Source organism: Cynocephalus volans, chromosome 1 (genome assembly GCF_027409185.1).
Source record: "Cynocephalus volans isolate mCynVol1 chromosome 1, mCynVol1.pri, whole genome shotgun sequence".
Classification (NCBI taxonomy): domain Eukaryota; kingdom Metazoa; phylum Chordata; class Mammalia; order Dermoptera; family Cynocephalidae; genus Cynocephalus; species Cynocephalus volans.
In genome coordinates, this window is record NC_084460.1 from 253,772,679 (window position 1) to 253,844,767 (window position 72,089).

A 72,089-nucleotide genomic window follows, 5' to 3' on the forward strand; every position below is an offset into this window, starting at 1 on the left:
TCTTTTTTGGTGGGGGGTTCCATTGTGTTAATTCAAAAAGTTTGTCTTTTAGTTCAGAGATTCTTTCTTCTCATTCTAGCCTGCTGTTTATGCTCTTGGTCATAATTTTTTATATCTTTGACTGAATTCTTCAGTTCCAGGATTTCTGCTTGATTTTTTTTTTCATTGCTTGTATCTCTTTGCTGAATTTCTCATACATGTCCTCCAATTTCTTTTTGACTTCATTGTGATTTCTATCTATTTTTTCATCCATCAGTTTGAGTTTCTTCAGTATTTCCCTTTGTGATTCATTCTAAGGCAATTTTTTAATTTCCTGTTTTGGGGGGTCTGGTATTAGAGAGTCATTCTCTTCTTTTAGGGGAGTGAAGCTTCCTTGTTTTTTCATGCTTCTCATATCTCAGCATTGATGTCTGGGTATCTATTGGCATAATCACTTCATTTAATTCTAGGAGTGACTTTTGAACAGGAAGACTATTTCCTATAGAAGTATTTTATATTGACAGTTGGGTTGGGCGTTTTAAGTTTGGATTTGGGTGAGTGTGGTAGTGAATCCTTCATGCAGCTTCTTCAAATGTATTCATCTTAGAGTTGTCTGTGGGCACGTTTGTGGCCTAGTCACAGGGGCCCTTGGCCATTTGTTGTTGGCGTGGGTTTCTTGTTGGAGTGGGTAATCTGCTGTCAGCCAGTTGGTAGGTGTATGTTGTTGCAGCAGTTCCTGGTAGGTTTGTAGAGGGCCACTGGCTCAGATGTTGAGCTTTGAGCAAGCCTTTGAGGATGCTGCAGGACCCAGCAGCTCCCTAGAAGCATGCTGTAGGAAGGGAATGCTGCTACCCAATCAACTTCTATATGTCCTAGGCTCCAAGCAGTCTGTACCTTGGTCTCACTGGTGCCTGAGCAAGTGCTGTAGAATGCAGGAAGTGCCTCCAGACAAAGGGACTTGCTGGGTCAGGTGCAGGCATCCAGGCTCTAAGTAGCAGGGGTTGTGGCCCTGCCAGTGCCCATGTGAGTGTGTTGAGGGTCCTGTCCTGGTGAGAGGAGGGGCTGCTGCTGGGTTATCTGTGGACTGTGGGGGCTCCTGTGGGCCCAGCCACCAAGGGCTCTGCAAGGCGGGCCATGAATGTGGGGAACTGCTGCACTTTAGCAGATTTCCTACTCAGCAAGTCTGTCTGTTCCTCTGGGGGGAAGTGGGTGTGGAGTGAGTCCAGATGTGGATCCCAAAAAGACAGAGGAGGCTCCCCCTAAGTGGGGATCACTGGTCTTTGTGGTGGTAGTGGAAATAGCTGGGGTCTTTCCCAGACTACCTTCTCTCCACTTGGTTCTGGGCTGGTCACTGTGGCGGGGCTGAGGCTGGATGTGCTGCTGTGCTTGCTATGGTGCCGCTGCCTTTTTCCATGCTTCACAAGAATTTTCTCACTCTTCTAGTGCTCTTCACTGTGTTTCCTTAGGTTCCAGTCAAAATGCCTTTGTTCGTCTGTTGTTTTTGCCTCTTTTTATGGGGAGGGGACTAGCACCAGACCTCTCTAGGTGGCCATCTGGAAAATATCTATTTTTATTTTTAAAATGTAAGTGTATAATTAAATTTCGTCAAATGCTTCTTCACTCTTTGGCAATGGGTGTTCGATATTTTTCCTTCTTAAGTAAAATAATATGTATTAAATTAATAGATTTATAAATATCGATTCATCCTTGCACTCCTGAGAAAAATATTAATTGGTCATGAAATATTTTTAATACACATTGAATTTGTTTGGCAATATTTTACTTCAATTTTTTACCTACCAATACTTATAAGATGTTAATTATAATTTGACACAATATCAGGTTTTGAATTTGATGATATCTCACTTCACAGAAATAATGAATGGCTTTCAAGACCCGAGATGATATGGTTACCTAAAAATCTTTGACCTCATCTCTTTCCACTCTCTCCCTGTCTCCATTCCATAGTTTCCTTGAAGTTCTTCAAACTCTTAAGCACAATCCTGCTACAGACCTTTGTACTTATTGGTTACATTGCCAGTAATACCCACTATCCACCATGACCACCAGCCTCTCTTACTCTTTTTATTCAAGATTCTGCTCAACTGTCACCCAGAGAACCTCCTGATCACTTGATCTAAAATAATATTTCTCCTATACAATAAAAATTTGCTGAATGACTGAATAAATTCATAGGTAGATCTGGGTTTCAGGCAAGGTTGTTTATTTATTATCCCAGCACACTTAAAAATAAGAACAAAATCCAAAGAAACAAAAAGAAATTCCCCTGGTTGTTTGAGTTTAAATAAGTTGCTTGTTTGCTGGGTGTATCCTGCTTTTGTATAGCATGGGTGTGCAGCCAGAAATACAGGCATTTTGAAACTCTCTAGGTCATACTCTGGGGCCTTTTGATACTGCCTCCAATTGGAACATAGATAATTTCATTTTGTACTTGGGAGCAATGATATCAGATATGATTTAACTCTTTGTAATTACTTATGCTTCTGTAAGCTATGTGGTAAAGTTATTTGTGTAGTTTGAATTGTAGTTTTGAATAGTAGCTTTTATAAATTCAAGTCAAAGTTGCACAATGCAAAGGATTTAGTTCAGAAACGTTTTAAAGTAAGCTGAAACATATTAGATTGTAAAATACCACCAATGGCAAAATCTCTATGGAGTAAATCTATTTTATACTGTAATGCTTCTAATATTGTTCTTTTGAAATAGTAGATGCTCAATACACCTTGTTGACTTAAATTTATTTTATAATCTGATCTCCATTCTAGGATAACACTATTAGCTCAATATTGTGAATTTATCAGCATTTTTTAATGTATATCACACATACTGATGTTTTACTAAGTGACATGCTTCCAGGCTTTAGTAGACACACAATGCATAGCATTTGTTCTGACCGGTTGGCTAGATATTGCTAAGTATTTTTACTTTCACCTCTGAATGGCATTAAAGAGTGTTTTTTGTTTGTTTGTTTGTTTTTGTTTTGATTTTTACTAAATGTAAGTACTTTGCTGTTATGTTACTCCTATGTTATATTTATCATATGTCAGTAATAGTATAGCATTTTATGTTATCCCTGTCTCCTCTGAGTTCTAAAAGTGTAAGTGATTTCAGTATGGTGTGTATGTTAAAGATGAATGTCCAAACTCAACTAAGTGGCTCATTATAATGCCCACATATTTTATACTGTACTTGTACCAAGTTTAAGCTGGTATCTTTTCAGATTTATTTGGTAGTTTATGATATAATGATTTTAAATAATTCTTTATGTAACAAAATGTATGGTGTGGTATGTTAGGACTTATCTTTTATAAAAAAATGCCAGTCATGGCAGATGTGAATATCTGATGTGCATGTGAGAAAAATCATTGTCTTCTGAGAAGTGAGGTATTTATTCTCAAATATTCCTGAATCTTGTCACCTTGGGCAAATGTCTAATGTTTTTGAGCCACAGTTAACTTACCTATGAAAAGAGGATAATATTGTAATGTACCAAGTCAACAATATATTAAATATGAATATATTGTGGCTATAATACATAGAATATCGCACAATGACATTTCAAATTTATAAATATAAAATTGGTCACGGGGGCTCCCAGTTAAGAAGATGGAATAGATGGTCCCCAGCATCACTATCTCCCACAAATCAACCAATTTACAACTATTAAAAAGCAATGACAGTCAAGCTGGGACCGCTAGAGCTCAGGGGAAGAGGAGGAGAGACCTACGGAGTTCATGAAGACAGGAGAAGCCACGATGAGAGAAAGAAAAAAACACTCTGTTTTGTGCCATGGCCACTTCCAGGCTGGAGCTGCTGAGCACATGGAGCAGGAGCTGGCAAAAGCCACAGCTGAGCCTTTCAGATGGAGTTAGTTGGAGGCAGCAGGAGAGAAGAGGGCCTTGGTGACCCCCAGGTCAGCAATACCACCAAGAGGGTTCCCATGGACCCACATAGGACTGAGGAGCCACAAAAACTGAAAAAAAGGAGCCACTTAGAGGCCAGTGAGTCATTGCAAGGGACTGGCACATGGCCCGTCCCATGGGAAGTGTTTGGAGCATGGGGGGTGGGGTAGATGGGCCCACCAGGGGAACACCGGGGCACAGAATGGACATCTGATCTGCCCCCAAATCAGTACAGGACCACTCAGAGGAGACTGGTCAGGAATATAGAATTGCAAGGGGTGCAGTTTGATGAAAAGACTCAGGCCCAGACCAGTGTTTCTATACAACCCAGGTGCATCAGATTTCACCAGATCCAGAAGTTCCTATAAAGTCAACTATTAAAAACTGAGCTGCACAAAAAGCCTTCCCCAGGGAATTGGCAGCAAAGAAGCAATTTAGCCCAACAACAGAGCTCAAGTACTGGTCCCCACAGGAAGTTCCCTCATTTTAGAAGTAAGCAAAGGACAACAAACTAGTTCCAGTGCATAGTTGAAGTGGTGGGAACAGCAAATAATCCAACACAGAACTGAAAGAAAAAACAAAGTACTCACAACCAGAGACAAAGTTTGATAACTAGTAAAGGTCTCATTTCACCAAAGAACCCCTAGAACACCTAGAAGGACTAGAAGTCCCCTGGGCTACCAAGCCAGGAAGTGGGGAGGGCTGGGGGTCTCAGCCATGCCTCCTGACACCTGCAACCAGTCCAGAGAACGGAGGTCAAGGGCCTTGGCCACACCCTCCCATAAGTGCAACCACTCCAGCGATGACCACTGAGGAGATGCCCTTGACTCTCCCGACCTGGGGCAATGGGGGACCGTGGGCCTCATCCACATCCCCCTGCATAAGCAACCAGCACAGTGGCAGCCACCAAGTCCACTGCAGGAGGTGACCTGGGCTCACCTGAGCTGGGGCAGTGGTGGTCCTAGAGTCTTGATCACAGCCCCCACCCCCACGCTCAACCAGCCCAGTGATGACCAGCAAGCCTCAGCAAGAAGGGCCCTGGGTTCCTGAACTGAGGTGGTGGGGGTGAGGGCTATTGCCACACCCCCTTGACATCTGCACCCAGCTCAGCAATAACCAAGCCATCACTGGGAGCTCACTGGTCTCCCTTGTGGGAATGTGGGGGGTGCCACAGGCCTCAATCCCACCCCTCCTCTTTCTTCCTTCTATCATCCCATTTCCTTCCCCTTTCCCCTCTCCCCCTCCCTCCCAACTGCTGTTTAACAGCATTGTAGAATGTAAAAAAAATTAATAAAATTAAAAAAGTAGATAAAATAGAATAGATCTCACATGAATATATTTTTCTTATTATGAATATGGCACATTAGATTTATGTGATCCTTAAGACACATGAAGTTCTTCTGTATTACACATTAAGCTTTTGGTCTTATTGATTTTTCAATACTTTTTGATTTACAAATTAGATGAAATGGACAAATTTCTAGATGAACACAAAGCACCAAAACTGGCTCAGGAAGAAATAAGCAATCTGAATAGACCTATATCAAGTGAAGATTTGAATCAATAAACAGAAAACTACCTGCATCTGGCCCAGGGCTAGATGGCTTCACTGCTAAATTTATTAAAGAAAAATTAATAACAATTTTTTATAAACTCTTGAAAAAAATCGAAAAGGAGGAAATACTTCCAATATTATTCTATGAGACCAGTATTACCATGATACCAAAACCAGACAAATACATCACAAGGAAACTGTAGACAAATATTTCTTATGATTATGGATGCAAAATTCCTTAACAAGATACTAACAAACCAAATCCACCAACATACAAAAAGAATTAGACACTATGGACAAGTGGAATTTATCACAGGGACATAAGGTTGTTTTATCATCTGAAAACCAGTTAATGTAATACATCATATCAACAGAATAAAAATAAAAATCATGTGATCATCTCAATAGATGCAGAAAACCATTTGACAAAGTCAACATCTTTTCATGATAAAAGCAATCAACAAACTAGAAATAGATGGGAACTTCCTCAACCTGATAGGGGGCATCTTCAAAAAACCCACAGTTAACATCACACTTAATGATGAAAGACTGGATACTTTCCCCTAAAATCAGGAACAAGACAATGATGTTTGCTCTTGTCTCTTCTATTCAACATTTTATTGGAGATTGTAGCCACAGCATTTAGGAAAAAGAAAGAAAAAGATGATGGGGGCAGCGGTGAGGGAAAGGAAAGGAAGAAGGGGGGAAGGGAAGGAAAGAGAGGAAAGGGAAGGGCAGGGCATCCAGATTGGAAAAGAAGTAAAACTATTTCTGTTTTCAAATGACATGAACTTGGATGTGGAATATTTTAAAGAATCCACTAAAATATGTTTGGACTACAAAACAGAGGTAATCGAGACAGTGTGGTTTGAGCATAAGGATAGGCATACAGAGCAATGGAATAAAAGTTAGAATTCAGAAATAAAGCCATATGTACACTGTCAATTGATTTTTAATCAGGATACGAAGACCATTCTATGGGGAAAATGTATGGCGCTGGGACAACAGCAACAAATAGTGCTAGGACAGATGGATAGGTGCCTGCAAAAGAATGAAGTTGAACTCTCACCTCACATCATGTACAAAAATTAACTCAAAATGGACCAACACCTAAATGTAAAAGCAAAATTTATAAATTCCTTAGAAGAAATGATAGGGGTAAATATTCATGATTTTTGAATTTGGCAAGAAATTCTTAGATATGACACCAAAAGTACAAGCAACAAAAGAAAAAGTTATACTTCATAAAAATTATAAACTTTGTGCTTCAAAGGACATAATCAAGAACATAATAAGACAACAGGATGGGAAAAAATATTTGCAAACCATTTATCTGATAAGGAACCTTTATCCGAAATATATACAAAAACTCTTACAATTCAATAATAAAGAATCACATAACAAAATAAAAAATTGGGCAAAGGATCTGAATAGACATTTTTCCAAACAAGCTATAAAAATGGCCAATAAACCTATGAAAAGATGCTTGATATCATTAACCATCAGGGAACTGCAAATTAAAACCACAAGATTTCATTTCACACCTATTAGGATAAAGAAAAGAAAAGACAGATAACAACAAGCTTTGGGGAGCATGTGGAGAAATCAGAACCCTCATACACTGCTGGTGGGAATGTAAAATTATCTAGTTCTTTTGGAAAGCAGTCTGGCAGTTGCTCAAACAATTAAACACAGAGTTACAATATGATCCAGCATTTCTACTCTTAGATATATTCCCAAGAGAAATTAAACCTTATGTCCAAACAAAAACTTGCACCCAAATGTTTATAGCAGCATTATTCATAACAAGCATAAGGTAGAAACAATGCACATGTCCGTCAGCAGACAAATGGATAAATAAAATATGATGAAATATAATTCAGGCATAAAAAGGATTGAAATACAGATACATGCTAAAACACGAATGAACCTTGAAAACATAAGTGAAAATAAATCTGTTACAAAAGATCACATACTGTATGATTTGATTCACATGAAATTCCACAATAGGGAAATGTGTTGAGACAGAAAGTAAATATGTGGTGCTTAGGGCAGAAGTGGGAGCAGGGATGGGGGAATAAGGGGTAATAGCTAAAGGATACATTGTTTCTTCTCAAGATCATAAAAATATAATAAAATTGTGGTGATGGTAGTGCCTATATGTGAATACACTAAAATATACTAATATACTAAAAATTACTTTAAATAGGTGAATTATACGGTATGTGAAGCCTATCTCAATGAAGCTGTTAAAAACACAATATGGTTATAGATTTGTGAAATAAACTTGAGAAGCACTATAATGTAAATTAACACTCTTGTGCACCTATGAAATAATGAAACCAAGTTTCATGAGACTAACAATATTTTTAATCAAGAATATTCTTTATTTGAGAGACCTCTCTGCCCAGAAGCAGGCAAGGAGCATGCCTCGGGTACTAGGCAGGAGCCGAGGGCAGCCCCCTCCACCTGGAAGCAGGTAAGGAGCATATTGAAAACACAATTTCCACATACATGGCCCACCACAGCCACAGCTGCTGCAAAAGCAACTCGATGCCACAGTAGTAGCCACAGCCACCATACAGGTGGCCTGCCAAACACTCAACTGCTTTGACACAAAGAGAGTCACCAGAGGAGACCAGAAAAAGAAGAGTAAGTGTCTCTCCTCAAAGCCCACTCTAGAGTAATGGAAGAAACTGCTCTACCAGATGACCAAACATCAACACAGAGAACTAGAAATATGAAAATCCAGGAATATATGACATCACCAATAGAATGCAGTAATTCTCAAATACCAGACCCTATAAAACAGGCAACCCTTGAAATGACTGAAAAGGAATTCCCAGCAACTATCTTAAAGAAGCTCACTAAGATATGAGAAGACTCAGTTAGACTGAGAAATGAGAAAACAAACAAACAACCAACCAAAAAACCCCCAGGATATGAAGGAAGAAATTTACAAAGAGATTAATACCTTAAAACAGAATGTAGCAGAATTCATGCAACTGAAAGAGTCTTTCAATAAAATAAAAAATACAATTGAGAACTTAAACAGCAGGCTAGCACAAGCAGAAGAAAGAATTTCCGATCTTGAAGATAGTCTTTGAAATAATCCAGGCAGACAAAAAGAAAAAAAGAATTTAAAAAATGAATAAAATCTAAGAATGCTAGCAGACAAACTTAAGCTCACAAACATTCGAATCATGATTTCCAGAAGGGGAGGAGAAAGGAAAATGAATGAAAAATCTATTCAACAAAATAATAACAGAAAATATCCCAGGTATGGGGAGAGACATAGACCTTCAGATCCAGTAGGCCCAAACACATTCAAGCCAAAAAGATCCTCTCCAAGACAAACTGGCAAAGCTCATTATAGTCAAACTGGCAAAGCTCGAAGACAAACAGAGAATTCTAAAAGAAGCAAGAAAAAAGTGTCAAGTCACCTATAAGGGAGCCCCTATCAGACTAACAGTAGACTTCTCAACAGAAACTCTACAGCCAGAAGAAAATGGGATGAAATATTCAAAATACTAAAAGGAAAAATTTCCAGACAAGAATACTATACCCAGCAAGTCTATGTCTCAGAAATGAGGGAGATGTAGTGCATTTTCCAGACAAACAAAAACTGCAGGAGTTTACCGCCACATGACCAGCCCAGCAAGAAATTCTCAAGGAAGTCCTGCATCAGGAATCTGAAAAATAATAATCACTACCACGGATACACAAGAAAGAACAAAACCTACTGGTAGAGCAAATGCAGACAGGACAGAGACAGCTAAAACTTACCACCACAAAAATCCAATGCAAAAAAAAGCAAACAAACTCTCAGTCTCTTTGGAAGATGATAGGGAAACAATTCATTTTTCTAAAACTAGTAAGTAAAAGGGAAGTGTTAAACATTCACCCTGTCTTCCTATATAAATTGTTCCTCGTGGTAACCATAAATAGCTGAGGATGGAACATTTCTGTCTATTGAAGTATCCCAGCTAGTAAATAAAGAGGGAATAAAATAATTAGAATATGGTATTTTACAAATCTCTATTGAAATAATAGATCTAGCAAATGATCATCAATGTCTGCCAATGTCATAGAGAGATGATCAGAAATAATTGGCCTCCTGCAGTAAGAACATATACCTCTGAAGCCAAATCTAACATGAGTGATACCAGGACTCATGATCCAGCAACCAATAATCAGGAAATGCAGGGGACAGTGGAACATGTTAAATGACACTACTGGGATGGTGACAGCAAATCCAGAGCTTGGGAAACTTTATGGGGTAATGGAGAAATATATGAGATGAAGGGAAACCTGCAGATTAGAAGAAACTTAAGAGACAGCTGACATAGCAACCAATGCAAGAAGCAGAACTTGTTTGGATTCTGATATAAATAAATCAATTGTAAGAGAGAAAGAGGGAGGGGGAGAGAATTGGAGAAATTTAAACATTTTTAACGTTTGATTATATTAAAGAATTATTATTGGTTTTCAAATATGAGTATACACTGCAAAAAAAAAGAAAGAAATTAAAGCTATCAAATTTAAGTTTTCTTGTATTAAAAATGACCTATGCTTGTATGTTTAACTGAGAAGTAGGTTAACTGTGTTTTTAAATCATTATAACTTCACACTTTTCGAAATCTTCTCTACAAAATTTGTTTGGCTTAATTGTCAAAGCTGTGACAATTTGTTTTTTGATGTGATCATATTTCCAATTTCTTGTTCATGTAAGATTTCAGTAAAACTCAAAAACGTATTTACAAAAAAAAAATATTCTTTCTTTGAGATTATTATAATCACAAACAGAAAGAAATTGCAAAAGTTTTTGAAATGTGTGTATATATATAATCCCCTCTCTAATACTCTAATATATATTACAGTATTATGTGGGTGTGTATGTGTGATGTATTGCTTTCTCATCATAATATAAGATATATATTACAGTAATTGGAATGTCCTTTCTAGTGCTTTCTAGTGTGCTCATCTGGGTTATCTCCATCTTTAATTATTTTGACATTTTACTGGTATATTAGTTGCAGAAAACTGATAATACTGTTCATTATTCTTGATCATAGAAATACAAATAAGTTATTCAGTGGAATGCAGCTGATGATTGCCCTAAAGATACAGCAATTTTGCATAATTTAGAAATAATTAATTTCTAAATTAATTTCAGCATTTTTATATTTTTATATGCATGTGATATTTTGAATTCTTCTTTGAATGTTTGTAATGTCTTATTTGTTCCCTTAGTAATTATTGAGCTAAACAAAATCTTTGACATGTCTTCATTTTTTATTTGTGTGAGAGTCATAATTTTGCCCTCTTTTCAAAGTTATCTTTAAAAGGTTTTTTCATTAGTTTTCTTTCTGGTATTTAATACAAAACTACACTATGGAGTATAGTGGCAAAAGGAGACAAATCCCTGAACATTTTCCTATTTGGGGCATCCTTTCCCTTCTTTCAGCATAAGAAGGAATTTGTGTACATTGTAGTTTATTAAGATTTTTCTAGCTTGTAGAATAAATTTATAATTTCTTCATAATTGGTTTATTGAATTTATTTACTGGTTCATTGAAGACTTTAAAGATGATAACAGAGATATATTCATTGATTTTAAGTAATATCCCAATGATTGCTGTAAGAATTATGTTTATAATTAGATAATTCTATACTCCAATAAATGAGTGAAAATCAACTTTAACTCATAACTTTAATGTGTTCATACAAGGAAAAAATAGAGATATACATTAAGAAGGCATAACATGAGTTGTTTTAATTGATCAAAATATCTTGAATATGTTTTACAGATAAATGGTGGTTTCTATTACCAGATTAAAACCAAAAGTAAACTAAAATAAGTTCACATTAAAAAAAATTACAAGCAATAAATACAGCACTACAGCTATCACTAATTCTATGTACATTGGATTACATTTGAAGAAACAGTAAATTCCAGAATGAACATTTTATGAATAAATGCACTGGAAAATAACTTGGAAAAAAATGACATATTAGAATTTTTAGAAAATTAAAATGTGACTTTCACAAGTGATTGCTGAAAAATGACAGTTGTATATTTTAAAAGCTAGAAATTTCCCAAATTAGTTTTTAGACACCAAAGAAGTTAGCTTTTAAAAAGTATCAGATTTACTTTTCTTTATGAATAAGATACAAAGATCTTAATTAGTGTTTCAGCTTTAGAGAAGTCTAACATTTAAAAATTTTACTGCTAAAAATATATGGGTACAAAACTAATTCTGATTAATCACAAACCTGAAGGCTGTACACTAGATGAGCCCTTTCAATAAAAGAAATCTGATCTAAATATAATAGGATAGAAGCTCAATAAAAAAAAAACTTGAAAATTAAAATATCATTTTAGTATAAAATGCTGTCTGATAATTCAACATTTTCTACTGTCATTTACGGTTCAGACTTGACAGTTTGGCTAGAAGGATGCTGAAATATGTGAACACTGTCAGCAGATGATTTGAATCTGCATCTTTGAATAATAAATAGCTAACAATTGAGTTTATTAGAAGGAATTTTTGTATAATTTATGCAGTTGGAAGTCCAGAACAGCCTGCATTCCTTTTCACAACAGCTTCCTATGAGATCCATAAATTTGAATGTAACTTAATAACACTTCTACATGTATAGATAAACTATAAATTATTACTGTATTGACCAGACCATTTAATATGTTAATTATTACTAATTTAAATAATTTTCCTTGTTAATTTCAAATGGCTTCTGAACTCACCACCTATTGACGGCTTAAAAAACAACTTATGATGACTAAATCATTAGTTTCATCCATTTTAAGCAGATTGACACACTTCAAAAACACATGCACATAATGACTTCTTCCAACATTGACTTTTACTAATTGAACATTCTTATTCTCCAGTGATTTCAGTGGAAAATAACATTTGGAAAACTGGATCCTATTGAAAAGTCACTTTAAAGGCTTTCTTCCATCTTAATTTAATTATCCCATAAACGTCTGTCTGACAACAATTCTTCCTCAATAATATATTCAAGTCTTTCACTGGTTTGTTATCATATATAGTAGCTCCATTAAAATATTAAAACATTGATATATATTGTATTCACCTAGTTTTTTTTTTTCTTTAATAATCTGGGATATTTCCAAAGCCAGTATCTTCATCTAGTAGAAGTCAGTAAAGAAATATTTTAATGGGGTAAAATCCATAAGAGTAGCAGACTGGCATTTATTACAGTAGTTTATAATTTCTGGATTAGAATGCAAGTTCATTGTCAAATGAAAAGAAGAAATATGTCAAGCACACCTATTATTAAGGTATGGGTCACTACAGCTAATATATTCAATAAAATAATGGCCTTGTGTTTTAAAAATAAATATTTTATATCTTATCACAGACATTTCTGTTCCTTTAGTTCTCAAAATTCTGATGCTGGCATCTGGTTGTCTTTAAAATATTTACCAAATATAGAATTCCAGACTCTATTTTATTATAAAATCAGCCCAGACACAGTATCAGATACTCACATGCATTATGTATTTGCTTTAAAAAATTTACCTATTTACAAGCTTATTTTTTGCAATTTTTTTTTACAAACTTCCAAGAAAATAAGAAACCCTTCATTGATATCCTTCATGTAAAATGATTTCTAACTTGTCTACACTGTAGAAATGGAAGGGGCAAAGTTTGTATTTACAGATAACAAGGAAACCAATTCCCTCCCACTTGTGTAGTAAGACAGGCAAGTAGCTAGTAAGGTGTTTTGTAGCATCAACCAAGTTGGTCTCCCTAAGGATACAGAAGGAGGATTGTATATCACACATTCTGTTTACCAGCTCACAAAAACAAATATGCCACAGGATATAACTGCGACACATGAGCAAATGAGTAGCTAGTAGCAATTCTGCTCAATTGTTTTTCTTAGAGAAAAGAAGGTAAGCCACAGGGATAGTTAACTCTTTGTAGGGTTCACCTGAGAGGGTAATTACAAAAGGGGCTAGAGTAGTTTCTGGAAAAAAAAACAACACCCATGAAGATGGGTCAGAGATTTAAAAAACAAACAAAAAGTTAATTTCCTTCCACGTCTGCAGACCTTAGCTAGGTCTCTTTAGGCAACAAGAGTAGAATCATGCCCAATGTGTATATGGACTTTTACAGTCATTTGTGCATTCATGCAGGGGCATGCTTGATCTGGCTCACACCAGCTCACAGGCGTTGATTGTGCTTATCTTTTTTCCAGTTCCACATTTAGTGATGTCAGGTTGGTAGCTTGAAATCAGCCAGGGTGGGAGTATTTACTGGCAAACATGACAAATCAGAGCTTTTTTTCCCTGGAGAACTGGTTGTTAAACATTTATCAACACGTTGCTGATTTCATGTGAAGGTTTTCTTTATAGCATCAAGAAACTCATTAATATTAAAGTCTTCTGGCCATAAAGTCATGGATCCAAGTCCTTTAGTTAGGAGTGGCACAAAACAGACAATGATTCCTTTATTTTTAATCATACAACTTTTCTGATTTTAAGACAACATTTTCAATATCATGGAAGCTTTTTCCATTTAAGTTTTCACTAGGACAGTCATGACTATAACCTGGAACATCACTGATTGTTGACACTGTGTAAGATGCACTACGGAGAGCATCTGTTTGAGAAAAGCTGTTTCCGAATTGGATTTTGTACTGATTCCAGTTTCTTCTCAGAATTGCTTGAACCTATCAATCAAAAAGAAACAGAAAGAACAAGAGCAACCCATTAAATGAATAAAAGATGTGTAATTGAACAATAAAATAAGTTTTATAAAAAAGCTTTTTAAAAAATTGAGTGAATTAATGAATAATATTGCTTATTTTCTTGTTTAATTTAAAAACTAATATGAGTAAACCATCTTTATATTAGAAAACATATTGCAAATACTCTGTACTTTTATATTCCATTTTTTTCTTTCCATGCTTTGTCTTCAAAGCTTTAACAATGCAGATGTATGTATTGTCAAATAGTTAATACAGACCCCACTTACAAGATGTACAACATCTAGTTTTATATCAATATCTCTATCAATGAAATGATAAGATAATTAGCAAGAGTATAAAAAAAGAGGGAAATGATATCGAAGAAAAAGAAGTTAGGGATACAGAGAATGTAAATTCTTAGTGTCATCATTAGCAGAAGCAGCAACCTTTTATTGAGTGTTTCTTGTATGTCAGAAATTATGCTACATTCTGGAAAAAAGAAAAAAAGAAAAAAAGCAGGTTATTTGTTCTCATGGAGTCTACTACCAAGAGGGAAGAAAGGTATTGGACAAATAATTACAAATGGCATGAATATTGTGAAAAAGAAGTTTAATTTGTGTCCACTTTTATGTATTTGGATTCTCCTTTGCCTGAATTTCAAGTTTAATGACTTTTTTCTCTTCTCTGTTTGGGATTACAGATCAAGACTTAGGTAGGTCATATACAGTTAATTTGGTTTTACTTAAACTTAAGACACTAAGACAATTTTCTTCATGTTGAGTCAGTGGACACAAATGAGAGTATTTAAACACATCTCAAACTCAATCACCTGGACATTTCCAGATCTAATGAGTGAGCAGACTGGCTTGGGGCAGTCTGCTTCTAGGTTACAAATGTATTAGCTAGATGCATATGCATATTAGACAAGTGCCTGTGTCTGCCCAGAGTGTGTACTGTTTTGAGTGGTCTTCCCCAAGCTATCTGCTGATCTTTAGTCCTTTGATTACTTCCCCAAAGGGAATCTGAGCATCAAAAAGCAATTTTCCAGTAACTCATGTACTATAAACATATTCATGTGATACTTGTTTAACTTTCTGATACTTATATATAGTTTCTCAACTTTCTATTCACTATATTCATGTATAAAATCAGCATTCAATTTTTAAAAAGAGCTTACTTATTTCTTTTCATTTCTTGTGTAATAGGCCAAGAAAACTCAGTTGTCCAAATTACAAACACAATAGCAAATAAGTATTCCCAGGATGTTTGTAGATCCATGGAATATTTAAAAATCCCATTAAAGTGTCCCATACTCTGTCACTTAAAATGAACACAAAGTTTTACAGTCTCATTTCATGTGTTAGCAGGTAGCAGAAAAGGAAGGAGAAAATACAGACAACAATTTGCTTAGGCCATACTCAAAATGAGCTTTTAGAATTTCCAGTTAGCTTCTCTCTATTCAAAAATTGTACAATTAAAATGCAATAACATGGTTTTAAAAGTTAGATTACTAGGAAGTTCCATAACTTCAGGACTTTCAAGCTCATTTCTTGAATATGGTAACCGTATCTGAAGGAAATATTTACATTCATGTAAATGTGCTTTGAAAACAAAAGCATTTATAGGATGATAAATGTATTTATCTTGCAAAAAAATTATATTTTGTTTCCCATGTGATTTAGTAATGTACTTCTAAATTCACCAAATAAAACATTTAAATTAAGGTAATTTAAAAATAATATCTGCATACGTAATATCTTCAAGAACATAAGCAAATGACAAAATGGCTTTATATTGCGAATTTTAAATAAATATTCAGAGATTTAAAACAAAATAACTTTTAATCAATTATCTAGATATTTCTGATGGGAATTATTTTTGATCCTGATTTTTTATGCTTAATAAATTTCTCTTCACTTTGTTGCTAAATGCTGGGCCGATTGAGTACATAAACTATATAGCTTCTGGCTGAAAGGAAGTGGAATGTAGCTTTGTATAAAAGATTCTACATAAATGTTAAGAAGTTGACAGGAAGAAATGTCTTAGCTGTGAGTCTAGTACTTACTGTCTTAACAAGGAAAGTTTAAATTCAATTATAAAAGCCAAAATGGCTTTGAAATATTTGACGGTTTGCTCTTGAAATATATACTTTCATTAAGATCATCACTCAATTTCTTCCTTGCAAGAAAAACCATGGAAAGCCAAGTTCCTTAATTGTGGGTCTTATCTATTAAAGTTAAAAATAAACCTAATTAAAGCCCCTTAGGCTTTGTAGAGTTCTGTTTGTTTACATTATTCTGTATAAGGATGTTACATTTTCATCTGCTTCGTCTAGTATGGTATCACACTCATTGAACAGGATATTAAAGTGGCCGGTCAATAAGCTTTAAATTAGAAACTTTTAATGGGGAAAGGTAACACGAAAAAATGGCTTTCTAAAGAAGACAGCCTGGTGTCATTAAAGATATGAATATGTTTTCCATTGTTTTATGCATGAGTATTGTATATGCATAAGTAGTAAGGGCAAATGTTTAAAATATAACATTACGACTTTATGTGCCCATTAACATCTGATACAAGGAAACAACTTTATATTCCTTAATATAGATCAGTTGAAAAATATTTAATATAGCTTTGTATAAAAATTTCACCTACTTCTTATTTCAGAATGTGGGTTCAGTTGTTCTCAACAAATATTTCTGTTAACTTTATAAAAATATCTGTCCTCGGGTGTTGTTAGATACACTCTTTTTACGACTGGAGTTCCTACTTTATGTTCACAGTTCACATTTTTGTCTAAGTGGACTGAGGATGAAATGAAAGTGGCCTGAGCACTTGCCACGCTTACTTAACTAGTGAAAAACACTAATAGAAGATGTTGGCAAAAAAATAAGTGAAAGGTGAGAGTAAAAAAAAAAAAGTACAGCTTTTCAAGCAAGCCATTTGACCTAATGTGGAAAGCAAGAAGGAAACTAAGCCTGAGAAAATGATTTTAAGAAGTACATGACATAGTTGGAACCACACAAAATGAAATTGGCAGCTGTTTCTTCACATTATGAGAGTGGGAAAAACTAAGAGGCAATGAGGCAGAAAGGGAGGGATTATAGTATTTCTTAAGATGAGAAAGGAATCATGCTCACACAGGGACTGAATCTCCAGAGATGAAGAAAAGGGGACAGATATTAGAGATTTGTGAAGAACTAAAGGATTTGGCAACAACCTGGCTCAAAGAATTTTGTATTATTTAATTTTCCAATGCCAAAATTTTCTCAATTTTAGGACATGGGAGAAGATCAAGGTTCTGTGTCTCTTTTGCTTACACAGATAGAGTGTAACAGGAGTGTTAGGCATTAGTTTGTTTATTGCCTGGTCACTCTTTCTAAATAAAAGGGTCAATTTGAAATTTCGATTTCAATATGATTAATGTTTCTATTTGCAAATGTATTTTTGAAAATGAATAATTTGACAAACCTGGTAATGAATCTATAATATACTGAGTATCTCCTGAGAGAGAAGCATGAGGCTAAAAACTTCACATTCCATAGCTTACATTAATCCTTGTGAGATGTGTGTAAATAACTTGCTTTTCTTTCCCTTTCATAAAAGTAGATACAGACTCCTGGAGGTTCTGAGCATATCCCAAATTATCACAGCGAGGAAGAAAGTGACATATTTGGGGTCTAAATGCATTACTGTGTTTATTTTACACTGCCTACTATCAAAAATATTTTACTGGGATTACGTTTTGAATATTTAAAAATTACACTTCATAAAAGTAAAATCATTTCTTTTACTTAGGTACAGAGGTATACCTTTCATATTTCATGCATGCTCTTTGGCAAGTTATTCGCATCACTCTCATTTACATTTAATGGTATCCTACATAGAAGCAGCATGTAGAATTGTCTAATTTATTGTATAAAATAATACATTTAAACAGGTACATAATAAATGCTATTTGAGTTTTATTATCAAAACAAATGATGTATCTGTTCTTTCTAATTGCGTTCTCTGTCTATACTTCTCACTGACTTCAGAAAAACTACTGTTCTCAGTATAGCGGAATCACAGAAGCAACATGTAAAAGTATGAAACACAGACTTCTATATGTGATAGTTTTCTACCTCATTATAAATAAATATATAAAATGAATACCTATATTTTGTAATTAGAATATATTTTCAATTTTAATTAAAAATTAAACATTGACTTTTATTATATGCCAAGATAAAGTAAAATAAGCAAGGGACAACAATACTTTGTAGTTTTTAATGAGATGTACAAGATCTCCAGTGCTGGTTTGTTTTATAGGAATGGTTCTCATAACGTTATGCCAACTGCTTCCATGTGTTCCCCATCTGAAGCTTTGTGATAAGCTTCATAGTGATCAAGTGTCTTTATCTCACTCAGTTGCTATCTAGATTTCTAAATTTTGTTCAATTTTGCCAAAATCCTCCTACAGATTAAAATTTTTCAAGTAGATTAAAAACATATGAAGAGCTAAGTCAGTATAACCCAAACAACTGAGCTATAACACGATTCACATGCGTAGAAATATGGTATCTGTTATTAAAATGTCTAAAACTTCCCAAGTAGCAAAGCCTTGGATAAAAATCTAGAAATATCCAAGAGTACATTGTCATGTTACAAATTAGAACATTCTAGTCTAAATTTCCTAACCCACTGCATCTTCTCTCCGTGTAACTGAAAGTTTAATTTTTTCAATCCTTTTGCATCCTCTGTAAAACTGTTTCCAAAGGCCACTTTGTGGGGCAGGCAAAAAATGAAAGGGGAAAATGAGCCAATTCTATTTCCTATTAGAGTGCATGCTCTATGAAGTTAAGGATTGCCTAGCACTGTACCTTGGACAAAGTTCAGACCTAATAGGATTCAAAAGGTAAATCAAAAGACTAGATGAATAAAAGTCACTGATGGAATATTTTAAAGTGAGGCTGACTTTTCCATGGCCTTGAATGCCCATATAATCTGAGCATTTGAGAAGTAGAGTGGCACCTACGAAAAGAGATTCTACGGCTTCTGATGGAAATGGAATTTGAAATAGTTGGTCTTGGTAATTTTTAATCTTATCTCATTTTTTAAAAGGAAAATAAATATTTTAAATACAAAACAACAAAAGGAATGAAATCAACGATCATACCTCTCCATTAAAGAAGCAGAAAATTGTGGAGACCAAAAGACCCTATAAAAGAAAAATAAATCATATGAAACCAAATGGAAAAGTTATACATATTTGTAACCAACTTGCTGTATAAGTAGTCAAGAATAAACCAAAATTTAATACTAAATTTCTCTAGCTGCCTTCTTGTTGTCAAGAACACCATACCTGATAGTGCATAAGGATGTGCATGATGTAGTCATATACCTCCTCTGCAATCCTTCCTTCAGGTCGCCATGGAATGAGCACAAATTCAATGCCAAGCAGTGGCACCAGGATAAGAGTAGCTCTCACAGCTTTCATGTAGAGATTGGATTCTGCTTGGTGTGTAACTTTTAACTTGGTGATAAGAACGCGTACTATATTTAACAGGAAAAAAAGATTCACCTAAAAAGAAAACAAAATGGCATATGAAAATCATTTTATATTTAACATTAAGAAGCATTATTGAAGAATACCCAATTTAATAAATCTTAGAATATTTTCAATGCACAAGAATATGTTCTTAATGAGTATGTTTGTCTACGGTATTAATTTGTATTTCTGGAATTGTGATTTATTCATTTAACAAATACATCAATTTTAATGGACTTAAGTTTTAGAAAAATAAAATCTGGTAGAATTATTGTGCAGCATGTTGTTTTTCTATGGTCCAAAATGAAAGTTTTCAAACATTTTCATCTCAAGGAAAAAAAAATTGTTTGTAGCAGATGTTAATTTTTAAAGCATTGCCTCTTCATCAGTGTCCATACAACATACTTTTCAAATGCACATTATACCATGATAATCATTTTCATCTGTTTGGTTTATCTTTCCTATGTTTCTTTTTGTAACAGTAATCCTTACATCTTTTTGTAACAACAATCCTTACAGCTCTCCAAAATAGTAATGTAATCCTCTTTATCCTTAAGGGGAGACTGAGTCACACAATTGAACCAGCTGATATTCAACCTATATCATCCTAGAGCTAAAATGCTTTGGCTTCCCATAGGGCCTTCTGTTAATTACTTTTTTGTAATTACATACTTACTATTTATTGTGCTTTAATAACTTTCCTCAATAGTCAACATTCCTTTTGAAAGAGAGACATAAACTTTGAAAATATAGTGTGACTCGAGAAATAGAGTCCTGCTGAAACACATTCCTTTCTCTCCCTCTCTCTTTCTCTGAATACTACTTTCTGTCTTTCTTATCTTCACCCAAGTCAATATCTTTTACTTTTGTCCATTTTCTCTTTGCCCGTTCCTTATGCCTTCCATAGTATTATTGATGTTAAATACAGATCAGCCAAAGAACCCTGTAGGGGCTAATTACTATTCTTTTTCCTTTTTTCTCACCCTGACTTCTTGCATGTGCCCTTTGTATATCTTATAATGTCAAACTACAAACCAATGTATAATTTATATCCACATACTTTAATAAATTGGAAAAATAATGGTAGCACCTCATTTAATATAGAAAGCAATGAACAAATAGCGTACATTTGCTAAGCTAAGGCATGTGTTACAGAAATAACTGGGCATAAAAATATTACACTTCTATTCTTAGGACATTTCAGTGGAACATATGCTTCAAAAATATACAGCTCACTATAATCTTGTTGGAAACACATCTATTATAAGTTACATATTTACAGACACAGGACTGTGATAAAGACAAAAGCAGAAAAAGCCATTTCAACAGGTGTAAGAATGAAATGACAAATCAACGTGTCAGCTGTTATTCCACCCTTTCGAATGTACCCTTTTCCTAAGGATTCATTGCTGTTTTAAAAGTTTTGACTAAATGGGAATTACTTACCAATCCACAGAAGAAAAGATGATAATGTCCTTTTGTCTTCTTATAAATTTATTATATAGAATATTTTATAATCTTAATATATAAAATCAAAAATTTAAAAAACAGTAGAATGTTACAATTTAGATCTCTATTGTAAGAAAATTTCTTAAATGAGAAGTACTTCTCTAAAATGGCAAGTCTGATTTAAAATGTGAAATTAGAAACTGGAATTGACAATGACATTGATCGTAATGTTAGCAATTCTATAAAAAGTTATTTTAGAGTGAATTGGACACTGTTCTCCATGCTATTTTCCACATAATATAGTTTTGAGATATATGATACTCTCACCCTATTTTAAATGGACACAGAGTGATTGCGTATTGTAATGATGAATAAGCTAACAATACTGATCTAACCACCACACATTGTACACCGTTATTGAAAATCAACATTGTACCCCACATGTATGTGTAATTAAAAAACAAAGTATGTCCCATGCAATATTTAGGACTTACTTATACTAAAAAATAAAATAAAATAAAATAAAATAAAAGGAAGTATTTATAGAAAATAAAGTAGGAAAAGAGGATCATTTTTTTTTTAAATAAATGGAAGTATTTACAGAAAATAAACAAAAATAAAACAAGAATTTTAAGCTTTGGATGATTATCTCTGAATATCATCCACCTTAGAGCAAAACATGGTAAGGAGAAGAAAGGAAACCTGATTTTACTCCAACACCCATAAAATTTACATAGCTGGTAGGCACAAGACATTTTACATATGACAATACCACCCTAGGGTCATGACAGGAAGCAGGGTGAATAAATACAATGCCTGTAGCAGGATTCCTGGAAGCCATTGTCATACAAGAATGGTCAGCTATCACTTAACTATGTCCTGAAATGAACTAAATATTTCTCTCTGAACCCAAATTAAATGTATTCTCTCAACTTCCCCTTAGAAGGATCTCAGAAATGCTGTGGTCACTCCAACAACACCCTGTAAAAGGGGAAATGTGATAGAGGAAGTCTCAGTGAAAAGAAACTGATTGTGGTTAAAATGTCTTATTTATAAAAATTGTACAAAAGCATATGACCATATGAAAAATTGCTAGGGCTCCTCCCAGGACCTTGGAATTGGCCAGGACCAGTGAGAGGCTCTGGATCCTAAACAAGGATGGAACAATTTATCCTGGTAGAAAATAGGCTCCTAATCTTGTTTGAGGCCAACAAGATAGAAAGTCTTTTTCAAACAATGTGGATTTTCACTTCCTTTCTCACTGAGCAACTTGGTGGGCTATATTCCTACATGATATTTTACCCCAGTTGCATCATCTACCATTCTTTCCCAAAGTGGTTGTGAACAGGCTTTTCCAAGGATTGCATTAGCTGCTGTTACATTTTGCATTTACTTTGTGCTTTTACTTTCTGAACCTTTCTGATTTAAGAGCTAAAATCACATACCCCTCCGTGAAATCAGATTTTTTGTAATAAAATGTTGCCTTGTATTTGTTCTGGAAGCTCCTGGGTGGCCTGAACATGGCATCTTAATTTCTTTGAGCTCTCCTCAGAACAGAAATATCTCATTTAATCCTTACAACACCCTGTGAGGTAATGTATTCTTGTTATTTCATCATTACAGATGAGAAAACAATGTCACAGAAAGGTTAAAAACAAAACAAAACAGAACTTGCCCTGAGGTACACAGCCAGCCCTGGTAGAGCCAGGATTCAGTGCTGGCTCTTTCAGTACAAAGAATACAAAGCCAAACATTCTCAGGATACAGCTTAAAAACAGTGTCACACATGTCCTTAGTATGTGAAGAAATTAAGGGAAGGAAATGCTTCTGCCTTTGAAATTTTCAGTAGAATTTACATTAAGATATAATAAAATTTTCATAAAGGACTTTAAATATTGTATATGTTGATTTTTAACTGGCTGTTCTGTGTGGCCAGGAACAAAACAGAAATTTGGCACTTGCTACTTGCTTTCTACATGCCAAGCTAAGTACTTTTTCTGTATTAACTCATTTAATCCTTATTTTAAAAAACCTTAAAAATCACAATTATTGCCTTCTCTATTTTACAAATTAGGGACTTGAGGCACAGAGTAATTAGTTTAATTGCTGAAGGTCACACAGCAAGTAAGAGGTGAAAGTAAAGTTTAAACCCAGGTAATCAGCCACCAGAATTTACCCTAACTATGATTCACTTTTGAGAATGGCTTAACATTGCACATTTTGGGAGAGTAGTATTCCATTACGTATGTGTACCATGTTTAAAAAGAATGAAATTCTTCCATTCACAGCAATATGGATGAACTTAGATAAAATATGTTATGCAAAATAAGCCAGGAACAGAAAGAGAAATACCACCTGTCTTCACTCATGAGTGGGAGCTAAAACATAAACAAGAAAAGCAAAAGAAAGAAAAACAGATAAAGCAATCACAATAATTCGTGGAACTTTCAAAAGGAGAGAACAGAACTGAGGATACTAGAGGTGGGAAAGGGGGAAGAACAGGGGGATTCATGAAAAATTGGTAAAGGGTCACAAAAATGACTACATTGTATAATGTTGACAATACTAACTATCCTGAAAAAAAACCAAAATTAATTTAAAAATTAAAAAAAAGATACATTTTGGCAATGGCTTCAACAATAGTCTAGCATAACCATATACTAAATTGCAGCTAGTAAATCTAGTAAAATAATAGAAGAATCTTTGTATAAAGAAAGAGGTAGAAAATAAGAGTCAGGAAGCTTTGAATTTTGGTTGAGAAATATTTTACCTTTATCTTTTATATATAGTTTAATACTAGCTTTAAAAGTGTCACTTTTAAAGACTGTAACTGCATTATGATCTCTAATGATCTACAAGAGAAAGCATGCTAATTTGTATTAATTTATTTCCCCATTTATATAGTGTAACAAAAGCATTGAATGTGACTTCTGTTGCCCTGCAACCACACTTAAAGATGTCCAAATGGTGCACTGGTATTAAGTGGTGATTATTATAATAATAAAATAGTGTAAGCAATACTCTCTTTTTCTGTATTAAAGTTTTTTTCTTTTATACAGGTGTGTTGGTTTCTTGTTTTCCATCCCCACTTACTAGATCCCTCCTCTGTTCTGCTCTGTGCCTCAGAAAGCTGACCCCTGTGGACTGCAGCATCACTTAGGCTTTCTTGCTCTCTGACACTTGCTGCATTTGGCCAATGGGAGGAACCAGGACATCAGAGTATGGTGACTGAGAGAAGTTTGAATATTTGTTCCTGCTTCCTCCTCTCCAGCCTGTGGGTTTGGCAGTGGTTGTTTTGCTGTACCCCATGCAGAGCTCTCGTTGGGTGACTCCTCCCAGTGCTCATCCATCTCCAGTAACACTGTTGTGTCCCCTCTTTGAGTCTAGCCTTGATAATAGCTTCCCACTGTTGGTTCCCGGTGCCTTATCATGTCTTAAGAGTTAGTTCCTTTGCCTTTCCTGCCCACACATCAGGTTGAATGAATATAACACCTTCATTCAACCCTATTGAATTAAACCCTGTGAGCACATCATCTGTGTCCACTGGGATCCTGAAGGATATCAAAGGCCAGATGATTGGGGAAATAAAATTGAAATATGAGCAATGATGAGAAAAGGAGAATTTTAATTACCTACCAGCAAGGCAGCACAAATTGGGCCATGAATTATGTAGAGGAGATGGGTATCAGAACTGATCCAGCAACTAGGAGAAAAAACAGGAACATTATGTTGAAGATTTTCACTTTATTTAGATTCAATAGAAATTATAAAGAGAAATTATCTTACTTGTCATTGTAATATAAGCTTCTGGCAATGGCATGTATACAAGCAGGAATCAGTGGAAATCCTGTAAACATCAAAGAAAAAGAAAAGAAATAGGCAACTTTCATTATATATAGAACTCCTAAAATATGTAATGAAATACAAAACTCAGAGATACTCTAGGAACAAACAACAAAGTAATTGGCCACTATTATTTATTTACTGTGAGGTTTTCAAAAATTTTATTATTATTTAATTGACACATAATAATTGTACACACTTATGCGATACAATGTGATATTTTGATACATATATACAATGTGTAATGATCAAATCAGGGTAATTAGCATATTCATCACCTCAAACATTTATTATTTCTTTGTCTTGGGAACCTTCAAAATCCTTTCTTCTAGCTACTTAAAATATACAATAAATTAACTATAGTCATCCTATAGTGGTATATTACAGTAGAACTTATTTCTCACATCGAACTGTAATGTCACATCCATTAACCATCCTTTCCCTATTCCTCTCTTCCTGCTATCCTTTCCAGCCTCTAGTAACCACTATTCTACTCTCTACTTCTATGAGATCAACTTTATTAGCTTCCACATACGAGTGGAAACACACAGTATTTGTCTTTCCGTGCCTGGCTTATTTCACTTAACATAATGTCCTCCAAGCTTATTCATGCTGCCACAAATGACAAGATTTTATTCTTTTTATAGCTGAATAGTATTCCACGGGGTGTGTGTGTGTGCATGTGTGTGTATCACAGTATCTTTATTCATTCATTTGTTGATGGACACTTAAGTTGATTTCATATCTTGCCTATTGTAATAGTGCTGCAATAAACATGGGAGAGCAGATATTTCTTTGACATACTAATTTCCTTTCCTTTGGTTATATACCTAGTAAAGTAGTTGCTGGATCATATGGTAGTTCTATTTTTAGGGGTTTTTTTTGAGGATCCTCCATACTGTTTTTCAGAATAGCTGTGTTATTGACATTCCCACCAACAATGTATAAGCATTTCCCTTTTTCCACATCCTTTTCAGCATTACTTATTTTTTGTCTTTTTGATAACAGCCATTCTAACTGGGGTGCAGTAATATTTCACATTGGTTTTGATTTGCATTTCCCTGATGACTACTGATATAGAGCATTTTTCACATACTTGTTGGCCACCATATATTTACTGAATAAATATTATCTATATAGTCAAACAATAAATATGATAAACTGTTAGGTATTTATTTTTTGTGTTCCTATGTGTATATGTGTGTACGTTTTCTTCTAATATTCCATTTTGAATCAGATGAGTCCAGAACTTAACTCCATAAACATATTGCCTGAGCTCCAAGGCTTAAGGAAATTCAGCATTTATATACTTTCTGTGAGATGAAACTGGTCAATATTTGGTAGATTATCAAGTGTAGGAAGAAGCTGAAACTGATGAGAATCTCCACTATGAGAGACAGATTAATAGTAAGTCATTATGAAGAAGAGAATGAAATTGAAAAGATGGTCTATGTGTCATAAATTTTGCATGTTCAAACATTCTAAGTCATATTTTTCAAACGGAAAACAAATAAATGCTTTATAAAGATAACCAGAATATATTAAAGATTGTGTGTGTATGTATCTATATACCTCTATATACCTGTATCTATATCTCACTATCTTAGGCAGATAGAGAGACAGATAGTCAGATATGTTGATGATAGATAATTACCTGTATAATTTCAGTTTTGTTTCTGGAAACTATTACTATTGAATTTATTTTCTGCATTTTATATTTTGCATTATTCTAGTTATTTTTTAAAATGCCAGAAGTAGATCACTGTTTTCTTTGTGAATAAAACCACGCCAGGAAATTTTATAGAAATAAAAGATCTTTTGCATACCTTTATTCAATTACTGATCCCTTCACTCATCATAAAATGACAATATTTTTTAAATGAATAGTTTTAGAATGGAACTTCAAAGGTGGTTACACCAAATGCCATCATTTTACACATGACAAAAAAGAACATTCAGAACAGTGCAAAGACAATATCCCTAGTTCATGACTCTAATTTCATTGCTCTAGTTACTACATATTCAACTAAGGTACACTATTCATGAAAATATTGAATAGAAAAAAAGACATTGTATTATTAATTGACCTGTGACTACTGAAAATAATGAATGAGTCAGAGATACTTTGCTTTAAATATTTCAATTTGCAGCAATATAAAAAGTTAGCAACTTGATGTTCTCTTAAAATGATTAAGTGTATTTTTATTACAAAGGAACCTCTCATCCAAAAGTTTTCTTCAGTTGAATCAGCTGATGTGTATAAGGGTACCTACCCCAGCCAAGAAAATAATACCACATCAAGTGTTGCTTCTCTGCAAACACAGCCACCACGATGAGAGTGTGTAGGTAAATGCCTTCACAAAGCATCCAAAAGTAATTGCAGCCCATCAGGTAAAGATGAATGAACTGGGACACTTTGCAACTTACCTGTGAGACAAAAGAAAGCAATTAATACTTAGTTGATTATGAATTCACATGTAAAGCAAAAGTCTAGATCAGCAAACATGAACTATTCTCTCCTCTACACAAAATCTTATACACCAGTGATTCAGATTTGTAAAATGCCAGTCTTCATACCTATCTAATGGTGCCCATAAAGTTTTCAGACACAGACTCCAAAGATTCATAACGGCATATTTCCTGGAAAAATGTACAAATGTCAAATCTTCATATAGTGGGTGTGTATTCTCCTAATGTGTTTTGATTATTATGTAATTATAAGTATAAAAGTTTCACACATGAATGACTTTACATCTATTTACATCTATTTTAATTATGTCATCATGAATCCCTTGACCGTTCCATTCTGTTGGAAAGAATCTTAATAATCTTAAAATCAGTTCATTAAAATTGCCCGAATACTTGCATACTACATGCTACCAATGCAATTTCTTATTAAATAGCAATCTAATGACTCCATATGTTATCCTATCCAAATATGGAATTTGAGGGTTTCATGTAGGTAAAAAGAAGAAAAAATTGTGGTTTTCCTTCCTCTTTTCCTGAGGACTTCACTTTATCTTCTCCACTTTTAAAGAGGCAGGAAGAAAGAAGCTCAAATATACAGTAAAGAAAACACAGAGGAGTAAGAGATACAGTTTACTGTCCTACCAAGAGGAATAAATATAAAGCTCTCCCAGAAATACATGACCAATTAGTCCCATCAGCTCCAATTTCCAGTTTGGAACTCAATAAATATTTAGGGGCAATTTTCATTTTCGAATTTTTTTTTTTTGCAAAAATTATTGGAAAGGAAATGCACTGGGAAATAAATATTGGGTTATCATAGAATAGTAAAAATAATATTTGCATAGGGGTTAGCTTGAAAATACCTTTACATATATTGTTTCATTTAATTCTTACAATAATTCTGTGAAGTATGCATTATCACTAGCCATATATTCTATAGATTTAAAAACAGAATACTGAAGAAGTTGAATGATTTGCTAATATTTACATATCGTTAAAGCTACTCCGTGAATACAATCTTGTAATTACAATTTCGTTTTCACTACTATACACAATGCCTCCTGACTGAAGAATTTATAGAACCTATTAATTCATTAATAATTCGCAGAATGCATGACATTAATTTATATTTTTTTATTGAAATATAATTGTTTATACATTTCTTTTTTAAAAATTTATTTGTTGAGTCAATCGATTATACATATTTTGGGGGTTGAACATTGAGATATGTTGACCAAATCAATATTACTAGCATATATATTGTTACCAATCATAATTATTCTTTATGCTCCTTGTCCAATCTCTCCCCTTCTCCCATTCCCTCCCTGGTCCTCCCTGGTTATATATATTTCTGAGGTACAGAGTTGAATATCAATACCTGTGCACAGTATGTGGTGATCAAATAAGGACAATTACCATATTCATTATTACAAAACATAATCATTCTTTGTGATCCTCAGCTAATTTCTCACTAACCCCCTCTCCTTACCCCTTTCCCACCTCTAGTAATCACAGTTACGTTCTCTCCTTTTGAAAGTTCAATGTATTGTTGTAATTGTTCATTCTTTCTATTTTCTTTCTTTCCTTCCTTTCTAACTTCCTTCCTTCTTTCTCTTCCTTCCTTCCTTCCTTCCTTCCTTCCTTCCTTCCTTCCTTCCTTCCTTCCTTCCTTCCTTCCTTCCTTCCTTCCTTCCTCTCTCCCTCCCTCCCTCCCTCCCTCTCTCCCTTCCTTCCTCCCTCCCTCCCACTTATAGTAAGAACAGTATTTCTCTTTCTATGCCTGGTTTATTTCACTTAACATAATTTTTTCCAAGCTCATCCATGTTGCTGCAAATAGCAGAAATTCGTTCTTTTTAGTGGCTGAGTAATATTCCATTGTGTATAAATTCCACATTTTCCTTATCCAGTTGTACATAGCTGGACATTTAGGTTGGTTCCATATCTCAGCTATTGTAAATAGAGCTGCCAAGAACATGGGGGTGCAGGTATCTCTTTGACATGATGATTTCCATTCCTTTGGGTATATGCCCAGAAGTGGGATTGCTAGATCACATGACATATCTATCTGTAGTTGTTTGAGAAAACTCCATACTGTTTTCCATAATGGCTACAATAATTTACAGTCCCACCAGCATTGTAGAAGTGTTCCCCTTCCTCTGCATCTTCCACAGCATTTGTTATTCTCTGTCTTTTTGGTAATAGCCAGACTAACTTGGGTGAGATGATACGTCAGTCAATGTAGTTTTGATTTGCATCTCCCTGATGCTTAGTGATGTTGAGCATTTTTTTATGTACCTGTTGGTCATTTGTATATCTTCCTTTGAGAAATATCTATACAGTATATTTGTCCATTTTTTAATTGTGTTTTTACTGGGAAGTTGTTTGAGTTCCTTGTATATTATGGATATTAATCTCTTGTCAGATGTATAGTTTGCAAATATTTTCTCCCATTCTATAGGTTGTCTTTTCACTCTGTTGATTGTTTCCTTTGCTAAGCTAAACCTTTTTAGTTATACATAATTCCATTTGCTGATTTTTTTCTTTTGTTGCCCCTGCTTTTAGAATCTTATTCATAAAGTCTTTGCCCAGTCCTACATCTTGAAATGTTTCTCCTAGGTCTCCTTCTAGGAGGTTTATAATTTCAGGTCTTATATTTAACTGTTTAATCCATTTTGAGTTGACTTTGTCATATGGTGAGAGGTGTGAGCCAAACTTCATTCTTCTACATATGTATGTCCAGTTTTCCAAGCATCATTTACTGAACAGGCTGTTCTTTCCCCAGTGCATGTTCTTGGTGCCTTTGTCAAAGATCAGTTGATTGTAAGTACATGGATTGATTTCTGGGTTCTCTATTCTGTTCCATTGGTCTATGTGTCTGTTTTTATGCCAATACCATGCTGTTTTGGTTACTATAGTTTTGTAGCATAATTTGAAGTCAGGTAGTGTAATGCCTCTGGCTTTATTTTTTTTTGCTCAAGATTGTTTTGGCTATTCGAGGTCTTTGTTGTTCCATGTGAATGTTAAGATTTTTTTTTCCATTTCTGTGAAGAATGTCATTGGTATTTTGATGCGGATTGTATTGAATCCATAGATTGCTTTGGGTTGTATGGACATTTTCATGTTAATTCTTACAATCGATTTGCATGGAATGTCTTTCCCTCTTTTTGTGTCTTCTTTAATTTCTTTCAGCAGTGATTTGTAGTTCTCATTGTAGAAATCTTTCACCTCCTTGGTTAAATTAATTCCTAGCTATTGTAAACTAGCTTGCTTTCTTGATTACTTTTTCTGCCTGTTTGTTGTTGGAGTATAAAAATATTACTAATTTTCAAATATTGATTTTATCTCCTGCAACTTTACTGAATTCATTTATCAGCTCTAGGAGGTTTTCTCTGTAGAGTCTTTAGGTTTTTCTATGTATAGGATCATGTCATCTGCAAACAGGGACAATTTGATTCTGCCTTTTCCAATTTGGATGCCCTTTATTTCTTTCTCTTGCATAATTGCTCTGGTGAGTACTTCCAATAATATGTTAAATAGAAATGGTGAAAGTGTGCATCCTTGTCTTGTTCCTATTCATTCAGGATGATGTTGGCAGTGGGTTTGTTATACATGGCTTTTATCATTTGAGATATTTTCTTTCTATTCCTAGTTTGTTGAGAGTCTTTATCATGAAGGGATGTTGAATTTTTCACATGCTTTTTGTGCATTTATATTTAAGCATATAGTTTTTGTGTTTGATTTTGTTGATGTGGTAATCACATTTATTGACTTGCATATGTTAAACCATCCTTATGTCCCTGGGATGAATCTCACTTGATCATGATGTATAATCTTTTTGATGTGCTGCTGCATTCTATTTACTAATATTTTGTTGAGGATTTTTTGTGTCTATGTTCATCAAGGATGTTGGCTTGTAGTTTTCTTTTTTGTTGTATCTTTGTCTGATTTTGGTATCAGGATAATGCTGGCCTTATGTAACAGTTTGGGAGAATAGCTTCTGTTTCAAATTTTTGGAATAGTTTGAAAAGAATTCATATTAATTCTTCTTTAAAGATTTCGTAGAATTCAGCAGCGAAGCCACCCAGTCCTGTGCTTTTCTTTGTTGGGAGGCTGCTGATTACTGCTTCAGTCTCATTGCTCATTATTGGTCCATTCAGGTTTTCAATATCTGCTTGGTTTAATCTTGGAAGTTCATGTGTGCACAACATTAATTTTTAAATAATGCACATTCATGTGAAACAGAACACTCAATTAATGTCCTCTCAAAGGTAAAAATTAGTTATTCAACTATATTCTGTATATGGAAATGATAGACTTCAGCTTCAAATTTTTATCAATATAGTTTTTAGACATTCAAATCTAATTGAGCTTCTAATTCTTGTTTTCATTTAAAAATAAACTATTATGATAAAAGAATATAGAGCATTTCTCAGAAAATTATATCTTTGCAGGGCATTGGTGATATAAGCAGACAATAAATTTTTCTAAGAGGGAATTAAAAATAATTATACTACAATTAATATTTTGTATTTTAAACAAAATGTCCTTGTATATAAATATGAGATTTAGAGTCTTCTGCTCTGCAGCTTTCTGACAAAACTGTGAATCTCCATGTCCTAGAGAAATTAACTCTAAAATGGCAGGATGTTGGCCAGATTTTTATACTGCTAATTATACCCCAGTGTGTTCCCTAACCCAGTGACTTTAGAGCAGAGCATATACAAGATTAAGCACTCCGGATGCACATGTGCAAACAATGCAGGGAATTTAGAATTTTGGATATTACTCTAAAAACACACACTAAACATATATGAGAGTGTTGTTTATTGACATGTTGAGTGAAAATTTCTTTCCTTCCCTGATTCAGTAACTAGATAATTTAATTCTTAAGAAAAGACTTTATATACACACACAAACACACAAATCCATACCCGAAACTAAGTGTACATATTCTAAACAATATGAAAGCAGATGATTTTAAAAATTTAAATGTATACAGATATGTATACAGATATTTTAATTTAAATGTAGCTTCCATATATATACAGCATACACAAAATATATACATAAGTAAAAGTAAATTTTTTAGCATGTTTTTAAAAATATAGCCTGTAAGGAAACAATTTATAAAAGTTTGTCGAGATGATGATGACTTGGTAGATCTTTTTAAAATATTATGGTAATGAAATTTAAGGTTCTGCATGAATATATATAATTCATTCTGTTCCTGGTTTTATTAACTATTTAAAGTCAGCCTGATGCCAACAATATGGTTTTATTTAAATTTCCCATTTTCATGTACTCTTTTCTCTAACTACACAGTTAACTAACTGCTGTTGATTGGTTGATTTTTGGTTGATTTTTTCGATGGATTGAGTAATGTTATATAGTCATAAACCATGCCCCATCAGCCCCAGGGCTCTACAGCTATAAAATGAAGTGAAGTTATGTGTAACATACATAAATAATTGAAGCAAAGAAATGTATTTCTCCCTTTGATGTTCGCTGTTGGGGAATGCTGAGCAATATTTACCTTTCTAGATTGGAATATAACTACATATACTCTCTGTATGTCAGACCTGAAAATATACATATATGTGTACTTAATTACACACATAATGTATATATCGGGACACCCTTCCCCCACCTCTCCTTTTCCCTCTCTTCCCCACTCGCACCTTGAAGCTAAGGGTACAACTTTGTTTTACTTACAGGATTTGTGGCTACTAAGGCCTGGTTGTTGGCCACTGCAGTGAGGTGAATGATTGTTACAATAGAGTTACAAACGAAAGAGAAGAACAGATTTTTGTGCAAGGTAATCCTTTGGCAACTTAGGCTCCTGAAAGGCAAGAGAAACAAAGTGTGCTGACATCATCAAATGTTTCTACATTTTTTCTTAATCATCATTCAAATAAGATACATTACAAATTCTTAACAGCAGCTCTAATTTTATAAGAATTATTTTTTTCTCCCCAAGATTCACTCATGGTAAAATCTTAATTAAGGAAAACTTATAATTCCTTAAAACCTAGAGGCAAATGAGTTAGCTGCTTTAGTAGAGGTAGATATACAAAAGAATAGGAAATTTGTCCATACAAGTCCTCTACATAAATTTCTTCTGTTTTTTTCTAAACATGATCAATACTCACATTTTTATTCATCCTGCAAATGCAGAAACTAGGATTCAATGAAGTGAAATGACCAAAAAATTATGCAGCTAATAAATTCGAACACTTTAGATTTGTCTAAATCTAAATTCAGATTCTCACACAGACAATGCTCTTTTCATTACACCACGTAGACCATTCCATTAATGTGGACTGTGTATTTTACTGTAGTGGTAGACTGCAATTGCTGTTGGTATGTAGACCAGTTTGAGAAAGATAATAATGTATTTAGAATAGATAAATTGTTAAAAATATAGACTTAGCAATCAGTGAGGTTTGTTCAGCTTTACTAATTTTTTTCTAACTGGCCCAACCATACAGAAGATATAAAAATAGTATCACCTTTTACTGCAGTTCCTCTTGTATAAAACAAATGAGAAGAACTGGCTGTGCAGAGTTTATAGAAGTAGATTTCAGGAAAAGGTGACAGTGGTGATAAGTGATGCTGCTCTTCAGATGGAATTCACATCCATTCTATGACTGCCTTACCCACCCTGAAGGACAAACTCAACAACTATCACCTTCATGAAGCATTTACTCAAAGGTTTATTTTAAATAAGGTTTTAAAATAATAGAAATCGTTTCATTACAGAGACATAAAATTTCATTTTGTATGTTTTACAAAATTATGCAATTAATATGGTCAACCTAGATAATCCACTCTATATAATTTAAGCCAAAGACATCTACTTTGAAAACTTTAAAGAGATTTTCACCCAGTTTTATCACTACATCTGTTATCCTAAATAGATTATGTGTCCAGAATATTAGAATTGGATACCAAGGTTTTCCACACTTAAAAATGTAAAGTTTAGGCTATGTTGCCTTTCAAATTTCTTCCAGCTATAGGCCTGCAATTCTGTATATACCTCCAGTATTTTAAAGAAACTGGAAGTGAATTCAATCTAAATAAGTATTTATGGACCATCCATACATGTCTTTCATAAAGGTGAGTGCTATCAGGAGAGACTTCTGTGAAAGCCTTCATGACCAAGATGGCTCTTGGAATGATTGTTAAGTGTGGGTAAGACAGTCATATACCAGCAAGTATGTGGAATCCAACTGGAATCCATCAAGATAGAAACAACTGAAAACAGCTAGTATTTTCATATTGGAGAGACATTTACTTTGACTTGACTGCAATGCATGGGAGTAGTGAGAGGCAGGCAGGGATCAAGCTTTATCTACAGAGTATTGATGATATTCTATAGAAAAGAATCGGTCAAAGTTTTGAACAAAGGAGTAGCATAATTCTTGTTATCATTTAAGGAAATTCAACACTGAGAGAAAGACATCCTTATTTTTGATAAAATGTCATTAACAGTAACATGATTGCTTTGTGCTCACTGAGTGCGAAGAAAATTGATAAATATGAAAAAGGTCTAGTAAAGAATATTCTTTTCAAATCATTTATATTGTGTGTGGTTTATTTCTGTAATTTATCACTCTTTTATGATAAAAGTTATGAACATATAGAATTTGCCTACATGGTCTTATTTTAAAATGCTTGCTTTGAGCTTACTCTGTGTCTGTGGAGTACCAAGTACTGTTTAGGGAGAAACTTCTCACTGCTTATGCATGCAAATATCCACTTTTTTTAGTAGCAGAATTTAAGTAACTCAGCTACCATCACGGGAAAAAATTGTTTTCCATAACTGGATGATGTTGCCCTTTTCTGCTGAACACACTTATATCTAGGTCCATTGGTTAAGACATATATATAAATAACACAATTTCATATTTTTCAAATTATAACCAAAAGACTCAGAAGGTTTGCTTAGACAGCAAAATATGATATATTTGTAAAGAGTAAATTGTAATGAAGAAAAACAAACATTAATGAAGACCTTCAAAAATAGCAATATGTGATAGATGTAAGAGCTGAAAAATAGGACCCAAGGAACATAATACAAAGAACACACAGAATTATAAATGTTGATGATAAGATTTACGTGTGAGCAGATCGGAAGGAAGTAATGTGAAAGGCTAACTAGTTGACTGAAAAACAATTTTATTTTGCATTGTGTACACTTAAACATCCTTCTCTTCTCTGTGATGGTCTGTGTTTCTCTTCTTCTCAAATTCCCTCTTTTCTCATGAGCCTGTACCAATTCAATCTTTCTCGAAAGGTATGAACTTAAAAATGAGCTACTGGTATATATTCTCTTCTAAAGACTTGATTATTGTGAGTATAGCCACACACACCAAAAAGGCTTCTTTTACTATGTTAAAAAAGGATGTATTGCATTTCTCTTGTTTTCCTTTTTTAAACCCAATGTCATCATTGTGGACAAAGTTTTGAAATAACAATAAAGTCCACTTGGAATAGAGAATATTTAATATCAAAACCAAACAAATACTTAAGAAGATACTTTAAATCATTTTGTTACAGAGATATAAAGATTTATTTTGAGTGTTTTACAAAATTATTAAAATAATAGGGTAAACCCAAATAATTCACCCTACATAACTCAAACCAAAGACTTCTGTGTTGGAAACCCTCATAGCAAATTTAGCTATCCAAATTGTATTAAACTGGACCATTGCCACATCATTTCATTTTGTGTTGTGTAAATATGTCCTACAGTCTAAAATATTAATCTTTCTCTTTAGTTTCTTCTAATTCCAGGCACTGTGCAACTTAAATAAATGTGGACAAATGCTATCTGACATATGGTTTCTATCACTGGTGGTAAAAATGTCTCAGATTTTTCTAGCAATGTTACTGTTTTCTTCTAAACATATTCATGAACATTGTGAGTAGATTGGTACAAATAAAATCAACTTGAAAATGAAAACCAAAAATATGTGACTGGCAGACAAATGGTTTATTTAAATAAAACCCTAAAATATTTATGTATTTTTAAAATGTTAACCTGTGACCAATTTTACCTACTCTAATTCTGAAGTGCTTTTATTTTTTTATTCAAAATATCAAAAGCAATTATTTTACAGGCTTAAAAAAACATTTACATATATAAAAAACCCCACCTCTCTTAAATTTTATAATATCCTTTTCCATACTAGCATGACCATAGAATAGAAAACATAGTTTGTGGGTCTGGATTGTTTCCATTTCATATTGTTTACATATAGTTATTTCAGAACACTATTTCAACAGCAGCCAAGTTTGGCAAGAAGAGTCATAGAGGCAGTTGGTGCATGTGTGTCAACAAAACCATTACATTTCATACATAAGGTAAGCATGTCTTTTCAATTCTCTTTGGAATATTAGAAGCAAAGTAGTGTTGAGTCAGTACATGCAATTCCCAATGGGTTTTGAAGACCAACAGGACAGTGAAACTGACCTCTGCCACCTGCTAACAATACGACTTTGGGCAAGTTATTTAAGACTTCTAATCCTCAGTTTCCTCATCTGTAATTTAGAGATAATAATTGTACTTCATGGGAGTGGCTTGAAAGTTAAAGGAAACAAATCATTTCAAGCGCTTAGTGTAATTTCTAACCATGATGAACACTCAATGTTAAGTTAGGTATCATTTTTTAACATAATTATCATACGGCTGATTTTAATCAAGTTCTTTGATGGTTTTCTGTCACAAATATTAAAATAGCATCAAGGTTCACCTCAGTAATGTAAAACTGCCTCTATAATTAAAATAAAAAAGTTTTAAGGGCCGGCCCCATGGCTCACTCGATAGAGTGTGGTGCTGGTAGCACCGAGGCCGCAGGTTCGGATCCTACAAAGGGATGGCCTGTGCGCTCACTGGCTGAGTGTGGTCCGGACGACACCGTGCTGAGGGTTGTGATCCCTTACCGGTCAAAACACACAAACAAACAAAATACATATGCTTTAAGTAATTCAGTAAAACAGTAAAGAAATTGTCATTTTTTTCCTTACAAAACAGAAGAATTTAACATTAGGAAGACAATTGTCATTTGATGAAGGTTGATAAATCAAACAACCTAAATTATCTTCCTAAGGAATCTTCCCCATAGTTGTCTCCAAATTACCATGTTCACTATCATGCTGATCTCAAATATTAATCTGCACCATCTTGATAATTCTACCACTAGCATCAACAAAAACTTAGCCTTTGTTTTCCATTTGGTTTTGACATGAGCTAGAAATTTCCAAACTCCTTTCCTCAATGCAAATCATGAGCAAAATGAGTCATAGAAAGAGGGAATATAAGGAATATAAGAATAGCCCAGTACACAAAATACCCCTTTCTTATTCCAGTTTATCTAATTTAATTCTTAAATGCTCAGATCTTTTCCCAAGAAAATACTATCCCTGTATCCAAAATGAAAGCTCAGGTCAATCTGAACATTGTCAAAAACAACAGGCAAAAAAAAAAAAAAAAAAAAGAAATGTATTAAAAGAATAAGCAGCTTGACTGTCTTTTGTCTATTGAATGGAACCTTCATTAATAAAATTGCCTAATTATGTATGATAAGAGGTAGATACAACCTCTATCAATAGCTCTCTTTTAGCTGAAGGTGCATTCGGTCAATTAGAAAGAGCATGAGTGTTTCAAACAAGGTACTCAATGAAAGTCCCTCTTCCTCCATCATGTTCCCTCTTCTCTTGCTCTTGCCTTTCAGGGCTGCTTACTTAATGTAACATAGGAGTGCAGGCCTGCATAAGAACAGCCATGATCATTTTGTGTGGCCACCGGTTTCCTCCTATTTGTGAACTGTTCTGATACCAGTGCTCTACCTGGTCTCCTAGTGGAAAGGAAACCAAGAGAAGAAGAAACAGTCTTTCTGAATCCCTGTGATTCTTGTGCTCCAAAAACAAAGAGACACCCTTTTAAAGGTAAAAGTTATAATAATAGCAGCCACCATTAACTGCATCTTTAGAATATCCCAGGCACAGAGATAAGACATTATCTTATTTAACAACCCCTTAAAATATTATTATTCATTAATAAAATTGAGGTAAATTGCTAAATGTCATACTCTTATTAAAAGTTCTGTTGAATGTTGAAGTTTTTAAGGAAGCAATATGGCTTTTGTCTACTTTATTATTCATTTAGTTACTTACTATTTATTGATTCATGATAAGATATAGGGCACTGTTTCTAGATATTGGAGAAACAGTTGTAAATAATACAGAGCAAGACTCTGATCTCACGTTATTCACATTACAGTGAACAGTAAATAAACACATAAATTAAATAATGTAATTCCAGATAGTAATATGTGCTTTTTAGAAATGAAAACAAAATTAAGGGATAGAAAAAGACTGTGGCCAGGGTGAGGGGAATATTCAAGATACAACTGTAACAAGAGAAGACAGAGGAGAAAATATCCCTAGTAGAGAAGATATCTGGAATCAAAGTCCTGAGCTTAAAGGTTTTGAGGGACAAAAAGAACAGACAGTGTGTCAGAACATTATGCAAAAGTCCACACTGTTTTTTTTTCCATTCTATAAACGAAGAAAATTAAATTCAAAGAGCATAATTTACTGAGTGACGCTTTGAACCCGAAGCTCATAGTCTGTAGTGTTACATCGTTTTTTTTTTTTTTTTTTGGCCAATTAATGGAAAATTGTTTGTTATATTCCTTATTTTTCTTATTATCTTCACCTCTTCACTTTAAGACCTTCTCTGTTTTGGACATCTTACTGTTCCATCAGCAAACGTTAGCAACATAATTAGTATCCAGTTGTTCCTGGTTTTTGTTTTTACTAAATACTAAAAAGATGTTACAGTTTTGAGGGTTTACTTTTCCTTTCTCCTCATAGTCATATCTGTGGGTACAGTCTAAGGAAATAAACTATCTCTGCAAGAGTGAAAAACTAAACTGAAAAATTTATTATGACTTTGGGGAGAAAAATGTTATTATCTATTCTCTATTTCAAATTACAAAGTTTTAATCTATTCAAATGACTATATAATTTTTACTTCAGGAAATGGATCATCATGTTTGTTAAAATAATTTATTGTCATTCTATTCGCATGAAAATTTAGGTATGCTTAAATAGCACTTAGGTTTTAATTTGCTCAGGCAAAATAGATGAAATGCGGTTATAAAAAAGTTATACATCTATCAAAAATATCAACAGACATGAAAATATGTAACCTTTTAACAGGCATTTATAATTTTAAATAATACATTTATTGTCTAAGTCCAAATTCTCTAATTCAGTATTTACTTTATATTTCTATACCTGGTACTCTCCTCCATAAGCCAGTAATAGCAATTATCTTATAGTGGAAATGTTTTTTTTTTTTTTTTTTTTTTGTGAAAGCAAACCCATTACTTCTTGCACTACTTTGTTCTTATTCAAATATAATACTCTAATGTGGAAATACAATTATTTTGTTATATAATTACACTGGACATTTAAAAAGTTTCCAACCAAGAGTAACATTACTAAATAGGAATGTTCTCAGCTCTCACTACATTCAGTGTGAGGGGATGGATTTTTCAGTACATTGATTAAAACTCATTAATTTGGATATAGCCTCAGTGAGTATGATCTAATAAAAAGTCATAAGGAAAACTATAGCTTAGTAAACAATACCCAGTGCTAAGCTGGAGTAAGCCTGGGGTGTATACAACAGAATCGGATGTATGTCAGGACCATAGTGCAAATTTACAAGGAGTGAGCGTGCCAAAAAAGTTAAGAAAACAAGGATGATTTGGGGTAGGCCCTGAGATGTACGCTATTCATGAAACACTAGATGACTATATTTGAACTCAGTTCTTCTCAAACCCCTGACAGTGCACATTTTCCAGGTTTTAAATAAAATATCTAAGTGAAAGTTCTGATTTGCCAAAACAGGTAAGTCAGAATGACTTTTAGAGCAAGACTTTTTCTGTAGGCTTCAATGTAAAATGTCTTTAACTAGTTAGCTGTTTTAAAAATTGATTTAAAGATTGAATCATGCACAATTTTCAGGAGAAGAATCATAGTTTAAGAAAAAACTATATTTACTCTAATTCAAGAGAAACATGAAGAAACAAAATGAGATAAAAGTTCACAATATTGACTAAATATATTCAGATAGGATCTAAAAAATGAGAATTTGGGTTACCTGTCCTGACAATCAGAAATACAAGTCCTTAAGGGTTATTTTAATAAGTAAGTCAACTTATTTTAATAAGTAAGTCTACCAACTAGATAGAGATTTTTTTTCTGAAGTTTACTTGGGACTGATGGCATCTACCTAGAAAAGATATCATTGTCTATACACAAATAGTTGCAAATATGCAACTTGGTTTTCAAATTGTTTGGAATCAGTGTCTGAAATGTCAGCAAGGATATTCTTTCAAAAAAAGAAAAGTAAGAAAAAACACACTTTTTTCCTCAATGGGAGTCAGACAGTCAGTTGCTATAGGCTCTCTCTTTTATATGCACGAAGATGGAGACTTTTGTCTAGGTTGAAAGCAAGAGCAAGGTTTGCTATGCTCTCAGATTTTAAACAGTAATTAAAATATAATTTGTAACTAATTCCAGTAAACCTTATTTATTTATTATTTTTTTTATCTAAAGGGCTCTGTTTTGTTTTTTCAAGGATCATTATGAGTAAGAGTCATTGCCTCTTAGGGCTTGGCAAACCCAAAAGTTATGTCTCTTTCTCTTCCCCTCCCTTTCTGTTCCCTTTCTTTTTATCTCTTACTCTGACTCTTGCCTTTAGTTGGCTCTAATCTAAAATTGAAGTATATCTAGTGACTAGTGTTTCATGTTTTCTGTTTCTAATTTAAAGCATGGATGAGTTGTAGACTTTTCTCTTCTCTCTCTTAATAAACAATAACAAACAGTACCCTAAATCAACTTTTTGTATGCTTCTTGGTTTTTATTAGGGTGGATCAGTGACCCTCAATTATCAAAGAGGAAAACAAGATTCCTCTACCAAAGAATAAGCAAGGTTAAGTGCAGTATGAGGAACTGAGTTAAGCAGAAAGGATATGTTTATAGACATTTTTTCACACACAGTGATTTTATGTGAAACATCAGCTGTTCTGGGAACTGTTTCCACATTAGTTGGAAGAAAGCTAATAATTTTTGTTGCCCCTGACTCGACATGAACATGCTTCGTGAACCATTCAATTTCAGCATTTTCTGAGGTGGCCTTGGTCTTCCGCCTATCTAGCTGCAGAGTTTCTCATCTTGTTTTACACCGATGCCTCTATTGACCAGAATTTTAAGGAGTCTTAGTCTAACACCTTTCTTTCTTGATGGAGACAATGAAGGCCAAACAAGCTCAAGGGACTTGTTGAAGGTCACAGATTAGACATGAGAAAGTCAGTCCTAGAAGTAAGCTTCAAAATTTGTCTTTATTACTCACATATTTATTGAGTGCCCCACCATGTGCAAGATCTTATGTTAAGCCCTGGGATGTATAAAGAAACAAAGCAGGGATGACTCCTGTTCTCACAGGGCTAACTTTGTGAAAATCTTTCCATTACTTCTAGTGACTTTTCCTGTTTCAGTAGATAGTTCTGATGAGTATATATGAAGAGTGTCTAATTTCAAAGACTACAAATTCTTTAATATGGATTTAAGTATAGAGTAAGCTATATAGTATTTCACGGTCATAAAAAAAGTCATTACTTTGGACTGATTTACTTAACCATAGATTTTTCTGACCTAATTATATTATTAATTTGGTTAAAAGTTCATTCAATGTTTACTTACTTTTCTATATAAACATTATGACAATTTTTTTTTTATAAATGTGGTGCTTCTAAAACTAGGAATTGTGTTTTTAAAGATCCTACTGGTATAATATGCCTACCAGGGCTAAAATCTGTATTAAAACCTTTTAATGAACTAATAATAAAAGGTGATAAGATAACATTTTCTGAACCAAACACTTGCTTAACACTGTATCTCACTGATAATATTGCTGTTATCTCAGCCCTTATAACAAATCTATGATGTAGATTATCTACATTATAATGTTATGATGATAATGTTATCTGCATTATAAAGATGTGAAACAGGATTAGAGAAATAAAAGCACTAGCTACAGGCTAGTGAAAAAGGTGGGATCTGAGACCAATTCTGCCTGTCTAGAGAACATACTCTCATCTCATGATGTCTAGACATATAAAAAGTATTTACAATACTATACGTGGGTCTTCCTTGAAGAGGGTTTCTCATGTTTCACCTGAGTCCTGAGAATGTATAATAACAAATAAAAATAATTTGTAGCTTTGATTCTGTTCAGATTCTCCATTTTTAAAAGATGCTTATTAAGTCAAATCAAATGACTAAGCCAAATTGAAAAAACACAGATTGGGAGGAACCCTGGGAAAGTTAGTTCATTACTTAGGAATTAAGTAAAATTAGGTGATAGACTAGATAATCTGTTCATTGTTTACAGTTTACAATTCTACCTGCTGAAATTCTACCCATCATGTAAACATTTCTTTCAATGAGAAGATCGCTTCAGGACTCTTCTGATTCTATGAGTCAAGAGGCTTTCCTTCCCGTGTTCCCCTGGCTCTTTATAGCTCCACAGTAACACTTAGTTTTTACCTTGTATTACTACTGCATCAGGGTAATATTGGACGACTACATAAGTGCATGCAGTCTATGTGCCTGTATGACTGATATTGTCTAATGACGAATTTAGTTACTCTTACCATTTCTTGAGAGGTTCCTAAATGCCAGGTACTGTGTGAGTCTATTTTGCCCAGTAGTTTTTAAAAATATCTTGACCAATTATAAAAAACAAAGAAACAAAAAAACCCAAGGCTTATTTGAAAGCAGAATCAGGCCAAGTCCATGCTATTAATAAATGGGAATGGTAAGATTTAAATATATTTCATTCCTTCAATCACAGTCTCACACTATCCATTAAAATTTATACCTGAATTCAAGTGCATACCTGTCATACTAAGTCACCATTTAAAGATTCCTTTTTTGTTTAGTTCACTATAGAAAATAAACAGTTAATTGTCCTTTTAGTATAAACTTTATGTATGAGAAAGGTATGTTTTGTCTTTTATGTGGAAGCCAAGAACCAAATTTCTTATATTGGCAAGACATTCATTTACTTTAACAGGGTTTTGCCTAAATAGCATCCTACATTTAAAAAAAAAATGGAAATTTTAGCAAACAAATATAAGTATCTATTACATACAGTGATCTTTATTAAATAGAAGACTTGTTCTTTTTCTAAACAAGAGGCCTATTTATATGTAAAATATGAGTACCATATTTAGGACAACACCAAATTTCTGGCCTATCTTTTGGGATAAAGAATGTGTCTACAGATTTTATCTTTAAAGTGAATGTACTTAGCATGTACATACAAAATTTGAGTTTTAAAAAGTGTTTTTCCATAGATAAAGTAAATTAATTTTGAGGTTTTAAATTTTAAGACTTCAATTAAAATTTAAAATTACTAAGATTCATGGAGACCATGTGCCCTGTGGTGCCAGCACGCAACCCAGCAGGTAGGTCTCACCACTGCTGGACTGCATCCCCAGCCTGGCTGAGTGCATGCTGATCATAGAGGCACCTCCCCAGAGTGGCCCAAGACCTGAGGTGACCACACACCTGAGGCACCAGTGGGCGACCAAGCAGACACAGAGGCAGTCATGCCAAATTGGCAGCCCCAGAAGCATCCTAGCCAGACAATAGTGTCGAACCAGTGGACCATGAAATCCCCTGCCACAATGACTAAACATCAAAGGAAAGATACCAGAAATATGAAAAATCAAGAAAGTACACCACCAAAAGGCAACAACTCTAAAGTTCTAGATCCTATAGAAAAAGAAGCCCTTGAAATGTCTGACAAGGAATTTCGAGTGATAATTCTAAGGAAACTAAATGAGATACAAGAAAACTCAGCTACACAACCTGGTGAAATGAGGAAAAGTATACAGGACCTGAAAGAAGAAATGTACAAGGAAATCAATAGCCTGAAAAAGAATGTAGCAGAGCTTGCCTAGCTGAAGAAATCATTCAATTAAATAAAAAAACACAACAGAGAGTTTAACCAGCAGGCTTGTGGAAGCAGAAGAGAGAACTTCTGACCTTGAAGATGGGCTGTTTGAAATAACACAGGCAGACCAGAAAAAAGAATTAAAAACATTGAAAAAAATCTAAGCAAGATATCAGACAACCTTAAGAGCTCAAATATCCGAGTCATGGGTATTCCAGAAAGGGAGGAAAAAGGAGATTGTATTGAAAACATATTCAGCAAAATAGTGGCAGAAAACTTCCCAGGTATAGGAAAAGACACAGATCTTCACATTCAGGAAGCTCAAAGATCCCCAACTGTATTCAACCCAAAAAGGTCTTCTCCAAGACATGTTATATAGTCAAATTGGCATAACTCAAAGACAAAGAGAGACTCTTAAAAGCTGCAAGAGAGAAGTGTCAAATCACCTATAAGGGAGCCCCAATCAGACTGACATCAGACATTTCATCACAAACCCTAAAAGCCAGAAAAGAATAGGATGATATATTCAAAATACTAAAAGACAGAGATTGCCAACCAAGAATACTCTACCCCGCAAGGCTATCCTTCCAAAATGAAGGGCAAATAGTATATTTCTCAGACAAACAAAAACTGCAGGAGTTCACTACCACACGACCACACTTACAAGAAATTATCAAGGGAGTACTGGGTTTGATACCTGAAAAATAACTACCACTGCCATAAAAACTCAAGAAAAATCAAAATCCACTAGTAAAATAAAAATGCCAAAATGAAGAGAGAAAAAAAAGTTTATCTATAATCCAAGGAACCAACAAATACAGAAGACAAATAGTAAATCAAAAAGAAAGGAACAAAAGACACTTAAGACATCCAAACAAAAATCAATAAAATGCTAGGAGTAAATCAACACTTTTCAATAACAACTCTAAATGTAAAAGAATTAAATTCCCCAATCAAAAGACACAGACTGGCTGACTGGTTTAAAAAGGAGGACCCAACTATATGCTGCCTTCAAAAGACCCATCTCACCTATAAGGACTCACATAGACTAAGAGTGAAAGGATGGAAAAAGATTTACCATATGAGCTGGAGTAGCTATTCTTATATCTGATAAAATAGATTTTAAACTACTAACCATAAAAAGAGATAATGAGGGCCACTACATATTGATAAAAGGATTGATCCATCAAGAAGACATAACAATCATAAATATATATGCAACGAATTTTGGACCAGCCAGATTTATACAGCAAACTCATTTAGACCCAAAGAAGGAAATAGACACTAATACCATAATAGCAGGGGACCTGAACACCCCAATATCAATATTGGACAGATCATCCAGGCAAAGAATCAGCAGAGAAACACAAGATCTGAACAAGACTCTAGACCAATTGGACTTGGCAGATATCTACGGAACATTCTATCCAACAACATCAGAATATTCATTCTTCTCATCAGCGCATGGATCATTCTATGGGATATATCACACATTAGGATACAAATCAAGTCTCAACAAATTCAAAAAAATTGGAATTATCCCATGTATTTTCTCAGACCACAATGGCTTAAAATTAGAAATCAATAACAAATGAAATTCTGGAAACTATACAAACACACGGAAATTAAACAGCATTCTACTTAATGACATATGGGTCCAAGAAGAAATCAAACAGGAAATCAAAAAATTTATTGAAACTAATGAAAACAATGATACATCATACCAAAACCTGTGGGACACTGCAAAAACAGCACTAAGAGGAAAATTTATTGCATTAAATGCTTACTTCAGAAGAATGGAAAGATGGCAAGTTAACAAAGTAACACTTCATCTTAAAGAACTAGAAAAACAAGAACAATCCAAACCCAAACTTAGCAGACGGAAAGAAATCATTAAGATCAGAGCAGAATTTAATGAAATTGAAACCCAAAAAATGATACAAAAGAACAATGAATCAAAAAGTTGCTTTTTTGAAAAGATAAATAAAATTGAAAAACTATTAGAATGGCTAACTAAAAAAGAAGAGAGAAGATCCAAATAACAAAAATTAGAAATGAAAAAGATGATATTACAACTGATACCTCTGAAATAAAGGAATCATTTGAGACTACTATTAACAACTATATGCCAAAAATTTGAAAATCTGAAGGAAATGGATAAATTTCTGGACACATACAAACTACCAAAACTGAGCCAAGAAGATGTAGAAAATCTGAAAGACAAATAACAATAAAAGAGATTGAAGCTGTCATCAGAAGGCTCCCAACAAAGAAAAGCCCAGGTCCAGATGGATTCACAGCAGAATTCTACCAAACATTCCAAGAGGAATTGACACCAATTCTCTTCAAACTATTCCAAAAGACTGAAACAGAGGCAATCTCCCAAACTCATTTTATGAAGCAAACATCACCCTGATACCAAAACCAAGTAAAGATACAACTAAAAGAAAACTACAGGCCAATATCCTTGATGAATATAGATGCAAAAATCCTCAATAAAGTACTAGCTAACAGAATACATCAACACATATGCAAAATTATACACCACGATCAAGTGGGATTCATCCCAGGGATGCAAGTTGGTTCAACATATGCAAATCAATAAATTGATACACCATATCAATAAAATCGAACACAAGAACCATATGATCATGTATATAGATGCTGAAAAAGCATTTGACAAAGTTCAACGTTCATGATAAAGACTCTCTATAAGTTAGGTATAGATGGACACTATCTCAACATAATTAAAGCCATATATGATAAACCCACTGCCTATATGATCTTGAATGGGGAAAAGCTGAATGCTTTTCCTTTAAGAACAGGAACTAGACAAAAAAAAGTTGCAGGATACAAAATCAACATACAAAAATCAGTAGCATTTCTATTCTCCAATAGTGAAGATGCAGAAAGAGAAATCAAGAAAGCTTGCACATTTATAATAGCCACCAAAAAAATAAAATACTTAGGAATAGAGTTAACCGAGGAAATGAAAAATCACTATGATGATAACTACAAACCACTGCTGAGAGAAATTAAAGAGGACACAAGAAGATGGAGAGATATCCCATGCTCTTGGATTGGAATAATCAACATTGTGAAAATGTCCATACTATGCAAAGTGATATACAAATTTAATGCAATCCCCATCAAAATTCCAATGACATTTTTCTCAGAAATGGAAAAACTATCTGGACACATTTATATGGAATAACAAAAGACTATACATAGCCAAAGCAATTCTGGGCAAAAAAAAAAAAAAAAAAGCTAGAAGCATAACACTACCCAATTTTAACTATACTACAAAGCTATAATAACCAAAACAGCATGGTACTGGCATAAAAACAGACACACAGATCAATGGGATAGAGAACCCAGAAATTTATATAAAAATATAAGCCAGATTTTCTTTCAGTTCCTAATTATAACAAATTTAGTTTATGTGTGTAAATTGCTTTTAGCTTACAAAATACTTTCACAAATACTAATTTTCCTGATAGTGATTTTTTAAAAAATCATTTATTCTAATCCTCTTTATTAAATTACTGTTTCATTCATAGGTTCTTGGGCTTGGAAGAAGCATTAGAGATCCTCAAGTCCATCTATGAACCAGTTCAGGGATCACCCACTGTGACATTCCTGAGAGGGTGACATCTAATTTCTGTCTGAAAACCTTCAGTAACAGGAAGGTCAAATAGTGGTTCATTACATTAGCTGTTTAGCTGTTTGTTTGTTTGTTTTTTTAAATTGAGCCAAATATATTTTTTGTCTAGGTTATTATACAAACTCTATTCCCAATTATAATCGTTTAGTTTCTCCAAGTCATATATTGTGCCCCCATATTTTGTCTTTTTCTGGCCTAACATTCTTGGTATTTTGATACCCTGAGTAGTTGATGTTATTTTCTTCAATTCCTTCACCATCCTGATAAGCCAATTCTTATGGCATCCTGTTTTCCTCTTACATAATGAACCTGGTGAATGAGTGATCTGATCAGAGCTTTATAATTAAATACTGGACATTTATTGGTATAGTCTGGCTGGCTGCATGGTTTTCGCTTGACAGCCCCACTATTGCCTCATTAATTCACAGTGAGCATTTGTTCCATTAAATCTTAAGTCTTGGGCTTTTTCGCATGAAGAAGCTTTGTTAATTTTGCATTTGATTTTATGGAACTGGTGCAGGGCTTTGCTTATATCTTTGCTAAATTCCAACATGTTTAGGGCCATAAGACATGAAATTGTAAGAGATCATTTTTCTCTTTCTGACTATTGGTTTTGGCAAGCAACATAATTGCTATATTTGTTAACTTTATCTCCTTCAGAAATTTAATGGGTTTGGATATTTTGGCTTATCACATGCAAAATTAAAAAAATGAATATAATATCTGAAGAGTCTCAGCTGTGTTAGTTTTTAATTTGTAGAGATGTTGGTCCCCCAAATAGTAATTAAAATTTTACCCCATGTCCACTGTAATTAATTGCAATTTCAGAAATACTACAATAAGGAATTCAGGAAGATTTCACTGAGGAAGTGATGCTAAAGTTCAGCACGAAAGATGAATACATTTAACTAGGCCAGGGAAGAGGCAAACAGAACAGAGTATGTTAATGATAATGATTTTATATGAATTATGACAAGTCTAAAATTTTTAAAGCAAATGATGACAAAATCAGATCCATATTTGATCAAGATCTTTAAAATACTATTCCATCTGCCTTGTTTAGAATTGAATGAAGAGCAAAATTAGATTTATTAAAGCTAGAAAGGACAAGACTGGAGGTGATGGCAGCAGAGATGAAGCAAACTGGATAGAATGGAGGAATTTCAACAAGTTAAATCCAGAAGGTATGAGGAAAGAATGTTAGGAAGGAAAAAGGAGAGGAAAAATGTCACAGATGACTGGTGATATCATTCAAGAAGATGGGTCACTCTGGAAGAAAACTGGCTTTGGGTTAGGAGAGGTTAGATATTATGAGTTTTTTTGAACATGTTGATTTTGAGATGCTTTTCAGATGATGTGTTTCAAGAGCCATGAAATGATATATACCCTTTGACCAAGATATCCCAAGACTCTGGGAATGTAGCCTAAAACAATAGTGCAAAATATGGGAAAAGTTATGGCTGAAAATGTCCATTGCAGTGTTTTTTATTAATAGAAAAAAATGGAAGCAAAGCTAATGTTCAGAAATGGAGAAATAATTTAACTTTTGTAAACCCACTAACTGGAATATTATTTAGCCATTTAAATGGTTGTTTTAAGAACTAGTGACATATAAAACACAAATTATATAATGCTAAGATAAAATAGGTAAATATACTACAATAAAAACTGCAAAAACAAATGAATATAAAATAAAACTGAAAAAATATAAGAACTTGCTTTATAGGATGTAGAATTATAGGTATATTTATATATTTTCTTTCTTTAAAAATTAGTAACATGATTATATTGTTTTCTATTTTTAAAGAGTATTGTAAATTTAAGAGTAAATCTTGTTTCTCAAGACTGGAGTTTATTAGTTTGTTTTTAATTAAGGGTTGCATTCTTTTTCTTTAAGTTTGAAAGATTTAAAACTTGTAACTTTTTTTCCCCAAGATTTGTAAGACGGTCTTCAAACCCTTATGATTTATATTTTGTGCCATTAAGGTAGAGACTAATCTACTTTATACTTTGTTATGGTCATAAGGGTCTTCAGGTTAAGAAAAATCTTTTTTTTTTAGCCAATATTAGTTACATTTAAATTGATGCATGTGTTTGTATATGTGACAGAAAGGTAATTTTCATGAACTAAAAATCTGAGTTCTAGAATACCGCATAGATTTTAGGGCAGTTAGTTGTATCATTTTAATGTATCAATTCCAAGGGTCAAGAGAATCATATTTTCAAGTTTAGACACCTTATATTTTTAAATTATAAAGATTTTGTTTTCAGGAATAAAGGAAAACATAAACTATATCTTGAACTGTTTACCCATTTCATTAAGCTAAGTAAGAATTTGAAATTTTAATTCCATTTTGTGTCCTTAAATTCACTAAATTAAATATTAACCCAATTTTATTGCCATATTTTTCAAATAAGTTTATTAGCATCAACAACATAGTTTTACTTTGTCAATTAGTATTAATAATATATCATTGTGGACTTGAGAATTTTGTTTAAAAATTGTCACTTTGGAAAATTGATTATTTTCCATTCTTTAGATTTGACATTTTAAATCTATTAGGCAAGTATAGTATAGTGAAGTTTCCATATTCCAAATATAGCATTCATTTAAAAAAACTTGTGAAGGCTAATAATATATTCAAGAGTAAAGTTAGGCTGTCCATAGCAACTGATGTGACATAACTAATTATAAAGGCAGTGACTGAGAACTGGCAGTTTGTTTTGAGCAAGAAACTTTGGATAGCTTGTAAACTATAGTATAGTAAATTTAATTCTTTAAGAAGCATTTTTTATATTTAAGATAAAAACTCTTTTCAACTAATTTTGCTACAATTTTATGCAATTTATTACAAAAAAAATGTTACATTTAAACATGTTAACAATATTTAATTAGCTTTAGTCAGACCAGATTTTTGTCAGTTTCTAATGGTGCCTAGATAATGTCATAAAACAAAGGTGCTGTTAAAAAGCATTTTTGTAGATTCCACAGAATAACTGATGTTGAGGATTCTTAAGAAGCTGCAAGTTTCCAAAAAATATATAAAGGCAATTCTGATGCAATCTCTAGATCCCATGATTTTGAACCCATGAGAGATAATGGTTTGATTGGTTGGTTTTTTATTTGATATACTCTGAATATTGGATAAACAATGGGCTAAAACCTGGTGCTCTGTTGCATACATAACAAAAATCCAACTGTCTGATAATATCTAAATTCGGATTATTTTAATGTGCTGCTATTCCATATAGTTCTGTAGCTACAAATGCTCCAAGATGACTATTGATGCTTAAAAAGCAAAAGAGGAAGAAAGAGGAGGAGGCAGAGGAAAGGAGGAAGAAGAGGAGGATCACAACAATGGTGATGAAGATACAATAAAGTATAGTACTTTCTCTTGTCACTATGCATGCTACAATTACTGGTAGTGATGACAATTATGAAAACCATGTTAAGGTTTGAATTTTACTTTCCTATAAATTCAAAAATTGCTTATTGATGGAGTAATTAATGAGTGCCAACTCTCCCCCCCAAAAAGGAATAAATTACAAGTAAAATTGAAAACGTAGTATAACCTTTTTAAAGATGACCCTCCAAACCAGGAAAAATAACCTACCTATAATATATTCAGATTATATTTTCAATAATATATATTAAATGCCATTGCTATTATTCACACAAAATTCTGGTTCCTATAATGCACATGCATAGTGACATTAAAATTGAACAAAAAGTTGAACACTCAATTAAGACGACCTATAATATTTGATGGTTATTAAAGCAAATACAGGGCCGACCCCGTGGCACACTCGGGAGAGTACGGCGCTGCAAGCGCAGTGGCCTCCCGCCACGGGTTCGGATCCTATATAGGGATGGCCAGTGTGCTCACTGGCTGAACGCGGTGCGGACGACACCAAGCCAAGGGTTGCGATCCCCTTACTGGTCCCAAAAAAGACAAAAAAAAAAGCAAATACAGTTTGGTTTACATATTGGTTTGGCTCCCTTCTTATTACATGATTTTGTTCTTTTATGCCTACTAGTTCTGTAAAATTGGGCTTAAGGTATTTCATCAATCTCCTCTCCACATATGTTACAAAAAGTTCAACACATTTCAACTTATTTTAAACATCCAACTTATTTTAAAAATTATGTCATCTACATTTTGTATATTTTTCCAGCATGTGACATAAACTTGCACATGAGATTGCATTCACCAGAGACAATTAGTAAATTTAAAAAAAAATTTATGTACTTACTTGAAATAAAAAAATATGCCCAGTGAAATAAGAAGTGATGCAATAGATAATCCATGTCCGATTATAGTCAGGTAAAACAAATTCAGTGCAGTCTATAATTTGTATGAATAAAAAAAATTAGGCTTATATCAACACTATAAGTATCTATAATCCTGCATGTTTAGAAGCTCAATTGAATAAATTCTGTTTTTACAAATGTGATCTGATAGCCTTACAGTGATCAGCTTGCAAACAAATAAATACTTGAATACATCTGGAACGAAGAATATCTGTGCAAATTTATCAAATGACTTATCAAAATTTATAAATTATATGCCCTTTTGTTTAAGAAATTATAAGTCATGTATTAAATCTAAGAAGTAATGTATTTATTGATCTATCTTATATGATATATGAAACCAGCATTTTATGTTGTGTGCACCTTAAATCAAATGCTACATGATGATTTGTTTCGTTTAGACTTAAACATCGGGTAAGTCTTTCTTTCCCAGCTGGATTTCTCTTTTTCCTTTGACAAATTTGAGGCCCAGAGACAAATCTCAATATGGTAACTTGTAAGATCCTATGATCTGTACAAATATGTTACAACTTTCTCCTGGTTTTGGCTTTTTCTCTTTTATTTTTGTCTGTATTTTATTTATTTGTAAACTTTATTTTATTGGTATATTTTTATAATTCTCTTCAAACCCTTCTATGAGTAAGCAAGGACTATATGACTTACAAATATAATAATAGCTGCAGTTATCAGGAGCTTATTGTATGCTATTCTTCTAAGTATTTTCCTTATATTATGTCAATCCTTATGAAAACCATGAGAGTAGAATCTATTGGTATCCCCATTTTACACATGAGAGGACTAAGGCAGAGAGACACTAAATGATTGCCCAAGGTCACACAGCTGGTAAGGGGCAGAAACAGTAGTTCAGATATCAGGACTCACAGTTTTAATCACTGTAACAAACTGCCTCTATAAACACACATGTGCAAATATATGCAGGCATTTTCTATCAATGCTGTATTATCATGACAAACTGTGATTTACCTTGACTTTAATATGTGGTGTTAAAAATGGGAATGTGACTGAGAGTGGCATAACACCCACTCAGAACAAAAGCTTTCTACTGAGGAACAGGTAGACTATTTAAATCTTGTTGGGCTTATCCTGTTTACTTTAGCACAATTTCAGGGGTAATTCTAGAAATTCCATCACCAGTGAAAGTTTTCTCTTTTGTTACACTTTCAAGATATGTTTTCTTTAGAAAATTTGAAACCCCAATACTGAGACATTGACTTGTGAATATACTAAGGGGATTGCTTCTTCAGTGTAATGACAGAATCAATGATAATTATTTTCACAGATACTTTTCTTGATTGTTCTCCTCAAACTATATTATGAAAATATTACAATGGAATAAAGCACTGACTAAATGTTCTCCAATACTTTATTGGACAACTGTTCAAATAGATGGTGTAAATTAAATTTCAATTCCTAATTATTACATACCTTCACTTTCTCATGTGTGTTAACATTGCACTGAGTATAATTTGTCCATGTTCTGTTGCTTGCTGGATGTCTAAACCAGTTTCCATCTCGGTCACAGATCTTTGTAACTTTTTCTTTAAAATTAAAAAGGAAAAAAACCTGTAATTTGATTTACTGGGGTTTATTAAATAGATGCCAAGGAGATGTGTAGATAAATTTCATCTTTTACCTGAAGGATCGAAGTCCTGAAAGTAATCAGGGCAGAGCTGCATTGATTCCGTTCCCGCCGCAACATCATTCCAGCACAGCCATCCATCCCAGGTTCTGTTGCAGTAAACGCCTTAAGGGGGAAGCAAAAATCAGAGATAACTAACTCTCTTTAGTTATACATAAAGACATAAGTATTAGGGATGGTTTCGCACTGACATGGAATAAAGGCTATCTACTAAAAATAAACATGTCACATAAAATTTGTAGAAATTATTTTGCTTTTTCACCAAGTAATTATTAGAATAACTAGTTTCAAACTTTTAAATTTAGAAATATCTATATCTATCTCTCTATATATAAAGTTCAGATTTCCTTCTAATTCTCAAAGATAGCTATTTGTTCAATACATCAAGTGGACTCTGCTGGTTGTCTTTAACCAGAAGGTAGGGATTAATTAGTGGCTCTGTACTTGGAATTCAAAAATTGGATACTTGAAATTCAAACATAGGAAATCGGAAACATGTTTTGCTTGAGAAACTGTATGCTTAGGTCAAGGTGTTAGTATTTTCTGCAGCAAATGAATAGTTCTATATTTCCCATTTCACCATTATAACTCTGAAGTATACTTACTTAGGCCCAAACATCAAATTCTAGGTTGTCCTTCCTTTTCTTTTCAAATGGGGTAGAATTTTTAATAATTTCACATTTCTCCCAGCATGAAGAGAAAAAGCCTCTTATGTTAAAAAATATGAATTTTTAATTATATATATATATATTAAAAAGTTTTTTCTAAGGGCATAGAGAAATTAACCAATCAATGTTCCAATGTTATAACAATATGAAATCAAAGATAGTTATATAACTTGTCAGGTCTAGATAGAACACTGAATGCTCCATGAGACATTTATTACTTTTAACAGATTTGGACAGCAGTCTCAGAATTAATGTAGCCCTTACGAAAGTAAAAAAAAAAATTCTGATGGACTGAAAGTGTAAATCATATTAATATAAAGAAAACACAACAAAAGCACCTCAGATAATCTGTTTTCTTTCCTCTGATTTTCAAACAATTATTTAAATAATTTGAATCCATGTATCACTAGATGAAATACACTTTGTGACCTACCAAAGAAAATTTTCTTGAGATAGTTTTAGAAAGCATCTCAAACATATCCATATCACTGCTCCATTAGATAGACTCTAATTAACTACAACACTTGATAGATTGCAAGGCCCAGAATTTTTCAAATTGTGTTTTATGGCATTTGAGTGAAATATGAGAAGGTATTTTATTAAAAGATATTCTGTGACCAAATGGATCTCAGAAATATGAAGTTAAAATAAAGATAGTTCTTTATTACAAGACTTCCTAGGGTACTTAAAATTACAAAGTGCACGATGAAGCTCCAAGAAGAAGACATATTATGCAGTGATCCTGAACTCATTTTACCACAGGATTATTTTATTATGAAACCTTTACAAAGATATTCCTATTGTTCAATAATTAACTTTAAAACCTACTTTTACATATATCTACATGATTTGGAAGGGGTTAGTTCAATAGTTTCAAGCTAATGACATCTAGATTTTAATGGAATAAAGTGAGAAGCGGGATCAGTTAACACAGAATATGTATGTAAATATTTTAATTACTGATAATTCACCCCCTATTGACCTGAATCAGATGATTTGTCATTGTCTGACATATTACAAAATATACTTTTAACTACATAAATATAACAGTAATATTGGGGCAGATATAATATCTAAATTCTTCTCCAAAGATTAATAAATTATATTGTTTATTTAAATTAGGAGGCTAAAAGCTGTCCAATTAACAGTTACAAATATTAATATTCTACCTTTAACATTTCATTTAATACAAACATTGTATGTTCTACTATAAATATTTTTCCCCAGATTTTAAGATCTTGGTTTCCTCTAATGGTTTAAAAAATAGAAATATCTAAAGAGTCCTTACATTTTACTTTGTTTCACTGTGAGGTTTGCATTTGATATTTTGAAGATAACCCCTTGTTTAGGATTGTGAGATAAAATATAGGATTTGTTTCTGTTTTTGCTAAATTTGGCAACTCCACTTGTGTTACTCGTCTTTAAATTTCAGAATCGAGGCAAATGTCTGGTGCTTAGCAGGCCCTCAATAAAATTACATAAAAAGCAAAAGAATATGTTAATGGAAACAGAAGCACTTAGACTTTAGCCTTCTTTCCAAGTGTACTATGCAAAGTATATGGATTATGCAAAAAATAAACTTTTGTATTTATCATTTTATTATGCAAGCTCCTAACAAGGCAGTGGTGTAAAAAAAAAATACAAATTACATGAACTGAAGGTTAACTGTCACTGATTTAATTAAAGAATTGTATCGTGTGAATATTAATACGTATTAGATATTTTAAATATCTTTACACCGTAAAAAGAATGATACTAAACAGATCACTGTCACACATTTTTTATTAAACTTTTTAAAAAGGAGCAAGATAAATTATTTCATAAATGTTGTTCAAAAGTCAATAATTAAAACTTCACATATACCAGAAAACTACCAACTAACTCACTTCTAATAATGGACCTAAGGAACAAATAATGATATAATAGGGTAGTTTTCTTTTAAACATGTCAAATGCTTTTAGAATTAAAAAGTCACATTTACCTTCTGTTTGTTGAATAGGGTCTTGCATAATTTTTTGGTAACATTCATACTGAGCTGTCATAATTTTATATCTAGTAACCCCCAACTGAATTGAGTCATCAGGGCTCTCACTTTCTCTTTCTGCTGCTGTGACAAGAATCTAAGGGAATAAAAACAAAACAACTTAAGAATTGTGAAAATGTCATTGTCAGAGGCAGTCTGTCACAGTGGAAAACAGCAAATGCAATGATGTACTAAATGGTAAACTGACTCTCCAGGCAAAAATCTCTGATTTGCAGCATTTGCCAATTTCCATGTTATAAATATCCCCACCATGTCCAATTTCAAACCACCAAGGAGACCTCACACCAATTGCACAGTTGGTAAGCACAATTAGCTCTCAGAGGCCTGTGGTAGCCTGCTCCAGGACATCTCTAAACATGTTTTCTGGAAATAGAGCTGTATTTAAAATTCACCTCAACATTTTTTACATGTTCTGTTAATGTAGGCTAGATATTTATTGTCTCCCCCCCCCCCACCTCCAAGCCTCTGCTTTCTTATTGTAAAATAGAGTAAAATAGCATCAAGATAATAGAGGGGATATACCTGGCACATGAAAAGTACTCAAAATTTTTGTCATTGTTATGATATTTTGATAATCAAAATAATAATAAAATCATTTATGATGCTGCTAAATATTTTAATTTTTTTATTTTATTGTGTGCACATCAATAAAGGTTTTGCACAAGTTATATATTTATGTTCTTCCAATTTAGTAGCACTATTTTAAGCTTCAATTCTACTTTAATTTGTACGTGACTTTTTTCTTGATTGATAATATAAAGCCTAAATGAACTTTTCTTCGGTCTATATATGTCTTTTCCGTTTTTGCATGACTTCTATTAACTCTCCTCCACAAGCAGTTACCTTCCCACTCTTCTTTTGTCTCCCAATTCTTGATTTTTTTCTTTTCTAGCAGGAAATTGAACTTAGTAAAATCAAAATAATAATATTCTGTCACTGTGTAACACCATTCAAATTTCACCATCAAATGACAACATTTAAATTAGTTGCTTCATTCTTTGGTTTTAATTTCCTAACAAAGAATTATGGCGAGGTTGTGCTGCAGAAGTAATAAATGGAAATTTAGAATTTCAAGGAAATTAGTATTTTTAGAAACAACATACTTCTCATTCTCATCAGGAAGATAGTAGAATTGCATCAATCAGTATCATTTTTATTCCACTTGGAACAAAGACTCAAATTTACATACTGTCTCGCTTGAATTCAAAAGAAAGAGTCATAATGCCTTAAAGTACAGTAATCAGATTGGTAAACTGTCACAGGAAAGCAGTGAGCCTGTGCAGCTCCCTGCAACACCCTCACTGGAGGGTGTGAACTGAAGTAAAAGGAGTCCTCTTTCTCAAATGTGAATCAATTTAAAGATAACATCTAAGAAGTGCAGAATTTGGACGGCTCCTAGACTTGAGAATGTTTTCAAAAACAAATGCTGACAGGAATGTAGTCTTGTTTTGGGTTATTTTTTTTTTTCTCTCTCTCTCTCATTTAGGTTTTGGTGTATTTTTCCTGAGTTTTTAAATTTCAGTCTTTGTGGGGTTTGCTTGGAAACACCACAGGAAAGTTCTTGGCTGGCATAGAATTAGATCAGATTATGTCTCCCAGTTTCTCATACATATAATGAGATAAGACCACAGTCACTGGTTTAATTTGAGGCAGAGAAAAGTATAAATAAAACACTTCCATAAATAAAAATTAAATTAAATGGAGGCATATGACTCCTCCAGCAGAGCAATTGATTTCTGGTCTTTTGTCTACCTTTCACCTCTGCCCCACATCCCCAATATATACACACAGATGCGCACACTCATGTGCACACTCACTCACACACCTGCCCCAAATTAAGCATTAATGCCTACGTATGGGAATAGATGGATGAGAAAATTAATTTGAAATACACAGCATGGTTCTGAAGTGCCTTTCAATCAATACATGTCAATCGATTGGCAGAATGGGAGAAAAATCAATGGGTTGTAATCTGCTTTTTTAACAGATCGAACTTAGAATCATCAAATCTGGCTGAACATATTTCATTTAATATGTACTACTGTACTATAGAGTCATTCTATTTTTTTTCAAACTCTGATAATTTCTTTCCTCTGTTTTGCACATTTGTATACATTGATCTTCCCCATTCTGACCTCCCACACACACTGCCCCATCATCCTATACCTGTTATAAGACTAAATGCATACACAAATCCCTGTTGATTGGATATAAAAATGCAATTAATTTATACATCCAATAACTGCTTTAATTTTGTTGTTATTCACCTTTATCTATTATAGGTATATTGAAAGCAAAAATAAAAATAATCATATATAAGGAGATAAATTGGAGGGAATTATGCTTACCATAAAAAAATGCAAGAGCAACAGAAAATACAGGATACGCTTTTTCTCCATCATTAAAGACAAAATGAAATATGCTAGATAATAAAAATCGAACTGCAATAGAAAATGAAAGAAATATAATTCATGATTTATGAGATAAATGTAGATGGTTCTCAACAGAAAATTTCTTTTAAAACTACACATTAATTTTACTTTAAGAATTTGATAGTCATAGGTATAACAAATGTTTAAAAATAAAAGCATCATGGCTTATAGTACTAAAGAGCTTAATAAAATACATTTTAATTTAATTTAATTAGACTTAACAGAAAAGCTTCTTACCTATATATTTTAAGTAATTAGAAAACATCTTGCTTTCTTTGCCTTTACCAAAATTGGGATAAAGTGATTAAAATATTAAAAATAAAGAGCTTTACATGAAAATATTAACACAAATTTTGATAGCATATTTTATTCTAACGCTTATCTTTATTTTCTATAAGGATTAATCTCATTTTTATTTTTCTGATTCTTCAGTAATTTAAGAGGGAAAATTGTTCTCAGGCCAATTTCTTGAGAATCGACATCCATATATCATAAAAATGTCCTTATAATTTAATAGAAATTATTCTGCCTTACAGGAAATCGATTATTTTACTAATCAGGAAATAAAAGATTCCCTAAGTTATCTACATTATTGAAATAAGGTTACAGGATATGGACAAATCAATAAAAATATTTTTGTTTAAATATTTCTAATGACAGACACAATTCTGAGCTAATGAAAAATGGCCTCTAAAATGCCACGTACTAGCTTCTTAATTCTAAGAGACACACATTTCTGGGGTGTAGCTCCTCATGTTTACTCTCTGTAAAGTCCAGGAGCAATCTACTCTGACATACTAATTTTTGTGAGATATAAATTATCATGGTATATCCGTAGAATATAATATTTTTTTAACCGAATATATAAATCATATTTTTCAAAGGAGAGAAAAATTCTAGTCAATGGATATTTGCCATTAAAGTATGAACTTAAAGACTTAATTCCGTTAGGAAACTAGTCATGATTTTTATTATTGGGCTTCAGAATAAGAATTTAAAAAACCTTTTCCACATGTTCACTTGTTTCGTTTATTATTTTTGTTATCACATGCGATGAGAGCACACATTAATAAGCACATGCACTCCATGCCATTGCTTGCCCTCACCAAGGACTCACCTAGAAGCGGCTTTTCTTTTTAATCACAGCAATTTCTGAATATCGTTTTTTCTTCTATCAGCTATCCTGGGTTCTTACTATTAGGTGATTTTAAGAAAAACATAAGAAAAAAAATCAGGAAGCATTGCATTAATGATAAATATAAAGAAATAGTATTGTAATAGGCAGAAAACAATGAATCAAAGTTTCTGCAATTCAGAAATTAATGAGTTGATATTTTAGTTTTTATTACATTTTACTATGAGAAAATCTAATTTCCCAATACTTACATGCACAAGTATCTCCAGACTCAAATCACATTTTCTCTTGGGTCATATTTGACATTGTCTTGAAGGATTTCTTTAAATCCAGGGGTCATGACCTGAAATATTGATCGATGTAATAATTTAATATTATGTTAATGAGCAAAAATTTTTTTCACTATGAATTGAAAACTTCACAGTAAATACAGCTAGGAAAATTATATTTTATTAAGCTATTCACATTTTTAAAAATCCTTTTTGCTCACAATATATTTGAGTTATCATATATTAGTACATTCATTGCATGTAATGTTTCAATATGTATTATAGATATATAATGAGAATAGACTTGGTCTAGATATGTACATATTTTCTATGAATAAATGATTTTAAAAGAATGATTATATTTTCATATGAAAAATTGTTGAATTTTAGGCAAATACATTTTTCTTTTTTCATACGACTGCTGAAATGTTTTCCTCAGGCATTTACAATTTAGGTAAATATATTTATATTTATTATATCTATATCTATACAATTCTACAATCACTTAATATCATACTGCCTTTAAGAAATAAATCAATTTTGGTTTCTAATATTCTCGGTGGAGTTTTAGTTATCATCTGATATTAATAGAAAGGCAAAAGAAAGGATGTTTTCTGTTTTTGGTTTTTGTTTTTGCACGTGTTTTTATTGAAGAGGGCTGAAAAAAGTTACAGATATAGATAGTATAACTCCTAAAACTCTCCTTATTATATCAATAATAACTATTAGGGTTTTGTGCTAAAGAATAAAAAATTTAAGCAATTTAAATTTATCCTTAAATTCTACTCTTAGATGCTGATTTTCACCTGGAACTAGGGAAAGATACTAGACACTGTAGATTTGTTGTGATCATAAATGGTTTCAACTCTGTCATGGAGCCTGACAGTATACTCTAAGCCAAGATTTATTTCCCATGTAATATAACCTGACAAAATGCCAATTTATCCATCTTTATTAGTTAGATTAACATAAAAATGTACTTTAGAGATTCTGTATACAAAAATCTCTTCTACTTTTATGCACGTATATATTTGACTTTAAACTGATTATTTTAAACACTATCACATACTTTGTAATTGTTCATTTTGAAAAACTGTATCACTTCATCCATCCTAAATATGGAAAGGTAATTTATTTTTGTATTTACTATTTTAAATAAAAATGGCTTTTGCAAATCACAATTTGGTGCTTAACAAAGTACCTCACAGAGTGACTGCTCAAGTAATTTTTGCTAAAAAAATGAGAGATTAAAATACTAAATAATTGATTAATATGGATGGAAGATTTCTTTATAGTGGGCTAATTTCTTCTTTTCTGATTGGCTACTTTTTATAATCTTTTTTTCATAATTTTTCTCTATTATTTCTTGAATTATCACTAGTTTGCCTTTTAGTATGAATGGAGTCAGATAGTAACAAATTAGTGTGGAAGGCTTGACTATTTTATCTCTAAATATATAGAAACCAGTGCAGCAGGTCTTACATTTCTACAATTATCACATTTTTCTATTTAGCATTCAAGGGATAATCTATATTAGAAAAGTTAGAAAAAATTTCCAAACCAGTTAAGTATAGAATTTTTTTCAAATATATTTATTTTAATATTTGATTTAAATATTTGGTTATAATTTTGTTACAAGTATTTGTTGTTTTCTGTTAAATGGAAAAACTTAACATCAAATTTCATTTTTCCAGGATGGTTGGGATACTGGGTAATCTAATTGAATATTTCATTTAAGTAAACTTCAAAGAACTAGACTATAATAAAAAGTCATTTGAATTAAACTTGTTTAATCTTCCTTTGAATCACTTTAATTATTTATTTAAATGTATTATTATTATTAGTTATGCATATCTATTTCCCTCACGAAAATGGTTTTTCAAAACCAAAAACCATATCTGGTTTATCTTTGCATCTTTTTTAACTGGCAGTTAATAAACGTTCACTGTATACACAAATGAATAAGTGAAAGCAAAAATAAATCAACGAAGTACTTTAGGAATCTAAAGTCACAATCAAGAATACTGATCATAATTACTAATTGTCATTTCTTGTATTAGAAGTTTTTAGATAGTATTTGAATCTGCACTAACAATGAAAATTGAGGAGAAAAATTTCTTATATCAGCATGTCTACTTTCTTACAAAATTAAATCCTGAAAACTATTCCGTTTTCAAGTCTGTGGTGTTTGTATGTTGAATAAACAGTAGTTTATTGAATTTGGAATGCATAAAGATTAAGCCAAATTTAAAACATTGGTAGTTCATATTTTCTGTAAAAAAGTATGTAAATTTAAATAGGCAAATAAAAACATAAATAAATATTATTCTATTTGGAAATCAGATAGGTCTTACAAAACAATGATGATTTACATATGAGTCAGGATTAAATTACCTCTCATATGTACATAGGCTCAAAAAATTGAAGGGGAAAGTGCTTCAAAAAACATGTTTGGAGTTTTCCCAAACCCAACATATTTGAAAAACATTTTACCCAGCACTACTGTTAGTTTTGTAGCTTATCAGTAGATTTCAAAATCAGAGTTCCAAAACGTTTTTTTAATAAAATATCTCTTAGTAGTCACTGAATCATCCTGGCACCAATAATTGAAAAGGACTTTATTCAACTGATAAAATATTTATCAATGCAAATAACTGCACTTTTATAGCTTTTCTGCTTCAACCTGTTTCCTAGTGATCTGGGAAATGTGCCTCTAGGAACAAGGTTGCATTTTGCACTGTGTACACTGATGGCACTTCTAACCAAGGGAGCAGGACTGTGGTCCCTAGGTTTATAAAGGATAGAGCAGCAAGTTTGGATGGTAGTCATTCCAACTCATAGTGAACACTTGCATTCTCAATGAGATCAAGCAATGTCCAATTCACTTGGTAATTCAATTCACTTGAGTCATCTACTCCACAAAGGACCTGTCAAAGTTTCCCTGTCAGTAGACAAATTTGGTGAGTGGTAGTTATGGAGAAATCAGCCCTTCACAAAAAGTTCTCTAGGTCAATAACAGATGGATCATGACTGGGAATGTGAATAATGCCATTGCAAATAACTTTGGAAATATAGCTGCCTAGTGACTCAGTACTTTATGTAACTGACCATTCTGGATTCATTTCCTAAAGCTTCAATAGATTCACCCTACAAGATGATTTTCATGGATCTATCTTTCCAAGTTCATAAATTTTAAGAGGGCAATCTTCTTGGCTTACTGTACAGTTTTATTCTACATAAAAATTATAAACTAGTGCGACTTAATTCTAACTTATCAGAACACAAAGCCATAAATCCCATAATGTATATCAATGCCTTGCAAACCTGCTTCTTATTTTTGCAAATTTGTATTATTTCTATACATATTTGCCATAATTTATTAGTTGAGTCACCTAACTAATATTAAAAGTATATGCTCACTCTAAGATTAAGGGGAAAAAATTTCACCTTCTACTCTTTCATTTCCAAAATATCTTAGATTTTTACAGGCCTTCAGATGTATTCTTTTTCCATTTATTTCTCCAGTCACTGTAAAGCAGTCTAACAGAAGCATTTCTCACACATATCTAATTTGCCATAAGCATCCTGAAACTGTGTGAGCAAAGCTGAGCTATGTCCTATCTATGCCCTTACTTATGGCATATTGAGCAAGCTGTGTTCTCTTGAATCAAAATAAGGAATAAGCACTCTTCTCCAATCTTGATATTTCATACTGTCCTTTTGTATTATGTCATTTAGGGCTTGCATTATTTCTTAGACTATTGAGTAAATAGGTATCAAACCACTTTATAGTATAAAGAGTGTCCTCGAAGTGTGGGTCACCTACATCAGAATCACCACCAGAACTTGCTGAAAATGTTAGAATGGATAGGCCTCACCGAAGACCTTCTGAATCAGAATCTTTGGGAGAAGAGTGTAAAAATCTATATTTTTAGTGAGCACCTGAGAAAATTCTTGGCCTGTTAAATACATCATCCTCACTGGTTAATGCTGAAACCTGAACACGTACATTTCTCTGTCTCTAGATACTGGTTATACTATTTTAAAAAGAACTATCAAGTGTAAGTCAAGCAAAATATTCTGCAATGTTCCCAGGCACAATTAATGCCTCAGAACTCCCAGAGCAATTTTTAAATATCTGTTTTAAAACATATTATGTAATCTTATAATTATTTCTTTATGTGTCTGTTTGTGTCACTAGATCATGATCACAGTAAGAACAGCAAGGCATTATATCCGTCTCTGTGGCTCCAAACCCTAGCAGAGTGACTACTAAGGAGGGTATGGAGAAAGTGTTTTTAAAGTGGATTACTTACCAAGTGAATTGAATAAAGTTAAAGAAACTTGGCAGTCCTAGGTATCCTTAACCCTCCCAAGCATATTGTAATTTTCTAGTCAATTAAAAGAAGACCATTTCCTGAATTCCACACTCAAAGAAATTCTGATTCAGTTTATCTCGATTGGGCGCAGGGTTAGCATTTTTTCAAGTTTCACAGGTGATTCTAATATATAGCCAGGATTGAGAACCAGAAGAATCCTATGGTAGGCAGAATAATAGGTGCCCAAATATTTCCATGTCCTATTGCTCAGAATCTGTGATTACAGATGTGATTAAAGTTTTGGACTTTATAATAAGAACATTATTCTAGATTATCTTGAATTTTCTGGATAAGCCTAAATTAATCACTTGAGTCCTTAAAAAATAGAAGAAGGGCAAAGAATCAGAGAGATGCGGCAGAAGAGGAGGCAGAAGAGCCATGGAAACATGAGAAAGAGTTGATGCACTGTTGCTGGCTCTGTGATATAGGAGCTCACATGCAAGGAGCAGAAAGAGGCTTCAAGAGCTCAGGGTGGCCCCCAAGCTGACAATCAGCAAGGAAATGGGGACTTCAGTCCTACAACCACAAAGAACTGAATTCTGCCAACAACCTGAATGAGGCTGGAAGTGAATTCACCCCCAGAACCTCCACAAGAGAATGCAGCTCTGCCAATACTTTGATTTTGGCCTTGTAATACTTGAAACAGAGACACTGGCTGAACTCACCGAACTTGTAACCTACCTATACAACTGTGAGGTAATAAATGTGTGTTGTTTTAAGCTACTAAATTTGTGATCATATATTGTGGCTGGCATAGAAAACTAATACAAATCCTTACCTGATCAAAAATTACATTTTCCCATCAAACCTAAGTGATAAATTTCTGCTTTCCGAGCAGCCAGTCATTCCTCCAAACCTTAGAATACATTCATTGTAGTACAAGACAATCACAGTAGCTAGCAATGTTTCTTCCAATCACTCCTAAATTGCTGTGTGATTTTGAGAAAATCAATTCAACTCTTTTCTGCTTGGTTTACACAACTAGAAAGTAAGTATCCAACTTAATCTTTTATCAGGTTCCCTCTTTTTCTATTACATGCACACTAAAGTCAAATAAAAATAGCTTCAGTTCCTACTTCTTGCCATATATAAACTCTACACTGAATTCCTGATGTGGTCATACGAGTAGTGGCTATTTTAGAAAGCTGATATGACTTTAAGTAAGATAATGCCAATTAATACCTGGCTCAGTTAATTGTTGCCTATAATTTTTATTATAACTATTCATAACTTGTAAGATTGCTTTATGTGTTAAATTATATAATAAATATAAAGAACTTGCCTCATAGTAAATACACAATAAGCATTAGCTATTGCTATTAGTTGTATCACGCTATGATTCATGGCAGTGATAATCTCTACAAAATGAACCAATCAACTCCAGTATGCAAATGTGAGTGCCTTTGACAAGCTCATGAAGATGCTTAGGGCTGACTCCAAGCTCAGAACTTAGGTTCTCTGACCCTGAATTTGGGGCCCTTTGCTCTACAACATACTTACTCAGACAATGGTGTCATATACATAGATAATTAAGGTTTTAAAAGAGCAAAATATATTTCTATTTTGTTTATTCAGCTATTTTGTCTAATCATCTGATTTTCTCATGCCATCTCACTTATTTATTAAAAATATTTATATTCTTTTCTGTACACTTTCTTCTCTTAATTCCTGTTCGTAGCGATGTTATTACATTTAATCTCTCTCTCTACTTTTTTTTTTTTTTTAATTTACATTGGTAAGTAGCTTAACTCAGACTTGCCATTCTGGTAAGGTACCAAAATAAAAACCACATGTATGGTCTCCCTTTTGAGCACTTTAAAATGCATTTTGAATGAGGAAATAGTTCTAGAGATTCAGCTGGTCATCCGACCTTATTTATTGAGCATCTACTTTTACCTAGTTTTGTAGGAAGACAGAAGATGCATATAAGGTAAGATTTTTGCTCTCTATAAAAATATTTATTAAGTTGAAGAACTTATGCTAATTTTAGAGGCTTAGTTCATTGCTTTTAGAACTTTAGTCATGCAGTTCTAAAGAGGGATTATTTCATTAACACTTAAAACAGGAAGTTAGTAGTTCTGGGCCTTGCTCCTACCTCTTTCATTCAATAAACTCTGGCAAGTTACATATCTTCCCGGTTGTCTCGCTTGTAAAATGAGGAAGTAGGATAAAAGGAATTTAAGCCTCGGGTAAGAGTTCAAAATTTATATAGAAAGAAAAAAAAAAAAAAAGGTCGGTATGTAGGAACAGTTTTCATTCAAAGTAACCTAAATCCCAAATACCCTTGAAACCAAGACCCTTCTGACACATTTTTTTCTGGCTCAGGAAGACTTTCCCTGGGTCTCCTATTACCAATAGCCCAAGGGAGTTTGAGTTTGAATCTAAGACAGTGAAAAGTGAATCATTTGGTTAGATAATTTTTCTTTCCTTAGAGAAAAGGTACCTAGACCAAAAAATGAAATAAAATAAAATAAAATAAAAAGCCCTTATTTTGCTTCCATCTCTTCACATACTGCCTCTTTTTAGAGCTATTCTTGATTTTGATAGGCCATTTGGGGAAAGTCTAGTTCGCTCTTCTCCATAACAGAAAGTCCAAATTAGAAAAGCAGACATACTTCTCTATTAGCCCTTGCTAGGTTTCTCAGAATGAATCTGATCCGTTAATCTAGTCCAAGCGAACCTTATAATACTATTATTATTGGAATAGCCCTAAAACTCCTAGCATTGGAAACCAACAATTGCTGAATTTTGGCTGTATTGGGTTTTTATCTTCTCTACATTTAAGAGAAAATGACCTAACTAAAAAGTTCTAAAGTACAGAATAACAGAAATTATAGAACACATTAAGAAATAATTCAGCAACATATAATCACAACAGGGTAATCAATTAAATAATTTAAAAAATTATTACATTTAATTCATCAAAATCCAATGGATGATCTCATATGTGAAAGCACACCTCATAGACAATTTTAAAAAGTCAATAAAAACTTTCACAAAAACCTCAGAAAGTATTTTATTGTTGAAGAGAAACATGAATTTATAACTATCAAAGTCCACATGCTAAGAAACATATATTGTTAATATTGAAACTTTCGTTAATGATAGTTTGCCTTTTTCCAGATAGATTTTGAAATAAAGTAGCATACAACTAATATTTAACAATTAGCATTATAGAGGGACGATGTGTGATGCCAGTTATGAGTAGAGGCAGTAGTTATACTGATTACAAATACCAATCAGACTTCCTGATTTTAATATCCAACTCTGCCACATACTAGCAAGTTAAACAACTTCTGTAAGAATAGTTTTCTCATCTGCAAAATATCTTCCTAACCCAGAAAATTATTGTGAAAATAGAATGAGGTAATGTACATAAACTTCTTAAAGCTAGGTAAATGTTACCTATTATTATAATATCACATTAAAATTTTTAGAAATATAAGTAAGCTGATACATGTTTTGATTTATTTTCCATAATTTCAATAGCATTAGAAGAGGAAAATTAACACTGTGTTTCAAGGTGGTAGTCATATGCATCTTGACTTTTTTATCTTCTGCAGAAATAATATGGTTGATTTTTACTCTGTCATTTGAATAGTTATAAGAATATCAAATAAAGCAAATCATAAGTATATTCCCAGATATAGTATCAATTTAGTTAATATAACTGCACATTTCCTAATACTGAGCCTATATAAACTGAAGCCATAGCAAATTTTTTGTACACATTGTAGTGACATCTTAAAGAATATAACATGCTAATCCAATTAAAAACAAGACATAAATCCTCCCAAATTTGACTTTAATTTAATTTAATTTTATTATTATTTTTTAATTTTAATTTTAAATTGGCCGTAATAGCCTTTACTAACACTGTACTGGAACAACAACAATTAAAAAAAAAAAAATGAATCTATGCTTACTTGCTTATCTAATGAACATTCCAGGTTGAATAGCTGAATAACTATTAAAGAGAGATAACTTTGTGATTAAGTTTGGTACTTACTCTGAAGTATTTACTCACGGGAATAATTTTCCCATTGTGGACATAATTAGCCATTTTCCGGTGATTTTGGTCACCCTTTTTTTATTTGAAAGAGGCAAGTGGCCAAATATCAGCCCAATTAGTAAAAGGTGGGAGGGAATCTGCAAAAAGTGCTTTGTACTTGATGGAACACTCTCCCTCCAGGAGATCTAATATGGAAAGAATTAATTGCTCAAAGAGCACAGAAACAATACATATCTCTCCACCTCTTCGGACTACCAGCTTTACACCTATTTCCTTTTCACGAAGTCGCGAGTCAAATTCTATGTGAAAACGTGTTTCCTTCCATCAACAATAAAATCAGAAAATAATAATTCTGCTGGAATTTTAATTTAAGTTGCATAGTTGTCCATGATCAAAGTTATGGTATTTTTATTATATGGAGCTTTCTAATCTTTCTCATAATGAAATTTATACAGCATCTACTAGAACATCTCAACATTTAGGAAGCACAGGAACTCTATTGATACTGTCTATCCTCTTTTTTCCCTTGCTAAAATGAACCTTTTTCCTATAGACAATTCATTCCCCTCTGGTTTGAGTGAGACCAACCTCCTGGTGATTGAAGTAGGAACTGACTGAAATCTGGTCAGACTAGCAGATTCCTCTGATTTAGACTGGCTTACTCATGGACGTATATTCCAAGCTACACCACTAAAATTCCCCCTGGGACATTTCTATCAATGTTAACAGGCAAGCTCTTCTCTTTCTGCTGGGGTTGCAAAGCAAGTAAGGCATAACTATTGGACTATCTTTGTGCATCTTTTCTACTATATGGAGAAAACCTGTTTAAAAAAAAAATGGAACCAAGTAGAGGTGATCAGCTGAGAACTGAGCATTGGTGGAGAATCCTATGACATTATTAGAACCCTTGAATCTGGCCATATTTGAAGACAACTACAATTCTGAAATTCTTCTCCAATGTGACCATTAAATTACATTTTATGCCTAAACTGGTTTGATTTGGATTCTTTTCTTTTTCAGCCAAAACATTTCTGACTAACATTTTGAGAAAGATCACTAAGTGTGGAATAAGAAGGCTCCAGTTTGCATTCTGACAAATGATCAAATGTCCTGAATATTCTTGGGTTAGTCACTTTTCTGGTACTCAGTTTCCTGACTTGTAAAATAAGATGACTTTGGGAGAGTGTGGTGCTGATAAAATAAGATGACTTCAAGCTCTTTTCCATTTTGTAATGTTAATATATAGGGATTATTTTCTTTTTACCAAATAGAAAATCATTATTCATATCCAAAGCATATTTCAAGTCCAGCCAACAGGTGTTCAGAACTAATTTTTTTTTAATCCAAATATAACTATGAAGTGATTCTTTTTTCTCTATCTGAAATAAATTTAGCAGTATATGCTCTTGGATAATCTACAACTAATGTGTGCCTATAGTAAGATATTTATACCCAACCCAAAAGTAAATACAACTGTCAGGTAAAAGCATACTGGTATGAGTAATTTTTTTAACTTGGGTTAGACAATGGTTTTGTAGATTGGACATCAAAAGCACAAGTGACAAAAAAATAGATAAATTGGACTACATTAAAATTATAAACTTTTGTATACAAATGATTCCATCAAGAAAGTAAAGAAATGACTCACAGAGAGAAAATATTTGCAAATCACATATTTGATAAGGGACTCATTTCTAGAACATACAAAGAACTCATCTTACTACTCAATAATAAAAAGACAAACACCACAATTTTAAAAAATGGGCAAAAAATCTGACTAATGATCAACAAGCATGTGAAAGAATGCTATTATTAATCATTTGAAAAATGCAATTCAAAACCACAGTAAGATACCACTTCATACCCACTAGTATAGCTATAATAAAAAAGACAGAAAATACCAAGTACAAGGAAGCATGTGGAGAAATTGCAACCCTCACACAATACCGGTGGGAATTTAAAAAGGTGCAGCCACTTTGGAAAACACTTCAGCCATTCTTCTAAACGTTAAACATAAAGATACCATATGATCCAGTGCAGTGGATTGGATTGCATCCCCGAAGTTCATATATTAGAAGCTTAATTCCCACTGTAACTGTTGAGGTTGGGAAATCCTATTACAGTCATAGAAAAGTAGGGCTTTGAAGAAGTGATTAGGTTGCAGGACCATGCCGTAGTGAATGGATTAATAACGGTGGTCAGGGATGTGGTTCTGAGGGCTTTAAAAGAAGAGCATGTGAAAATCTCTCTCTCTCTCTCTGCTCTGCCATTTTCTGCCATTTGAGACCCCTGAGTCACTGTCACCACCACCAGGGCCTTCACCAGATGTGTTCCCTGGGCTTTGGACTTCACAGCCTCAGAAAATATAAGCAATACATTTCATTTTCTTTATAAATTTCCCAGTTCCATGTATTTTGTTATATGCAACAGAAGCAGACTAAAATACCCTGCAATTCCACTTCTAGGTATAGTCTCAAGAGCACTGGAAATATATTTCCAAACCCTTGACATGAATGTTCTTAGCATCATTATTCCTAACAGTCAAAAAGTGGAAACAATTCAAATATCCATCAACTGCTGAAGGATAAACAAAATGTGCTATATTCATACAATAAAATATTATTTGGCATTAAAAAGAAATAAGTACTAATTCATGCCTCAACATGGATTAAACTTGTAAACGTTGAGTTTAAAAAAGCCAGTCAAAAAAGACACTTATTGTTTGATTCCATTTATATGAAATGTCCAGAATAGGCAGACAATAAACACAGTGAGTATAGTAGTGGTCAGCTAGGACGGGGGTCAGGGAGTGGGGAGTGATTGCTAAGGGGTAGGGTAATCCTAATTCTAAAATTAGATTGAGGGGATAGTTGCACAAGTCTGTGAATATACTAAAACCATTGAACTGTACACTTTAAGTTGGTGAACCATATGGTATGTGATTTATATCTTAATAAAGCTGTTTTTTAAAAAAGTAAATGCA

General features: G+C 33.2%; 1 protein-coding gene across 1 annotated transcript; it reads right to left on the bottom strand.

The window, feature by feature from the left end:
• Positions 1–13,965: 13,965 nt before the first annotated feature.
• On the bottom strand, positions 13,966–59,281 carry CALCRL (calcitonin receptor like receptor). The gene is made up of 12 exons (XM_063115346.1): positions 59,228–59,281; positions 56,817–56,955; positions 54,162–54,272; positions 53,954–54,066; positions 52,450–52,541; positions 33,203–33,329; positions 27,295–27,448; positions 24,965–25,025; positions 24,815–24,881; positions 19,544–19,762; positions 19,358–19,399; positions 13,966–14,181 (listed from the first exon to the last, which is right to left on the bottom strand). The coding sequence occupies exons 1-12, from the start codon at positions 59,279–59,281 to the stop codon at positions 13,966–13,968; spliced, it is 1,395 nt and encodes a 464-aa protein (XP_062971416.1).
• Between the last annotated feature and the right edge of the window lie 12,808 nt (positions 59,282–72,089).

What these genes read in the sequence shown, in the direction of transcription:
- CALCRL (XM_063115346.1), bottom strand. Translation starts at nt 59,281, where the DNA reads ATGATGGAGAAAAAGCGTATCCTGTATTTTCTGTTGCTCTTGCATTTT. An exon ending in CCTTAGTAGCCACAAATCCT is followed by an intron (nt 27,449 to 33,202) that starts GTAAGTAAAACA and finishes TTTGTCTCACAG; the next exon opens with GTAAGTTGCAAAGTGTCCCA. An exon ending in TCTGCTTCTTTAATGGAGAG is followed by an intron (nt 14,182 to 19,357) that starts GTATGATCGTTG and finishes TTTGATTGATAG; the next exon opens with GTTCAAGCAATTCTGAGAAG.